At 46.4% G+C, this 71,082-nt stretch overlaps 1 non-coding gene and 1 pseudogene across 1 annotated transcript; one reads left to right on the plus strand and one right to left on the minus strand.

Moving 5' to 3' along the window:
- The first annotated feature begins 21,886 nt into the window (after positions 1-21,886).
- LOC148193469 (uncharacterized) lies at positions 21,887-23,404 on the plus strand (annotated as a pseudogene).
- LOC148193470 (small nucleolar RNA R71) lies at positions 22,498-22,605 on the minus strand. Its single transcript, XR_015782480.1, has one exon. It is a non-coding gene; the product is annotated as a small nucleolar RNA R71 (small nucleolar RNA).
- Positions 23,405-71,082: the final 47,678 nt, after the last annotated feature.

The raw sequence follows: 71,082 nt of genomic DNA on the forward strand, positions 1-71,082 counted from the left end.
GGCATTCTCCTAGGATTAGTGATAGTGAAAAAGAACATTTTTCTCTTCAAACTTTAGTTAATGAATTCAAGGAAATAAGAAGAGAAATGAATGAAGAGAAAGCCAATAGAGAGCTTCAAAATGCTGTTATTCAAGATGAGTTGAGAATGATAAGGAAAAGTAAGTCTAGGGGAAGTCAGAGTGAAAACTCTCAAGAGGGAGGGATGTCTATGAGTCTGGGTGATTATTACCCTCATCAGCCTTCTACTTCTAGAAGGCATAGGAGAAATTCTCATGCACCCCCACCCCCTAAAGAAGTCAATATGGTGTTGCCTCACTTCCATGGGAAGGACAATGTAGAGGCTTATCTTGATTGGGAGATGAAGGTGGAACAATTATTTGAATGCCACCAAGTGAGTGAAGAGAGGAAGGTCTCTCTAGCTACCCTAAGCTTTCAAGGGTATGCAATGTATTGGTGGACTGCCTTGGTCCAAGAGAGGCTTAGACATCAAGCCCCTCCCATCCACTATTGGAATGATCTCAAGTCTGCCCTTAGGAGGAGACACATTCCCTCCTACTACAATAGAGAACTCATGGATAAACTCCAAAGGTTACAACAAAGGTCTATGACAGTTGAGGAATATAGACAAAAGATGGAGTTGTATATGATGAGGGCAGGCATAGTAGAAGGTCCAGAAACTACTTTAGCTAGATTTTTAAGTGGGCTCAATTTTGACATAAGAGATAGGGTTGAACTTCTACCTTATAGAAATTTGAATGATCTTGTTCAAATGTGTATAAAGGTAGAACAACAAAACTTGAGAAAATCTTCTTCTAAAAGAATTCAAGTTCAACCTACTTTTGAAAAGAAAATTTTTAAAGAAAAAGAGCCATTTAAACCTCTAGCCAAAATAGAAGAGAGACCCAAGAAAGAGACACCCTCACACACAAGAACAAGTGAAATCAAATGCTTCAAATGTCTAGGAAGGGGTCATGTAGCTACTCAATGTCCTACAAAAAGAAACATTATTTTGAAAGGCAAGGACATTTATAGTAGTGAAAGTGACACCCCAACTAGTACAAGTGAGAGTGAGGAAGAAGAGAGGGAAGAGGAAATATATGCTGATGATGGGCAACTTCTCATGGTGAGAAGGATACTTAGCAACCAACCAAGTCTTGAACACATATCACAAAGAGAGAACATCTTTCACACAAGATGTAGAATTCAAGAAAATCATTGTTCTCTCATTGTTGATAGTGGGTCTTGTTGCAATTGTTGTAGCACAAGGTTGGTTGAGAAGTTGAAACTTGATATTATACCCCATCCAAAACCTTATAAACTTCATTGGCTAAATGAAGATGGGGATATAATAGTCAAGAATCAAGTGAAGTTGGCATTTTCCATTGGGAACTTCAAAGATGAAGTTTTATGTGATATAGTTCCCATGGAAGCATGTCATGTGTTATTGGGGAGACCATGGCAATTTGATCATCAAACTATCCATCATGGTCTAACCAATACCATCACTATCCATCAAAAGGACAAGAAGTTTGTGCTTCATCCTTTGACTCCTACCCAAGTGGCTAAGGATCAAGCACAAATGAAGATTTTAAGAAAGCAAGAACATGATCAAAAGAAAAAGTCAAAAAGAAAGGGAGGTATAGAAACAAGTGTGCCACCTAAGGTCACTCAACATGAAGTCCTTTTAAACAAAAAGACTTTAATCAATACACTTCAAGTTGAGCAACCTTCATATCTTCTTCTTTGTCAAGGGACACTTACATGCACATCTAGCGATTCAAAGACTTCAACTCTTTCTCCATCCATTCAAAAACTTTTGAAAGAATTTGATGATCTATTCCCACAAGAAATTCCAAAAGGGCTTCCACCCATAAGAGGAATTGAACATCAAATTGATTTCATTCCAGGGGCAGTTCTTCCTAATAGGCCAGCCTATAGGACAAATCCCCAAGAAACTAAGGAGATTGAGACACAAGTCCAAGAGTTGCTAGATAAAGGCTTAGTTCAAAAGAGTCTAAGTCCCTGTGTTGTACCAGTGTTACTTGTACCAAAAAAAGATGGGAAGTGGCGCATGTGTTGTGATTGTAGAGCTATCAACAACATCACAATCAAGTATAGACATCCCATTCCTAGGCTTGATGATATGTTGGATGAATTGCATGGAGCACAAATATTTTCAAAAGGTAGATTTAAAAAGTGGCTATCACCAAATAAGAATTAAGGAAGGTGATGAATGGAAAACTGCCTTTAAGACCAAGTTTGGATTATATGAATGGCTAGTTATGCCTTTTGGTCTTACAAATGCTCCAAGCACATTCATGAGACTTATGAATCATGTCCTTAGGGATTGCATTGGGAAGTTTGTAGTTGTTTACTTTGATGACATCTTGGTATATAGTCAAAATTTGCAAACTCATGAAAAACATTTGAGAGTTGTTTTAACAATTCTTAGAACACACAAATTGTTTGCAAACTTTGACAAGTGTACCTTTTGTGTTGATAGTGTCATATTTCTTGGATTTGTGGTCACCAAAAATGGGGTTCATGTGGACCCAGAAAAAAATAAAGGCCATCCAAGATTGGCCTCCTCCAAAGAATGTAGGAGAAGTAAGGAGCTTCCATGGGTTGGCAAGTTTTTATAGAAGATTTGTTCCTAACTTCTCTAGTCTTGCTTCACCCCTCAATGAGTTGGTGAAAAAAGATGTTACTCAAAGAGAAGCTCACACAAGCACCCATTCTAGCTTTGCCAAATTTTTCCAAAACTTTTGAGCTAGAATGTGATGCTTCAGGATTTGGCATAGGTGCAGTATTATTACAAGAAGGACACCCAATTGCATACTTTAGTGAAAAACTTCATGGTGCCTCTTGTAATTACCCCACCTATGACAAAGAACTCTATGCACTTGTGAGGGCTCTTCAAACTTGGGAACATTACCTTGTTGCCAAGGAGTTTATCATTCATAGTGATCATGAATCACTTAAGTATTTGAAGAGTCAACACAAGTTACAAAAGAGGCATGCTAAGTGGTTGGAATTCATTGAACAATTCACTTATGTTATTAAATACAAGAAAGGAAAATCCAATGTGGTGGCTGATGCTTTGTCAAGAAAAATTAATCTATTAGCCACCTTGGGAGCTCAAATTCTTGGATTTAATAACATTCTTGAATTATATTCACAAGATCTTGATTTTGCTCATATCTATGAGGAATGTCTCAATAAGCCTCAAGGAGGATTCTATGTGAAAGAGGGGTATCTTTTTAAAGAAGGAAAAATTTGCATTCCCCAAGGTTCACATAGAAAACTCCTTGTTAAAGAGACACATGAGGGAGGATTAATGGGACATTTTGGGGTAGAAAAGACCCTTGGCATGTTGAAAGAAAAATTCTTTTGGCCTCACATGAGAAGGGATGTACAAAGGCATTGCTTTAAGTGTATAACTTGTTTAGAAGCTAAATCTAAATCAATGCCTCATGGACTTTATACTCCTTTGAATGTTGCTTCCACCCCTTGGGAAGAGATAAGTATGGATTTTGTGTTAGGTCTTCCCAAAACTTCTAGGGGTTTTGATTCTATCTTTGTGGTGGTAGATAGATTTAGCAAAATGGCTCATTTTATACCTTGCCACAAAGTAGATGATGCAAGCAACATTGCAAAGTTATTCTTTAGAGATGTGGTTAAACTTCATGGTCTACCTAAGGTAATAGTTTCGGATAGAGATACAAAATTTCTTAGTCACTTTTGGAGGACCTTATGGTCTAGATTAGGGACTAAGTTATCTTTTTCTACTACTTGCCATCCTCAAACAGATGGTCAAACTGAGGTAGTGAATAGATCTCTTTCCACTTTACTAAGGGTAGTTCTAAAAGGCAATCACAAATCTTGGGATGAGTATCTTCCTCATGTTGAGTTTGCATACAATAGAGTAGTTCATGGAACTACTAAATTGTCTCCTTTTGAAGTTGTTTATGGTTTTAATCCTTTGACACCCATAGATTTAATACCCCTTCCAAATTCTATTGATTTTATTCATCAAGATGGGGTATCTAAGTCTAAATTTATCAAAGAATTACATCAAAGGGTTAAAATTCAAATTCAACAACAAAATGAGAAATATGCCAAGCAACATAATAAGGGCAAGAAAGAGTTAATCTTCAATGAAGGAGATTTAGTTTGGATTCATCTTAGAAAAGAAAGATTTCCTCAACTAAGAAAATCCAAACTCAATCCTAGAGGAGATGGACCTTTTAGAGTGATAAGGAGGATTAATAACAATGCATATCAACTTGATCTTCCTCCTGAATATGGTGTTCATGCTACCTTCAATGTATCTGATCTTAAACCTTTTTCAGGATTTGATAGTGAAGATGAAGACCTTTTGGATTTGAGGGCAAATCCTTCTCAAGAGGGAGGGGATGATACAAGAAGGTCTAACACCATAGGACCCATCACAAGAGGAATGGCCAAAAAGCTCCAAGATGAGTATTCTCCCCAAGGCCAAATACTATTTGCTATTTTTGGATGGAAAATTGGAGAACAAGAAGATGTTCCAAATTTGCCAAAACATGGAGAAGGGTAAAAAGGACATTTACACACAAGAAGGGGTGTGCTTATCCTTCTATGGGGTGGCATTAGTATTTTTTCATTTTCACATGTAAAATTCAATTATCAACGTGTTTCATAAGGCTTTCTAGAAGCCACACATTTAGCACATGGTTAACATTTCAGATCTAAAGAAAACGTGTAAAAGGCTTGCTTAAGCTTTGAGATTGATCTATAAAATCTCATAAGCAAAGCTTGAAGTTCACTTTTGAATATATGGAGTTTTACTATGCTGATGCATTTTTCCAGCAACCAGAACTCTGCCAAAAGTCACCTCTTATTGAGCTTTCCTTCTCCTTCTAGCTTCCTTCCAGTGAAGGCTTTCTGAGTTAGATAATCCACTCACCATAGAGCTCTGCATCCATCTCTACATCCATCTCTGCATCCAGATCTGCCTCCACTGCATTAACTATACTGCTGCTGCTAAATCACATCTTAGTCCGCTGCCACTACCTCTCGTGAGCCATATTCAACATTGCTCATGATTCCATTCATCATTCCACTGTCTTCAATCCTCACTTCTGTTGGAGCAACTTCATCATGCAGGAAGTGGGGGAAGACGGCGAAGTGGAGGAAGTGGACGAAGTTGACGAAGTGGACGAAATGGAAGAAGTTGAGGAAGTGGAGAAAGTGGCGAAGTGGACGAAGTTGACGAACTGGAGGAAGTGGAGGAATCGGAGGAAAAGGAGGAACTGAAGGAAGTGGATGCAGTGGACATAGTGGAGGAAGTGGACCAAGTTGACGAAGTGGAGGAAGTCGAGGAAGTTGAGGAAGTGGACGAAATTGACGAAGTGGACGAAGTTGAAAAGGTGGACGAAGTTGACGAGGTGGACGAAGTGGACGAGGTGGACGAGGTGGAGGAAGTGCACGAATTTGAGGAAGTCGAGGAAGTGGAGGAAGTCTAGCAAGTGAAGGAAGTGGACGACGTAGACTAAGGGGAGGAAATGGAAGAAGTGGACGAAGTGGACGAAGTGGAGGAAGTGGAGGAAGTGGACGAAGTGGAGGAAGTGGACGAAGTGGACGAAGTTGAGGAAGTCGAGGAAGTGGAGGATGTGGAGGAAGTGGAGGAAGTGGCGAAGTGGCGAACTTGCGAAGTGGACGAAGTGGACGAAGCGGACGAAGCGGACGAAGCGGAGGGAGTGGAGGGACTAGAGGAAGTGGACGAAGTTGACGCAGTTGACGAAATTGACAAAGTGGACGAAGTGGAGGAAGCGGAGGAAATGGAGGGTGGAAGTGCAGGAAGTGGAGGAAGTGGACGAAGTGGACGAAGTGGATGAAGTGGAGGAAGTGGCGAAGTCAACGAAGTTGACGAAGTGAAGGAAGTGGAGGAAGTGGCGAAGTGGCGAAGTGGACGAAGTTGACAAAGTGAAGGAGGTGGACGAAGTGGACGAAGTGGAGGATGTGGAGAAGCGGCGCAGTGAACGAAGTGGACGAAGGTGACGAAGCGGAGGAAGCGGAGGAAGCGGAGGAAGCAGATGAAGCAGAGGAAGTGGAGGAAGTTGAGGAAGTGGAGGATGTGGAGAAGTAGCGAAGTGGATGAAGTGGACGAAGTTGACGAAGCGGAGGAAACGGAGGAAGCGGAGAAAGTGGAGGAAGTTGACGAAGTTGACGAAGTGGACGAAGTGGACGAGGTGGACGAAGTGGACGAGGTGGACGAAGTCTACGAAGTGGACGAGGTGGACGAAGTCTACGAAATGGACGAAGTGGACATAGTTGACGAAGTGGAGGAAGTGGAGGAGGTTGACGAAGTGGACGAAGTGGAAGAAGTGGAGGAAGTGGACGAAGTGGAGGAAGTGGGCGAAGTGGATGAAGTGGAAGAAGTTGAGGAAGTGGAGGAAGTTGAGGAATTGGACGAAGTGGACGAAATGGAAGAAGTGGAGGAAGTGGAGGAAGTGGAAGAAGTGGCGAAATGGACGAAGTTGACAAACTGGAGGAAGCGGAGGAATCGGATGAAAAGGAATAAGTGGGAGGAAGTGGAAGAAGTGTAGGAAGTTGACGAAGTTGGTGAAGTGGACTAGGTGGACGAAGTCCGGGAAGTGGACGAAGTGGACATAGTGGACGAAGTGGAGGAAGTAGAGGAAGTTGATGAAGTTGACGAAGTGGAGGAAGTGGAGGAAGTTGGGGAAGTGGACAAAGTTGAAAAAGTGGACGATGTGGAGGAAGTGGACGAAGTGGAGGAAGTAGACGACGTAGACGACGGGGACGAAGTGGACTAAGTCGACGAATTGGACGAAGTTGACGAAGTGGATGAAGTGGACGAAGTGGACGAAGTGGACGAAGTGGACAAGGTGGACGAAGTGGATGAAGTGGACGAGGTGGACGAAGTGGACGAGGTGGACGAGGTGGACGAAGTGGACAAAGTGGACGAAGTGGAGGAAGTGGAGGAAGTGGAGGAAGTGAAGGAAGTGGAGGAAGTGGACGACGTAGACGAAGGTGAAGAAATGGTAGAAGTTGAGCAAGTGGACGAAATTGACGAAGTGGACGAAATGGAAGTGGGGGAATTGGGCGAAGTGGACGAAGTTGACGAAATGGAGGAAGTGGACGAAGTGGACGAAATGGAAGAAGTTGAGGAAGTGGAGGAAGTGGCGAAGTGGACGAAGTTGACGAATTGGAGGAAGCAGAGGAATCGGAGGAAAAGGAGGAACTTGAGGAAGTGGACGAAGTGGCGAAGTAGACGTAGTTGACAAAGTGAAGGAAGTGGAGGAAGTGGAGGAAGCGGAGGAAGTGGAAGATGTGGAGAAGTGGCGAAGTGGACGAGGTGGCTGAAGTCTACGAAGTGGTCGAAGTCTACAAAGTGGACGAAGTGGACATAGTGGAGGAAGTTGACGAAGTTGACGAAGTGGAGGAAGTTGAGGTAGTGGAGGAAGTGGAGGAGGCAAAGGATGTGCACGAAGTTGACGAAGTGGACGAAGTTGACAAAGTGGACGATGTGGAGGAAGTGGACAAAGTGGAGGAAGTGGACGACGTAGATGAAGGCGACGAAGTGGACTAACTTGACGAAGTGAACGAAGTTGACGAAGTGGACAAAGTTGACGAAATGGACGAAGTTGACGAAGTGGACGAGGTGGATGAAGTCTACGAAGTGGACGAGGTGGACGAAGTCTACGAAGTGGACGAAGTGGACATAGTTGTCGAAGTGGAGGAAGTGGAGGAAGTTGATGAAGTGGACGAAGTGGAAGAAATGGAGGAAGTGGACGAAGTGGAGGAAGTGGGCGAAGTAGATGAAGTGGAAGAAGTTGACGAAGTGGAGGAAGTGGAGTAAGTGACGAAGTGGACGAACTGGAGGAAGCGGAGGAATCAGATGAAAAGGAGGAAGTGGAGGAAGTGTAGGAAGTTGACGAAGTTGACGAAGTGGACATAGTGGACGAAGTGGAGGAAGTGGAGGTAGTTGACGAAGTTGACGAAGTGGAGGAAGTGGAGGAAGTTGAGGAAGTGGACGAAGTTGAAAAAGTGGACAATGTGGAGGAAGTGGACGAAGCGGAGGAAGTGGACGACGTAGACGACGGGGACGAAGTGGACTAAGTTGACGAAGTGGACGAAGTTGACGAAGTGGACGAAGTGGACGAAGTGGACCAAGATGACGAAATGGACGAGGTGGACGAAGTGGATGAAGTGGATGAGGTGGACGAGGTGGACGAGGTGGACTAAGTGGACGAGGTGGAGGAAGTGGAGGAACTGGAGGAAGTGGACGACGTAGACGAAGGGGAAGAAATGGAAGAAGTTGAGGAAGTTGAGGAAGTGGACGAAGTGGACGAAGCTGAGGAAGTGGACGAAGTGGACGAAGTGGAGGAAGTGGGGGAAGTGGAGGAAATGGGGGAAGCGGGCGAAGTGGACAAAGTTGACGAAGTTGACGAAATGGAGGAAATGGACGAAGTGGACGAAATGGAAAAAGAGTAGGAAGTGGAGGAAGTGGCGAAGTGGACGAAGTGGACGAACTGGAGGAAGCGGCGGAATCATTAGAAAAGGAGGAACTGAAGGAAGTGGACGAAGTGGCGAAGTAGACGAAGTTGACAAAGTGAAGGAAGTGGAGGAAGTGGAAGATGTGGAGAAGTGGAGGAAGTGGAAGATGTGGAGAAGTGGAGAAGTGGACGAGGTGGACGAGGTGGCCGAAGTCTACGAAGTGGATGAAGTGGACATATTGGAGGAAGTGGACCAAGTTGACGATGTTGATGAAGTGGAGGAAATTGAGGTAGTGGAGGAAGCGAAGGAGGTGGAGGATGTGCACGAAGTTGACGAAGTGGACGAAGTGGACGATGTGGAGGAAGGTGACAAAGTGGAGGAAGTGGACGACGGAGACGAAGGCGACGAAGTGGACTAAGTTGACGAAGTGGACGAAGTGGACCAAGTTGACAAAGTGGACGAAGTTGACGAAGTGGACGAGGTTGACGAAGTGGACGAAGTGAACGAAGGTGACGAAGGTGACGAAGCGGAGGAAGGTGACGAAGCGGCGCAGTGAACGAAGTGGACGAAGGTGACGAAGCGGAGGAAGCGGAGGAAGCGGAGGAAGCAGAGGAAGCGGAGGAAGTGGAGGAAGTTGAGGAAGTGGAGGATGTGGTGAAGTAGCGAAGTGGATGAAGTGGACGAAGTTGACGAAGCGAAGGAAACGGAGGAAGCGGAGAAAGTGGAGGAAGTTGACGAAGTTGACGAAGTGGACGAAGTGGACGAAGTGGACGAGGTGGACGAGGTGGACGAAGTCTACGAAGTGGACGAGGTGGACGAAGTCTACGAAATGGACGAAGTGGACATAGTTGACGAAGTGGAGGAAGTGGAGGAGGTTGACGAAGTGGACGAAGTGGATGAAGTGGAGGAAGTGGACGAAGTGGAGGAAGTGGACGAAGTGGAGGAAGTGGGCGGTGTGGATGAAGTGGAAGAAGTTGAGGAAGTGGAGGAAGTTGAGGAAGTGGACGAAGTGGACGAAATGGAAGAAGTGGAGGAAGTGGAGGAAGTGGAAGAAGTGGCGAAATGCACGAAGTTGACAAACTGGAGGAAGCGGAGGAATCGGATGAAAAGGAATAAGTGGGAGGAAGTGGAAGAAGTGTAGGAAGTTGACGAAGTTGGTGAAGTGAACTAGGTGGACGAAGTCTGGGAAGTGGACGAAGTGGACATAGTGGACGAAGTGGAGGAAGTAGAGGAAGTTGACGAAGTTGACGAAGTGGAGGAAGTTGAGGAAGTGGACAAAGTTGAAAAAGTGGACGATGTGGAGGAAGTGGACGAAGTGGAGCAAGTAGACGACGGGGACGAAGTGGACTAAGTCGACGAATTGGACGAAGTTGACGAAGTGGACGAAGTGGACGAAGTGGACGAAGTGGACGAGGTGGACGAAGTGGATGAAGTGGACGAAGTGGACGAAGTCGAGGAAGTCGAGAAAGTGGAGGAAGTGGATGAAGTGGAGTAAGTGAAGGAAGTTGAGGAATTGGAGGAAGTGGAGGAAGTGGAGAAAGTGGAGGAAGTGGGCGAAGTTGACGACGTTGACGAAGTGAACGAAGCGGACGATGTGGAGGAAGTGGACGAAGTTGACGAAGTGGAGGAAGTGGACGAAGAGGAGGAAGTGGACGAAGTGGACGAAGTGGAGGATGTGGAGAAGTGGTTAACTGGACGAAGTTGACGAAGTGGAGAAAGCGGAGGAAGCGGAGGAAGCAGAGGAAGTGAAGGAAGTTGACAAAGTGAACGAAGTGGACGAAGTGGACGAGGTGGACGTGGTCTACGAAGTGGACGAAGTGGACATAGCGGAGAATGCCGACGAAGTGAACAAAGTGGACGAAGTGGACGAAGTTGACGAAGTGGACGAGGTGGACGAAGTGGAGGAAGTCGAGGAAGTGGAGATAGTGGAGGAAGTGGATGAAGTGGAGTAAGTGAATGAAGTTGAAGAAGTGGAGGAAGTGGAGAAAGTGGAGGAAGTGGGCGAAGTTGACGACGTTGACGAAGTGGACGAAGTGGATGATGGGGAGGAAGTGGATGAAGTTGACGAAGTGGAGGAAGTGGGCGAAGAGGAGTTAGTGGACAAAGTGGAGTATGTGGAGAAGTAGTGAACTGGATGAAGTTGACGAAGTGGAGAAAGCGGAGGAAGCGGAGGAAACGGAGGAAGTGGAGGAAGTTGGAAAAGTGGACGATGTGGAGAAATTGGACGAAGCGGAGGAAGTGGACAACGTAGACGACGGGGACAAAGTGGACTAAGTTGACGAAGTGGACGAAGTTGACGAAGTGGACGAAGTGGACGAGGTGGCCGAAGTCTACGAAGTGGATGAAGTGGACATATTGGAGGAAGTGGACCAAGTTGACGAAGTTGATGAAGTGGAGGAAGTTGAGGTAATGGAGGAAGTGGAGGAGGTGGAGGATGTGCACGAAGTTGACGAAGTAGACGAAGTTGATAAAGTGGACGATGTGGAGGAAGTGGACAAAGTGGAGGAAGTGGACGACGTAGACGAAGGCGACGAAGTGGACTAAGTTGACAAAGTGGACGAAGTTGACGAAGTAAGCGAAGTTGACGAAGTGGACGAGGTGGACGAAGTGGACGAGGTGGACAAGGTGCACGAAGTGGAGGAAGTGGAGGAAATGAAGGAAGTGGACGACCTAGACGTAGGGGAAGAAGTGGAACAAGTTGACGAAGTGGAAGAAGTTGACGAAGTGGACGAAGTGGATGAACTGGACGAAGTGGACGAAGCTGTGGAAGTGGAGGAAGTTGAGGAAGTGGAGGCAGTGGACGAAGTGGACGAAGCTGAGGAAGTGGAGGAAGTGAAGGAAGTTGAGGAAGCGATGGAATTGGAGGAAGTGGAGGAAGTGGAGGAAGTGGAGGAAGATGAGGAAGTGGAGGATGTGAACAAAGTTGACGAAGTGGACGAAATTGACATAGTGGACCAAAAACTTGATGGATAAATTTATGAACACCAAATTATGATGTCACAAACTTGTTTTCAATCGGCAAGTATGACCGAATCGTTCAAGTAATAAAACTTGGTAAGACCAAGTATCGTTCTTCCCAAAGGACTCACGGCCTAGTTTAGTTATGTGATTTCTTAATTAACTAAGACTTACAAACGAATTAATTGGGGTTTAAAATGCAAGACAGAAAATAAACATGTATGCATGAATTGTGATCAATGGCAAAACAAAAGATAAACACTTTCAATGAAATTTATGTATGGATATGTTGTTGGGGTTCAATTTCATCTTATCCACTCTCATATATTTTAAGGAATTCAACGATCAAATCACCATTGTTAATGCCACTCTCTAATGTACCTTTCCAGAAGGCTTCTCCCTAATCACGAGTTCATACAATTCCTAGCATTCCTAATGATTAGTTCATAAGTTCAGGAGCTTAACGACAACCAATATAAAATTGGGAGAAATTCCCCGGATCTAGACTTCCCCGTACGTTCCCGTATCGACAAAACCAATAATCATGCATCGAATGAGTTAAACCATGCAAGCATTAAACAAAGAGGAAAAACCCTAACTAATGATGAAAGAAAGCATAGATCTTAAATAAAAGATGTAAAAACAGATTCCATATATGAGAGTTTCACAAGACTACATTGATTCCCCAACAAACATAAAGAGGTTAGTTCACCATATTCATGGTGAACCTAGATGAATTACAATGAAAGAATGAAAGAATAAACCCTAAAAAGGTGAAGCGGAAGCCTCAGCATCCAAGATCCTCCTTCAAAGGGGTGGTAGAGAGAGTGTTTGCCTCATTCCAGCCAGAGATACCTAACCCTAGGAAACCCTAAAGCTTATGTATCATTCGTAAATTACAAAAAGTCAAGTCCAAGCCCATTAAAGTGCCGCTCAGCGGTAAACTACCGCTCAGCGGTGATTGCGTGACTTGTTTTCTCCCCTCAGCGGCCATTTTGCCCCTCAGCGGATCTCCCGTGACTTTCAGAGTACCGCTCAGCGGTAAACTGCCGCTCAGCGGTGAGTGCGTGACTTGTTTTCTCCCCTCAGCGGCCAATTTGCCCCTCAGCGGACCTCCCGCAAACTCCTGAGTGCCGCTCAGCGGTAAACTGCCGCTGAGCGGTGACTTCGGCTTCTCCTTTTGCACTTTTTGTTGTCTTTTCTGATTTCATCTCTCTCCTTCTTCACTTCTTTTACCAAATTCACCTTAAAATCTGCACCAAAAACACTGAAATCAAGCATAAACCTGTCCAACTCTCTTATTTCTAAAAATATACAGAAAAACATGATTTCAAGCTAGTTTCTAAGTGTAAAGGTTGCTTTTAGTGTCAATTTTAATCATGAAAATAATAGTTTTTCAACTGTTATCATGGACGATGTGGAGGAAATGGATGAAGTGGAGGAAGTGGACGACGTAGACGAAGGGGACGAAGTGGAGGAAGTGGAGGAAGTGAAGGAAGTCGACGACGTAAACGAAGGGGAAGAAATGGAGGAAGTTGAAGAAGTGGACGAAGTGGACGAAGTGAACAAAGTGGACGAAGTCGACGAAGTGGACGAAGTTGACGAAGTGGACGAGGTGGACGAAGTGGACGAAGTCGAGGAAGTGGAGAAAGTGGAGGAAGTGGATGAAGTGGAGTAAGTGAAGGAAGTTGAGGAAGTGGAGGAAGTGGAGGAAGTGGAGAAAGTGGAGGAAGTGGGCGAAGTTGACGACGTTGAGGAAGTGGACGAAGTGGAGGAAGTGGAGGAAGTGGAGGAAGTTGAGGAAGTGGAGGAAGTTGACGAAGTGGACAAAGTGGACGAAGTGAACAAAGTGGACGAAGTCGACGAAGTGGACGAAGTTGACGAAGTGGACGAGGTGGACGAAGTGGACGAAGTCGAGGAAGTGGAGAAAGTGGAGGAAGTGGATGAAGTGGAGTAAGTGAAGGAAGTTGAGGAAGTGGAGGAAGTGGAGGAAGTGGAGAAAGTGGAGGAAGTGGGCGAAGTTGACGACGTTGAGGAAGTGGAGGAAGTGGAGGAAGTGGAGGAAGTGGAGTGGAGGAAGTGGAGGAAGTGGAGGAAGTGGAGGAAGTGGAGGAAGTTGAGGAAGTGGAGGAAGTTGACGAAGTTGACGAAGTTGACGAACTTGACGAAGTGGAGGAACTGAAGGAAGTGGAGGAAGTGGAGGATGTGGACCAAGTTGACGAACTGGACGAAGGGAACGAAGTGGATGAAGTTGACGAAGTGGACAAAGTGGAGGAAGCAGAGAAATCGGAGGGAGGAAGTGGAGGAAGTGGACAAAGTTGATGTAGTTGACGAACGAAGTGGTAGAAGTTGACGAAGTGGATGAAGTGGATGAAGTAGTGTAAGTGAATGAAGTGGAGGAAACGAAAAAAGTGGAGGAAGTGAACGAATTTGACGAAATGGAGGAAGTGGTGGAAGTGGAGGAAGTGGGCGAAGTGGATGAGGTGGACGAAATAGAGGAAGTTGAGGAAGTGGAGGAAGTGGGCGAAGTTGACGACGTTGAGGAAGTGGACGAAGTTGACGAGGTGGACGAAGTGGACGAGGTGGACGAAGTGGACGAAGTGGAAGAAGTGGAAGAAGTGGACGAAGTGGTGGAAGTGCGAAGTGGACGAAGTTGACGAAGTGAAGGAAGCGGAGGACGTGGAGGAAGCGGAGGAAGTGGACGAAGTGGAGGAAGTGGAGGAAGTGAGGAAGTTCACAAAGTGGACGAAGCGGACGAGGTGGAGGAAGTGGAGGAAGTGGACGAAATGGACGAAGTGGACGAAGTGGAGGAAGTGATGGAACTGTACAAAGTGGAGGAAGTGGAGGAAATGGGCGAAGTGGACGAAGTGCGGGAAGTGGACGAAGTGGAGGAAGTGGAGGAAGTGGAGGAAGTGGAGAAACTAGAGGAAGTGGAGGTAGTGGAGTAAGTGGACGAAGTTGACGTAGTTGACGAACGAAGTGGTAGAAGTTGACGAAGTACATGAAGTGGATGAAGTGGATGAAGTAGTGTAAGTGAATGAAGTGGAGGAAACGGAAAAAGTGGAGGAAGTGAACGAATTTGACGAAATGGAGGAAGTGGAGGAAGTGGAGGAAGTTGAGGAAGTGGAGGAAATGGGCGAAGTTGACGACGATGAGGAAGTGGACGAAGTGGACGAAATGGAGGAAGTGGAGGAAGTGGAGGAAGTGGAGGAAGTGGAGGAAGTTGAGGAAGTGGAGGAAGTTGAAGAAGTTGACGAGGTGGACGAGGTGGACGAAGTGGACGAGGTGGACGAAGTGGACGAAGTGGAAGAAGTGGAAGAAGTGGACGAAGTGGAGGAAGTGCGAAGTGGACGAAGTTGACGAAGTGAAGGAAGCGGAGGACGTGGAGGAAGCGGAGGAAGTGGACGAAGTGGAGGAAGTGGAGGAAGTGGATAAAGTGGAGGGACTGGAGGAAGTGGAGGAAGTGAGGAAGTTGACGATGTGGACGAAGCTGACGAGGTGGAGGAAGTTTAGGAAGTGGGCGAAATGGACGAAATGGAGGAAGTGGACGAAGTGGAGGAAGTGGAGGAAGCGGAGGAAGTTGACGAAGTGGAGGAAGTTGACGAACTTGATGAAGTGGAGGAAGTTGACGAAGTTGACGAACTTGACGAAGTGGAGGAACTGAAGGAAGTGGAGGAAGTGGAGGATGTGGACGAAGTTGACGAAGTGGACGAAGTGAACGAAGTGGATTGAGTAGGCGAAGTGGACAAAGTGGAGGAAGCAGAGAAAGCGGAGGGAGGATGTGGAGGAAGTGGACAAAGTTGACGTAGTTCACGAACGAAGTGGTAGAAGTTGACGAAGTAGACGAAGTGGATGAAGTGGATGAAGTAGTGTAAGTGAATGAAGTGGAGGAAACGGAAAAAGTGGAGGAAGTGAACGAATTTGACGAAATGGATGAAGTGGAGGAAGTGGAGGAAGTTGAGGAAGTGGAGGAAGTAGGCGAAGTTGACGACATTGAGGAAGTGGACGAAGTGGATGAGGTGGACGAAATAGAGGAAGTTGAGGAAGTGGAGGAAGTTGAGGAAGTGGAGGAAGTGGGCGAAGTTGACGAGGTTGAGGAAGTGGACGAAGTTGACGAAGTGGACGAAGTGGAGTAAGTGGATGAAGTGGAGGATGTGGAGGAAGTGGACGAAGTTCACGAAGTGGACGAAGCGTAGGAAGTGGAGGAAGTGGAGGAAGTGGACGAAGGGGACGAAGTTGACCAAGTTGACCAAGTTGACGAAGTGGACGAAATGGACGAAGTGGAGGAAGTGGAGGAAGTGGAAAAAGTGGACGAAGTGGAGGAAGGGGAGGAAGTGGCGAAGTGGACGAAGTTGACGAAGTGGAGGAAGCGGAGAAAGCGGAGGAAGCGGAGGAAATTGAGGAAGTGGACGAAGTGGAGGAAGTGGAGAAAGTGGGCGAAGTGGAGGAAGTCGACGAATTAGACGAAGTGGACGAAGTTGACGAAGTCGATGAAGTTTACGAAGTGGACGAAGTGGACGAAGTGGACGAAAGTGACGAAGTGGACGAAGTGTACGAAGTTGGCGAAGTGGGGGAAGTAGAAGAAGTGGACTAAGTGGACGAGGTGGACGAAGTTGACAAAGTGGACGAGGTGGACGAAGTTGACGATGTAGACGAAGTGGAGGAAGTCGACGAAGTGGAGGATGTGGAGGAAGGCGAGGAAGTACAGGAAGTGGAGGAAGTGGATGAAGTAGAGGAAGTAGAGGATGTGGACGAAGTTGACGAAGTGGAGGAAGTTGGCGAAGTTGACGAAGTGGAGGAAGTGGAGGAAGTGGTTGAAGTAGAGGAAGTGGAGGAAGTGGAGGATGTGGACGAAGTTGACGAAGTGGAGTAAGTAGATGAAGTTGACGAACTGGACGAAGTGGACGAACTAGACGAAGTGGACGAAGTTGATGAAGTGGACAAAGTGTAGGAAGTTGGCGAAGTGGAGGAAGTGGAGGAAGTGGAGGATGTGGACGAAGTTGACGAAGTTGACGACGTGGACGAAGTGGATGAAGTTGATGAATTGGATGAAGTGGAGGAAGTGGCGGATGTGGACGAACTAGACGAAGTGGACGAAGTTCACGAAGTGGACGAAGTGGACGAAGGTGACGAAGTTGACGAAGTGTACGAAGTTGGCTAAGTGGAGGAAGTGGAGGAAGTGGAGGAAGTGGACGAAGAGGAGGAAGTGGAGGAAGTTGAGGAAGTGACAAAGTGGACGAAGTTGACGAAGTGGAAGAAGTGGATGATGTTGACGAAGTGGAGGAAGTGGAGGAAGTGGACGAAGCTGACGAAGTTGACGAAGTAGAGGAAATGGACGAAGTGGACGAACTTGGCGAAGTTAACAAAGTGATGAAGTGGAGGAAGTGGAGGAAGTTGAGGAAATGGACAAAGTGGAGGAAGTGGAGGAAGTTGACGAAGTGGAGGAAGGGGAGGAAGCGGAGGAAGTGGAGGAAGGGGAGGAAGGGGAGGAAGTGGAGAAAGGGGAGGAAGTGGAGGAAGTGGAGGAAGTGGAGGAAGCGGAGGAAGCGGAGGAAGCGGAGGAAGCGGAGGAAGCGGAGGAAGCGGAGGAAGTGGAGGAAGTGGAGGAAGCTGACGTAGTGGAAGAAGTGGAGGAAGTTGACGAAGTTAACGAAGTGATGAAGTGGAGGAAGTGGAGGAAATTGATGAAGTGGACGAAGTGTACGAAGTTGGCGAAGTGGTGGCAGTGGAGGAATGGACGAAGTGGATGAAGTGGAGGAAGTGGAGGAAGTGGCGAAGTGGACGAAGTTGACGAAGTGGAGGAAGCGGAGTAAATGGAGGAAGTGGACGACGTAGACGAAGGGGACGAAGTGGAGGAAGTGGACGACGTAGACGAAGGGTAAGAAATGGAAGAAGTTGACAAGGTGGACGAAGTTGACGAAGTGGAGGAAGTCGGGAAGTGTAGGAAGTGGACGAAGTGGAGGAAATGGACGAAGTGGACGAAGGTGACGAAGTGGACGAAGTGGATGAAGTGGATGAAGTGGAAGAAGTTGAGGAAGTTGAGGAAATGGACAAAGTGGAGGAAGTGGAGGAAGTGGACGATGTGGACGAAGTTGACGAAGTGGAGGAAGTGGAGGAAGTGGAGGAAGTGGAGGAAGTGGAGGAAGTGGAGGAAGTAGAGGAAGTGGAGGAAGTGGGCGAAGTTGACGACGTTGACGAAGCAGACGAAGTTGACGAAATGGACGAAGTGGAGGAAGTGGCAAAGTGGACCAAGATGACTTCATGGACGAAGTTGACGAAGTGGACGGAGGTGACGGAGTTGACGAAGTGGAGGAAGTGGAGGAAGTGGAGGAAGGGGAGGATGTGGACGAAGTTGACGATGTGGAGGAAGTGAAGGAAGTGGAGGAAGTAGACGAAGTGGTGGAAGTGGCGGAAGTGGACGAAGTTCACGAAGTGGACGGAGTGGAGGAGGTGGCAAAGTGTACGAAGATGACGAAGTGGACGAAGTTGACGAAGTGGACGAAGATGACGAAGTGGACGAAGTTCATGAAGTTGACAGAGTTGACGAAGTTGACGAAGTGGAGGAAGTGGAGGAAGTGGAGGAAGTGGAGGAAGTAGAGGAATTGGAGGAAGTGGAGGAAGTGGATGAAGTAGAGGAAGTGGAGGATGTGGACGAAGTTGAGGAAGTGGACGAAATGGACGAAGTTGAGGAAGTGGTTGAAGTTTAGGAAGTGGACGAAGTGGACGAAGTGGAGGAAGTGGACGAAGTTGATGAAGTGGACGAAGTGGACGAAGTGGACGAAGTGGACGAAGTGGACGAAGTGGACGAAGTGGACGAAGTGGACGAAGTGGACGAAGTGGACGAAGTGGACGAAGTGGACGAAGTGGACGAAGTGGACGAAGTGGACGAAGTGGACGAAGTGGACGAAGTGGACGAAGTGGACGAAGTGGACGAAGTGGACGAAGTGGACGAAGTGGACGAAGTGGATGAAGTGGAGGAAGTGGACGAAGTTGAGGAAACGGAGGAAGTGGAGGAGGTTGACGAAGTTGACGAAGTGGAAGAAGTGGAGGAAGTGGAGGAAGTGGAGGAAGTGGCGAAGTGGACAAAGTTTGCGAAGTTGACGAAGTGGAGGAAGTGGAGGATGTGGATGATGTAGAGGAGGTGGAGGAAGTGGAGGATGTGGACGAAGTTGACGAAGTGGAGGAAGTAGACGACATTGACGAAGTGGACGAAGTGGAGGAAGTGGAGGAAGTGGACGAACTAGATGAAGTGGACGAAGTTGACGAAGTGGACGATGTGGACAAAGGTGACGAAGTGGATGAAGTCTACGAAGGTTGAGAAGTGGAGGAAGTAGACGAAGTTGACGAAGTTGACGAAGTGGACGAAGTGGACGAAGTTGACGAAGTGGACGAAGTGGATGAAAGGGACGAAGTGGACGAAGTTGACAAAGTGGAGGAAGCTGAGAAAGCGGAGGAAGTGGAGGAAGTGGAGGAAGTGGATGAAGTGGACGAAGTTGAGGAAATAGAGGAAGTGGAGGAAGTTCACGAAGTTGACGAAGTGGAAGAAGTGGAGGAAGTTGCGAAGTGGAAGAAGTGGAGGAAGTTGCGAAGTGGACAAAGTGGAGGAAGTGGAGGAACTTGAGTGATGAGTCGTTATTTCTTGAACTAGATTTAATTTATTGCATTTAAATAAACTAGGGAATTGTGTTTAATTGTCTGTTATTTCCCCGTATTCCGAATTCTGCTTAATTTGGTCGGAAATTCGTAATTGTGCTAATTTGGGTTTTCTGACCTGATTAAGTGCATTTCTGGTTGCAGGGATGTTGTGGAAACATCATCTGAAGCATTGGGATATGGCGTGACACACTCAAAGGCTCAACATTTAGTCATTTAGATTCTAATTAAAGTTTTAATTTCGTTTTCTAGAAGCCCTTAATTAGAATTAGGTGTTTTGGACCCTTTTAGGGGCAATTTTGTAAAAAAAAAGAAGACCCATTTGTAGGACATGTGCCTTTTTAGTTAGGGTTTTATTGTGTGGACCCCACCCTTATTAAAAGGATAGCACACGGCCTAGTTAGCCGTCACTTGCATTTTGCCATTTTACTCTCTTGTTTTATTTGTTTTGGAGGTTCTTGTAATGGGGGAGTATATTTTTCTTTGACTCTGGGTTTTTGGGAACGTTGGGATAATGAATGAAGAACACATTTCTCTTTTTCTTGGAGTATAAAAACGGTGATTCATAGTGTGTGTGATGGTTGATTTCATCTTCAAGTTAAAAAAAAAAGAAGAAACGCTGTCACGGTTTTGTTGGCTTTGAATGTTCCCTTTGTTTTATTCTGCCACACACAATGCACATTCATTTTTCTTAGTTTGGAGAAATGATGATTTAATTTGGGAAGCGTTACACGCTGTGCTGGAAGAGACGTGTGGAAGTTTGGTGACACGACTTGTATGGGAGGCACACATTTAAAGTTATTTTAGAAGCAAGACAGCAACACGCTGATGGCTAATGTGGAGTGGGAGAATAGAAGCACTTTCATACAGCTGATTTACGGAGATTAATGGAGAGGCACGGATCCCAAAGGTGGAGTTGATTCATATTGCTGGAAGCACGTTTGAACGGACAACAGCAATAGAAATTGTAGTAGCACGTTAGGTGAAGTGTGAGGTGTCACGTGGATTTCTATCCTTGGAAGTGAAGCACAGAAATTTTGGAGAAAGGAGATATCTTGGGAGAATAAGGTATAGGTGATGGGACGTTAGCAGCAACAACAATGCATTTCCTTTATTACTTTGAGAATGAAGAGGTGATTAGATGGGGGTAGGTGTACTTGTTTGGTGATAATTTTGAGAGAAGAAATATTTGTGTTTCGTCAGGATTTAGAACCCTAATCCAAAACATTCAAAGTTGTCTGCTCCGATGTCCAGTTGTGTTGTCTTCTCTCTTCTCCTTGTCCAAGCCGCGGGGGAGGGTGCCTGCAAAAGACACTCCGACGCTCAAGTCAGTGACTTTGCGTAATAATCTTGTAATCAAGATTTAGTTATCAAAGCTCTAAGTTTTTAGTTTAAGTTCAAGTTACCTGTCCTCCTTACCAGACAAATATTTATAAATTATAATGAGCTTACCGTTAGGTCTGACTCATTAACCACCAATGAATGACAATATTAATTGTCAATAAATGTCAATTATTTTCATTACCTCCCCGACAGTTATTACTATTAATTACCTTAACGGCTGATTTAACCGATCGGTTTATAGACCTGAGAGGTATCATCGGTCGGGCTGATTTAACCAATCGGTTCATTGACCTGAGAGGTATCATCGGTCGGGCTGATTTAACCGATCAGTTCATTGACCTGAGAGGTATCATCGGTTGGGCTGATTTAACCGGTCGGTTTATTGACCTGAGAGAAATCATCGGTCGGACGACTCTTCTGCACCCTTACCGTTCGGTCGGCTATGATCCCATAGTAACAATTTTCTTTGGAGAAATGGATGCAGCGAGGAACATGTGCATTGGAGGTGATGGTGATTGACTATTGAGGGCATTGGTGTACGGTGGTAGGCTTTGAGAAAAGGAATTTTATTCAATTGCTTTGGAGCATAACGGAGCAACTTCACGGTGATGAAGTTCATTTCATTTCTTGTACAAAGCAAGTTCATTGATTATTGGATGGCGCGCACGTACTTGGAGGTAAAAATGGTTTTTGTCTTTCTTTATTCACACTTGCACTGAGAATGTTTGATATTATATGTTGGAATGCATTCAGCTTGGAAGGAGCTTACTAAGTCATTTTATTTTCACTTTTCAAACATTTTTAACACCGTTTCCGTGATGAATGTTGCATTTCATTTTCCTGCTGTGCGTTTTCCAAACTGCTGCAATGTTTAATTAATTTATTAGTTAAGCATTACTCTTTTAATTGAAGTTTTATTCCAGCCGTTTGCATTTGATTGTTTATATTTTGATAGCTTTAATTGCGTTTGGATATTTACGCATTGCATTGTTTACTTTAATGTTTGCATGCACTTTAATGCTTTCAGTTATATTCGGTTTTGTTTACTTTCCGGTTTCAATTTAGTTTAATTGCATTCACAAAACACATCCAAACCCCCCCCACTTCGTGTTTGACCTAAGCCACGAACCATATTTGGTCCTTGAGAGACGACCTAGGAGTCACTTCCTAGCACTGTACTGCATTCTTTAATGCATATCAAATTTGACGGGCCGCGACAGCCCTAATCAAATTTTGGCGCCGCTGCTGGGGACCAACGGTTCGATTTTAGGTCTTTTGTTGTGTTAATGTGTTGTTTGAGTGTTTGTATATGTTTTGTCTTGTATGTTTGAGTATTTGTGCCTATTTTGTTTGCTTAGGTTGTTTTGTGTGTTTGAATTTTTTTTTTGTGCTATCGTTTCATGATTTTAGGGTGTTGTGACTTAGTGTATGACTAGGGGTAATCCTGGGCCTATACCACCCTTTGATCCGGAGATTAATAGGACTTTTCATAGGTTAGCTAGACATTCTAGAAATTTGTCTTTAGAGTCTCTTTTTGAGTCTGTTCCATTAGATACTGTGCATCCCACTGCTGAGTACTTTGTGCATACTGCATCTACTGCATCTGTTGCATTTGCACTTGATTCTGATTCTGATTCTGTTGTTTTTCACACTGAAAACAATATGGCACAACCTCCACCTCGTGAGAGGACTTTTAGGGAGATGGCTACACCTGATTTCGATATTGAAAGCTTGTGCATCCAATATTCTAATGAGGACGTTCCATTTGTTTTAAAGACTGGACTGATCCATTTGTTGCCCAAGTTTCATGGTCTTGCAGGTGAAAGTCCACATAAGCATTTGAAGGAATTCCACATTGTCTGTTCCACTATGAAACCGCATGATGTTCCTGAAGAGCACATCTTCTTGAAGGCATTCCCTCATTCATTGGAAAGTGTTGCTAAGGATTGGTTGTATGGTTTGGCGCCTAGATCCATCACTAGCTGGGATGATTTGAAGAGGCTGTTCTTGGAGAAATTTTTCGCAGCAACTCGGACCACAGCTATCAGAAAAGACATAACTGGGATTAGGCAACTTGGTGGAGAGAGCTTGTATGAGTATTGGGAGAGATTCAAGACACTTTGTGCTAGCTGTCCCCACCATCAGATACCTGAACACCTCCTTATCCAGTATTTCTATGAGGGTTTGAACAACATGGATCGGGGTATGATTGATGCTGCCAGTGGTGGAGCTCTAGGAGACACCACACCTGCTGAGGCCATACAATTGATTAAGAAGATGGCCTCCAAGTCCCAGCAGTTTAGCACCAGGATTGATGCCATTGTGGTGAGGGGCGTACATGATGTTGTTGCCCAGTCTTTATCAATTGTTGAAAGCAAGTTGGAAGGCAAGATTGACTCTCTTGAGAAGTTGGTGACACAGTTGACTACCAACCAGAGATCTACAGCTCCATCTGCATCTGTTGCATGACTATGTGCTATTTGTCCTTCTAGTGACCACTATACAGATGCATGTCCTTCTTTGTAGCACCCTGCTGCCTCTGATGCGCCTCAGGCTTATGCTACGAATATTTACAACAACAGGCAACAACATCAACATCAACCCCAACAACAGCACAACCATGACTTGTCCAACAATAGGTATAACCCAGGGTGGAGGGATCACCCTAATCTCAGATGGAGCAATGCTCCACATCATCAGCAGCAACAACAACAACAGCAACCACCTCATTTCCAGAATGTTGCAGGTCCTCACAGATATGTGCCTCCTTCTGTTCAGAGATTTCAAAGGCAACATCAAGAGATTCCTACCCAGCCAGCTTCCCAACCTTCCACTTCCTCTTCTGAGCTTACCTTGGAGGAGTTGGTGAAGCAGATGACTATTCAAAACATGCAATTTCAGCAGGAAACAAGGGCCTCAATCCAGGAGACAAAAGCTTCCATTTAGAGCTTGACTAATCAGATGGGACAGATGGCCACACGGCTAACTCAAGCACAGTCGCAAAATTCGGACAGATTGCCTTCTCAGACTGTGCCAAATCCTAGAAATGAAAAGATCAGTGCCATCACCCTCAGGTCAGGAAAGCAAATTGTTGTGCCCACTATTCCACCACCTGCACCTAACCCAGCCACCTCTCAGAGAAAGGAAGACCAGGCAGGTCCTACTAGGACATTTGAGGCAGGTGGACCTTCTTCCTCTTCTGGTGGTTCTTCTTCTTCTACAGGTGGACCGTCTTCTTCTACCACCACCACCATCAGTGCATCTCCTGATATACAACACCGACCTATCTCTTTTCCATTTCCTCCTAAAGTAATTCAAAGCAAAAATATGGAAGAAGTGGATAAGGAGATATTAGAGACCTTCAGGAAAGTAGAGGTGAACATACCTTTGCTCGATGCCATAAAGCAGATTCCCAAGTATGCTAAATTCCCAGGTATGCCAATAAAAGGAAGATGAAGGGAAATTAAAGAGTGAGCATGGGTAGAAATGTATCTGCACTGATAGGTAAAGCTGTACCTCAGATTCCTGAAAAATGCGAAGACTGATGGACAAATTTGTAAGCACCAAAATATGATGTCACAAACTTGTTTCACAATCGGCAAGTATGACCGAATCGTTCAAGTAATAAAACTTGGTAAGACCAAGTATCGTTCTTCCCAAAGGACTCACGGCCTAGTTTAGTTATGTGGTTTCTTGATTAACTAAGACTTACAAACGAAATATTTGGGTTTAAAATGCAAGACAGAAAATAAACATGTATGCATGAATTTTGATCAATGGCAAAGACAAAAGATAAACACTTTCAATGGAATATATGAATGAATATGTTGTTGGGGGTCAATTTCATCTCATCCACTCTCATATATTTTAGGAATTCAACATTCAAATCATCATTGTTAATGCCACTCTCTAATGTACCATTCTAGATGGCTTCTCCCTAATCAAATAGTTCATACAATTCCTAGCATTCCTAATGATTAGTTCATGAGTGCAGGAGCTTAAAGGCAACCAATATAATATTGTCAGTATAATATTGGGAGAAATTCCCCGGATCTAGATTTCCCCGTACGTGTCCGTATCAACAAAACCAATAATCATGCATTAGAATGAGTTAAACAATGCAAGCATTGAGCAAAGAGGAAAAACCCTAACTAATGATGAAAGAAAGCATATGTCTTAATTCAAAGATGTACTCAACAAATCCATATATGAGAGTTTCAAGAGATTACTTTGATTCCCCAACAAACATACAAGGTTTAGTTCACCATATTCATGGTGAACCTAGATGAATTACAATGAAAGTATGAAAGAATAAACCCAATAAAGGTGAAGAGGTAGCCTGAGCATCCAAGATCCTCCTTCAAAGGGGTGAAAGAGAGAGTGTTTGCCTCGTTTCTGCCAAAGATCTCTAACTAAAGGACGTGCAAGCCCTTATATACTAATCTAGAGTTACAAAAGATTACAAAAGCCCAAGCCCAAAAAGTGCCGCTCAGCGCCATTTACCGCTCAGCGGTGGTTACGCGTCTTCTTTCTTCCCCTCAGCGGCCATTTGCCCCTCAGCGGTTCCAACGCCACCTCTTGAGTGCCGCTCAGCGGTAGTTTGCCGCTGAGCGGTGCCTTCGACTTCTCTTTTTGCACTCTTTCTTGTCTTTTCTAATGTCCTCTCTCTCATTCTTCACTTCTTTTACCAAATTCACCTCAAAACCTGCACAAAAACACTCAAATCAAGCATAAACCTGTCCAGCTCTCTTATTTCTGAAAATATAAACAAAATGCATGATTTCAAGCTAGTTTCTAAGTCTAAAGGTTGCTTTTAGTATCACTTTTAAGCATGAAAATAACAGTTTTTCAACTGTTATCAAAGACCCAGGTACGTTCTGCATTCCGTGCATTATTGGAAATAACAAATTTGAGAATGCCATGCTTGATTTGGGTGCTTCCATAAATGTCATGCCTATGTCAATCTTTAAATCTCTTTCTCTTGGAACTTTGCTACCAACGGGTGTGGTAATACAGTTAGCAAATAAGAGTGTTGCCCATCCTACTGGTTACATAGAGGATGTTTTAGTTAGGGTTGGGGAACTGATTTTTCCTGCTGATTTTTACATTCTTGAAATGGAGGAAGGATTTTCCCGTGGGTCTGCCCCAATTATCTTAGGGAGACCATTTTTAAAAACCGCATGAACTAAAATTGATGTTTATGCTGGTACCTTGTCAATGGAGTTTGGCGACATTGCTGTTCATTTTAATATCCTTGATGCCATGAAACATCCATCTGAGGACCAGTCTGTGTTTCGTGCTGAGCTACTTGATTACACTGTTGATGAGCATGTTTCTACTTCTCACTCTTTGCATGACAAGAACTACCTTTTGCATCACATGTGAATGCCTCTTTTCCATGCACTAAACATGAATTTGAGATTGTTGTTGATTTTGAGTCTAAAGTTAAACATCATTCATGCTCTGAAAGTATACTTGTGGTCCAGCCGCATACATTGGAATTGACTGTTGTACCCTTGCATTTAAATTCTGTGGACTTGGAATGCACTAACCTGATTGCAGGAGATACGCATAAATTTTATCACCAAGCGCCCAAAGTTGAATTGAAAGGCGCCTGCACAGGCAAAAGATTCAAGGACAAAGGGAACAGGCTGAACCCGCTCATCAATAATCCCGCTTTGGTAGATGCAGTTGTGAAAGAGACTTCTCTACTCAATCAAGCTTGGAAACGTCCACCATGAATTAGGGGAGTTTTCTTTTCTCCTTCCCTCCTCACTTTTATTGCACTTGTCTATATCTTTTGACTGTTCTGATTGTTAATCTGATGATCGTGACACACTGAGGACATTGTGTAGTTTAAGTGTGGTCTATTAGGGGAGGTTTTTCTTTGTTTAGGTCTTGTTTTCTAGGTAGTTTCTTTTGTTGTGTCTTGTGTACAGTTTTGCCTGTTTCTCTTAATTTTTGGACTTTGTTTAGGTTGTAGATATGTCTTTCACTTCATTGATACTCTGACTGTTTGGAAATCCTTTTTTTTTCTCTACTTGGAAGATGATTATGATGTTTGAGAGTGAATTAATTGTGACAGCAGTACCTTAGGTGAGATTTGAGCCACTTTATGTCTTTCTTGTGTGTGATATGTTTCTTGATTGCTTGCACATATGCCTTGGCTTGACTCTTCTTGATAATTCTTGATTGATATGCATGTTTGAAAGTGATAAAGGCAATTATGTTCTTGAGCCTCTCTAGAGCCAGATGAGCCTACCCTGTTTTGATCCATTGATAACCCTTTTGAGCCTATGCTTTTCCCCATTTCTTTGTTTTGAAGCTCATACACCAGCCCTAAGTGAAAAACCGTTATTACCTTAGCCTTAGGGAATTTTGGAGCTTTGGAATTGTTTTGGGAATAAGTGTTGTCTCCTGGGAGTTTCGGATGAATTGGCTAGTGAGTCCTCTTCTTATCGTGTTTTTGTAAATATGTGGTGTATCTTGTCTCTTGAAATTTTGTGCTTAATAGAGTAAAGAAAAGAGATAGGATGAAGAAAAAAAGAGAGCAGAAAAACAGTGAAAAAAAAATTGTGAATAATTGTGAATAATGAAGTCAAGAAGAGGATGAAATTAGAGGTTGTGGGTGTGTTTGAATGTGTTTACACTTGTTCCCCATTGCTCCTCTGTTCCTTATGGTTTGTAGCTTCTTATCCAGATATATCCTCCCTTGTCCTTGGCCCCATTACAACCATGAAAAGACCTTTTGATTTGAACATGCGTATGTGCTTGAGTGTTGATATTAGAGGCTTGCCAAGTCTATTTGTGTTTACTTTCTTGAGTGCATTGAGTGACATTGATTTACCTTAAACACTTGAGAGAAACACTGATTGTGTGCATCTGTGAGGCTCTGTTGCTTTTGATTCATCTCTTGAACTGATTGACTGTTTTCCTTGTACTGAACTATTTGGATGATTCTTTGAGTATTTGCTTTCATTGACTCTGTGAGGGATTCTGCCTATACCTTTTACTGTCCAGATTTTGTGAGAATTGTGCAATTGTGTTTCGATTTTCGAGTCTTTGTTGTCTGTCTGTCGAGTCTATGTCACCTCCCTAATGTTTGAGTAGTTCCCTGGTTTTCGTCTTGGTTTTGCCCAGGAGTGCAAAAGACTAAGTGTGGTATATTTTGATGAGTCGTTATTTCTTGAACTATATTTAGTTTATTGCACTTAAATAAACCAGGGAAATGTGTTTAATTGTCTGTTATTTCCCCGTTTTCCGAATTATGCTTAATTTGGTCAGAAATTCGTAATTGTGCTAATTTGGGTTTTCTGACCTAATTAAGTGCATTTCTGGTTGTAGGGAAGTTCTGGAAACATCATATGGAGCATTGGGACATGGCGTGACACACTCAAAGGCTCAACATTTAGTCATTTAGATTCTAATTAAAGTTGTAATTTCGTTTTTTAGAAGCCCTTAATTAGAATTAGGTGTTTTGGACCCTTTTAGGGGCAATTTTGTAAAAAAAAAAAGGAAGACCCATTTGTAGGACATGTGCCTTTTTAGTTAGGGTTTTATTGTGTGGACCCTACCCTTATTAAAAGGATAGCACACGGCCTAGGTTAGCCGCCACTTGCATTTTGCCATTTTACTCTCTTGTTTTATTTGTTTTGGAGGTTCTTGTAATGGGGGAATATATTTTTCTTTGACTCTGGGTTTTTGGGAACGTTGGGATAATGAATGAAGAACACATTTCTCTTTTTCTTGGAGTATGAAAACGGTGATTCATAGTGTGTGTGATGGTTGATTTCATCTTCAAGTTAAAAAAAAAAGAAGAAACGCTGTCACAGTTTTGTTGGCTTTGAATGTTCCCTTTGTTTTATTCTGCCACACACAATGCACATTCATTTTTCTTAGTTTGGAGAAATGATGAATTAATTTGGGAAGCGTTACACGCTGTGCTGGAAGAGACGTGTGGAAGTTTGGTGACACGGCTTGTATGGGAGGCACACATTTAAAGTTATTTTAGAAGCAAGACAGCAACACGCTGATGGCTAATGTGGAGTGGGAGAATAGAAGCACTTTCATACAGCTGATTTACGGAGACGGAGATTAATGGAGAGGCACGGATCCCAGAGGTGGAGTTGATTCATATTGCTGGAAGCACGTTTGAACGGACAACAGCAAGAGAAATGGTAGTAGCACGTTAGGTGAGGTGTCACGTGGATTTCTATCCTTAGAAGTGATGGACGAAAATTTTGGAGAAAGGAGATATCTTGGGAGAATAAGGTCTAGGTGATGGGACGTTGGCAGCAGCAACAATGCATTTCCTTTATTACTTTGAGAATGAAGAGGTAATTAGATGGGGGTAGGTGTACTTGTTTGGTGATAATTTTGATAGAAGAAATATTTGTGTTTCATCAAGATTTAGAACCCTAATCCAAAACATTCAAAGTTGTCTGCTCCGATGTCCAGTTGTGTTGTCTTCTCTCTTCTCCTTGTCCAAGCCGCAAGGGAGGGTGCCTGCAAAAGACACTCCGACGCTCAAGTCAGTGACTTTGCGTAATAATCTTGTAATCAATATTTAGTTATCAAACGTTTTTAATACCGTTTCCATGATGAATGTTGCATTTCATTTTCCTACTGTGCGTTTTCCAAACTATTGCAATGTTTAATTAATTTATTAGTTAAGCATTACTCTTTTAATTGAAGTTTTATTCCAGTCGTGTGCATTTGATTGTTTATATTTTGATAGCTTTAATTGCGTTTGGATATTTACCCATTGCATTGTTTACTTTAATGTTTTCATGCACTTTAATGCTTTCAGTTATATTCGGTTTTGTTTAATTTCCGGTTTCAATTTAGTTTAATTGCATTCACAAAACACATCCAAACCCCCCCCCCCCCACTTCATGTTTGACCTAAGCCACGAACCACATTTGGTCCTTAAGAGACGACCTACGAGTCACTTCTAAGCACTGTACTGCATTCTTTAATGCATATCAAATTTGACGGGTCGCGACAGCCCACATCATGGAGGAAGTGGACGAAGTTGAAGAAGTTCACGAAGTGGACGAAGTGGAAGAAGTGGATGAAGTGGAGGAAGTGGACGAAGTGGAGGAAGGGGAGGAAGTGGACGAAGTGGACAAACTTGAGGAAGCGAAGGAAGTGGAGGGAGGAAGTGGAGGAAGTTGACGAAGTTGACGAAGTGGACGAAGTGGACGAAGTGGAAGAAGTGGATGAAGTGGAGGAAGTGGAGGAAGTGGACGAAGTGGAAGAAGTGGAGTAAGTGGAAGAAGTGGATGAAGTGGAGGAAGTGGAGGAACTGGACAAAGTGGACGAAGTTGAGGAAGTTGACGAATTGGAGGAAGTGGAGGAAGTGGAGGAAGTGGAGGAAGTTCACGAAGTTGACAAAGTGGACGAAGTGGAGGAAGTTGATGAAGTTGACGAAGTAGACGAAGTTGACGAATTGGAGGCAGTTGACGATGTGGACGAAGTTGACGAAATGGAGGAAGTGGTGCGAATGGACAAAGTGGACGAAGTGAACAAAGTGGAGGAAGAATTGGACGAAGTGGAGGAAGTGAAGGAAGTGGAGGAAGTGGACGAAGTGAAGGAAGTTGATGAAGTTGACGAAGTGAACGAGATGGAGGAACTTGACGAATTGCAGGAAGTTGAGGAAGTGGACCAATTCGACGAAGTTGACCAAGTTGACGAAGTGGACAAAGTGGAGCAAGTGGAGGAAGTGGAGGAAGTGGAGGAAGTGGAGGAGGTTGAGGAGGTGGAGGAGGTTGAGGAAGTAGAGGAAATGGCGAAGTGGCGAGGTGGACGAAGCGGAGGAAGTCATGGAAGTGGAGGAAGTTGACGAAGTGGACAAAGTGGACGAATTGGAGGATGTGGACGAATCGGAGGAAGCCGAGGAAGTGGAGGAAGTAGAGGAAGTTGACGAAATTGACAACGTTCATGAAGTGGAGGACGTTGGCGAAGTTCATGAAGTGGACGAAGCTGACGAAGTGGACGAAGTTGACGAAGTGGACGAAGTGGAAGAGGGGAAGTGGACGAAGTTGATGAAGTGAAGGAAACGGAGGAAGTGGCGAAGTGGCGAAGTGGACGTAGCGGAGGAAGCGGAGGAAGTGGAGGAAGTGGAGGAAGTGGAGGAAGTGGATGAAGTTCACGAAGTTGACAAAGTGGACGAAGTGGAGGAAGTTGATGAAGTTGACGAAGTAGACGAAGTTGACGAATTGGAGGCAGTTGACGAAGTGGACGAAGTTGACGAAGTGGAGGAAGTGGTGCGAATGGACGAAGTGGACGAAGTGAACAAAGTGGAGGAAGAATTGGACGAAGTGGAGGAAGTGAAGGAAGTGGAGGAAGTGGACGAAGTGGAGGAAGTTGACGAGGTTGACGATGTTGACGAAGTTGACGAAGTGAACGACATGGAGGAACTTGACGAATTGCAGGAAGTTGAGGAAGTGGACGAAGTCGACGAAGTTGACCAAGTTGACGAAGTGGACGAAGTGGACAAAGTGGAGCAAGTGGAGGAAGTGGAGGAAGTCGACGAAGTGGACGAAGTGGAGGAAGTGGAGGAAGTGGAGGAGGTTGAGGAGGTGGAGGAGGTTGAGGAAGTAGAGGAAATGGCGAAGTGGCGAGGTGGACGAAGCGGAGGAAGTCATGGAAGTGGAGGAAGAGGAGGAAGTTGACGAAGTGAACGAAGTTGACGAAGTGGACGAAGTGGAGGATTTGGACGAAGCGGACGAAGTTGAGCAAGTAGAGGAAGTGGAGGAAGTTGACGAAATTGACAAAGTTGACGAAGTGGAGGAAGTTGGCGAAGTTGATGAAGTGGACGAAGTGGACGAAGTTGACGAAGTGGAGAAAGTTGACGAAGTGGTCGAAGTGGAAGAAGGGAAGCGGACGAAGTTGATGAAGTGGAGGAAACGGAGGAAGTGGCGAAGTGGCGAAGTGGACATAGCGGAGGAAGCGGAGGAAGTGGAGGAAGTGGAGGAAGTGGAGGAAGTGGAGGAAGTGGATGAAGTTGACGAAGTTGACAAAGTGGACGAAGTGGAGCAAGTTAATGAAGTTGACGAAGTTGACGAAGTGGAGGATGTGGAGGAAGTGGAGGAAGTGGAGGATGTGGAGGAAGTGCAGGAAGTGGAGGAAGTGGAGGAAGTTCATGAACTGGAGGAAGTTGGCGAAGCTGACGAAGTGGACGAAGTTGACGAAGTGGACGAAGTGGACAAAGTGGAGGAAGTGGACGAAGTGGAGGAAGTGTACAAAGTGGAGGAAGTAGAGGGAGTGGAGGAAGTGGAGGAAGTTGGCGAAGTTGACGATGTAGACAAAGTGGACGAAGTGGAGGAAGAGGAGGAAGTGTACGAAGCGTAGGAAGCCCAGGCTGTGGAGAAAGTGGATGAAGTTGACGACGTTGACAAAGTGGACAAAGTGGAGGAAGTTGATGAAGTTGACGAAATGGACGAAGTTGACGAAGTGGAGGAAGTGGAGGAAGTGGAGGAAGTGGAGGATGTGGAGGAAGTGGAGGAAGTGGAGGAAGTTGATGAAGTTGATGACGTGGACGCAGTTGACGAAGTGGACAAAGTTGACGAAGTGGCCGAAGTGGAAGAAGGGAAGCGGACGAAGTTGATGAAGAGGAGGAAACGGAGGAAGTGGCGAAGTGGCAAAGTGGTGAAGTGGACGTAGCGGAGGAAACGGAGGAAGCGGAGGAAGTGGAGGAAGTGGAGGAAGTGAATGAAGTTGACGAAGTTGACAAAGTGGACGAAGTGGAGGAAGTTGATGAAGTTGACGAAGTTGACGAAATGAAGGATGTGGAGGAAGTGGAGGAAGTGGAGGATGTGGACGAAGTGGAGGAAGTGGAGGAAGTGGAGGAAGTTGACGAAGCTGACAAAGTGGACGAAGTTGACGAAGTGGACGAAGTGGAGGAAGTGGACGAAGTGGAGGAAGTGTACAAAGTGGAGGAAGTGGAGGAAGTGGACGAAGTGGAGGAAGTGGACGAAGTTGAAGAAGTGGACGAAGTGGCGGAAGTGGACGAAGTGGAGCGAGTGGACGAAGTTGACGAAGTTGAAGATGTAGACGAAGTGGACGAAGTGGAGGAAGTGTACGAAGCGTAGGAAGCCCAGGCTGTGGAGGAAGTGGAGGAGGTTGAGAAAGTGGATGAAGTTGACGAAGTTGACAAAGTGGACAAAGTGGAGGAAGTTGATGAAGTTGACGAAGTGGACGAAGTTGACGAAATGGACGAAGTTGACGAAGTGGACGAAGTTGACGAAGTGGACGAAGTTGACGAAGTGGAGGAAGTTGAGGAAGTGGAGGATGTGGACGAAGTGGAGGAAGTGGACGAAGTGGACGAAGCGGAGGAAGCGGAGGAAGTGGACGAAGTTGACAAACTTGACGAAGTGGATGAAGTTGAGGAAGGGGATGAAGTTGAGGAAGTGGACGAAGTGGACAAAGTGGAGTAAGTAGACGAAGCGTAGGAAGCCCAGGAAGTGGAGGAAGTTGACGAAGTTGACGAAGCGGAGGAAGTTGACGAAGTGGAGGAAATTGACGAATTGGACGAAGTTGACAAAGTCGACGAAGTTGACGAAGTGGATGAAGTGAACGAAGTTGATGAAGTTGACGAAGTGGACGAAGTAAACGAAGTTAATGAAGTGGAGGAGGTGGAGGAAGTGGAGGAAGTCGACGAAGTGGACGAAGTGGACAAAGTTGAGGAAGTGGACGAATTGGACAAGGTGGAGGAGGTGGAGGAGGTTTAGGAAGTAGAGGAAGTGGCGAAGTGGCGAGGTGGACGAAGCGGAGGAAGTCGTGGAAGCGGAGGAAGAGGAGGAAGTTGACGAAGAGGACGAAGTGGAGGATGTGGATGAAGCGGATGAAGCGGAGGAAGTAGAGTAAGTGGAGGAAGTTGACGAACTTGACAAAGTTGACGAAGTGGAGGAAGTTGGCGAAGTTGATGAAGTGGACGAAGTTGACGAAGTGGACAAAGTTGACGAAGTGGACAAAGTTGACGAAGTGGACGAAGTGGAAGAAGGGAAGCGGACGAAGTTGATGAAGTGGAGGAAACGGAGGAAGTGGCGAAGTGGCGAAGTGGACGTAGCGGAGGAAGCAGAGGAAATGGAGGAAGTGGAGGAAGTGGAGGAAGTGGAGGAAGTGGATGAAGTTGACGAAGTTGACAAAGTGGACGAAGTGGAGGAAGTTGATGAAGTTGACGAAGTGGACGAAGTTGACGAAGTGGAGGAAGTTGACGAAGTGGACGAAGTTGACTAAGTGGAGCAAGTGGTGGAAATGGATGAAGTGGACGAAGTTGACGAAGTGGACGAAGTGGAGGAACTGGACGAAGTGGAGGAACTGGACGAAGTGGAGGAAGTGGATGAAGTGGAGGAAGTAGAGGAAGTGGAGGAAGTGGAGGAAGTGGAGGAAGTGAGGAAGTGGAGGAAGTGGACGAAGTGGCGGAAGTGGACGAAGTGGAGGAAGTAGAGGAAGTGGCGAAGCGGCGAAGTGGCAAGGTGGGCGAAGCTAAGGAAGTCGTGGAAGTGGAGGAAGTGGAGGAAGTTGACGAAGTGGACGAAGTGGAGGATGTGGACGAAGCAGAGGAAGTAGAGGAAGTGGAGGAAGTTGACGAAATTGACAAAGTTGACGAAGTGGAGGAATTGGCGAAGTTGATGAAGTGGACGATGTTGACGAAGTGGACGAAGTAGAAGAAGGGAAGTGGACGAAGTTGATGAAGTGGAGGAAACAGAGGAAGTGACAAAGTGGCGAAGTGGACGTAGCGGAGGAAGCGGAGGAAGCGGAGGAAGTGGAGGAAGTGGATGAAGTTGACGAAGTTGACAAAGTGCAGGAAGTGGAGGAAGTTGATGAAGTTGCCGTAGTAGACGAAGTTGATGAAGTGGAGGAAGTTGACGAAGTGGACGAAGTTGACGAAGTAGAGGAAGTGGTGGAAATGGACGAAGTGGATGAAGTGAACGAAGTGGAGGAAGTGGAGGAAGTGAAGGAAGTGGAGAAAGTGGAGGAAGTGGATGAAGTGGAGGAAGTGGAGGAAGTTGACGAAGTTGATGAATTGGACGAAGTGAACGAGGTGAAGGAACTGTACGAACTGGAGGAAGTTGAGGAAGTGGACGAAGTAGACGAAGTTGACAAAGTTGACGAAGTGGACGAAGTTGACAAAGTGGAGGAAGTGGAGGAAGTGGAGGAAGCGGACGAAGTGGAGGAAATGGAGGAAGTGGAGTGATGAGTCAATATTTTATTCACTTCACTTAGTTTATTGTACCGAATTTAATCGTGGAATTGTGCTTAATTGTCCAGTATTTTCCCATTTTACTGAATTGAACTTAATCCGATCAGAAATTCTTATTTTAATTAATTTGAATTATCTGAGTTAATTATTTGCATTAATAATTACAGGGAAAAGGTTTTGGATTTTTAATGGTAAATGGTGTGTTGCAGAACACGTTGCAGCTTTTATTCTTCAAAGCTCACTGTTTTGGAAGATGGGCCCATGACAATTCATTTTGTCAAGCACATATTCACGGAGATAATTTGATGAGGTGCAGCCCATGTGCAAAAGGCAATTACTGCACACGCCACACAGCAGCTTACGGATTCCATTTAATTGGGGGTGTGTCCAGCACACAACAGCACACGTCCACGCCACGGCCCAGCTAGCGTTCAGCACACCCGGCCCACACTTGGCTGCACACATCCAGCAGCTTGGAGATTAAGGCATGGTCCAACAGGGGTGTGCACAGCAACGTGAAGGAGCGTCCAGGAGGTGGCATCCAGCAGTCCAGCTTTCATCAACAAACATCACGGTGCAGTGGCAGCTGTAAGCACTTTTGGAGGTGCACACGGTAGGTCCAGTGGCATCTGGAAGCAGCTGCCACGTTCATGGTCCAGCAAGGAGAGCAGCGGTGCACGCAGAAAATACACGGTTCAGAAGCAAGTACGAGGTCCAGAAAAAAATAGAGGGGTGCGTGGAGAGAATGGAAGGTGCACACAGAGAAAAACAAGTCCAGCTTTGGAGAATGGAAGGGTTACGGAGAGGAGAGCCGCAACCTAGAAAAGAGAGGAATTTTTATCCAGAAAAGAGGAGCTGCACGGGGAGGGTCCTGGATTTTTAATTTTTTCTGGAATGCTCCAGCCGCAACCATGTAGAAACATATCTTCTCTACTATGGAGGCTACGGCTGAGGCAGGGACTCTAGGTTGATTTTCAGTAGCAAAGGATGTAGAATTTCTTTCTTTAGGGAAGCATGGTGCATTGTGTAGAACGTCCTGGAAACAACACTCTGGAGTTGTGCATTTATTTGCTGAAGAGTAGCGTCAATTCCAGCTAGGAGAAGTGGTGCACGCGGACTAAAATGGAACGCATCCGCTGATTCATTTGGAGTAACCGAGAAGAATTTGTCATTCTCTTTAGAATAGGCACCCGTTTCTTTTGATTGAAGTTTATTCCAGAAGCACATTTCATTTTCTTTTTTTTAGAAGCACACGGTGATTGATGATTTCATTTGGAGCAGTTGGCCCATTTCAGTCTTAACTTTATTGTTCATGCATTTACTTTTAAGTGGTATGTCCGTGAATGATATGCGTTGTTATGTATTCAATCAGCAATTCATTTCTTTAGTTCAATAGTTGCATTTTAACAGGTTAACCGCATTCGCTGAATTATACTTCTGCTACGTTGAATTCCATAATGTTAAATACATTTTCTTCCAAACTTGATTTATGCTTTAATTAGTTTACACACTTTAGGACAGTTGAATTTAATATTTTCACTTACTTTAATGATTTTATGTTCGGTTGTTTTTAATTTTCGGTTTCATTTTTTTTAGTCAAATTGCAATCACAAAAAAATCACAAAACCCCCCCACTACGTGTTTGATCTGAGACTGAACCAAAATTGGTCCTTGAGAGACGACCTAGGAGTCACTTCCTAGTACTATACTGCATTCTTTTATGCACAACTTTTGTGAGAGGTGCGACCCTCTCACCATGGAGGAAGTGGAGGAAGTGGATGAAGTGGATGAAGTGGAGGAAGTGGAGGTTTTGGATGAAGTGGAGGAAGTTCAGGAAGCTGACGCAATGGACGAAATTGACGAAGCGGACGAAGTGGACAAAGTGGAGGAAGTGGAGGAAGTGAAGGAAGTGGAGGAAGTGGAGGAAGTGGAGGAAGTTGGGGAAGTAGAGGAAGTGGAGGAAGTGGAGGAAGTGGAGGAAGTGGCGGAAGTGGACGAAGTGGAGGAAGTGGACGAAGTTGACGATGTGGACGAAGTGGACGAAGTGGACGAAGTGGAGGAAGTGGAGGAATGGACGAAGCGTAGGAAGCCCAGGCTGTGGAGGAAGTGGAGGAAATGGAGAAAGTGGAGGAAGTTGACGAAGTTGACAAAGTTGATGAAGTGGAGGAACTTGACGAATTGGACGAAGTTCACGAAGTGAACGAAGTGGACGAAGTGGACGAAGTGGACGAAGTTGACGAAGTGGACGAAGTGAACGAAGTTGATGAAGTGAAGGAAGTGGAGGAAGTAGACAAAGTCGACGAAAAGGACGAAGTGGACGAAGTTGAGGAAGTGGAGGAGGTGGACGATGTTGTGGAAGTGGAGGAAGTGGCGAAGTGGCGACGTGGACGAAGCGGAGGAAGCCGTGGTAGTGGAGGAAGTTGACGAACTGGACGAAGTTAACGAGTGGACGAAGTGGACGAAGTGCAGGAAGTGGACGAAGCGAAGGAAGCCGAGGAAGTGGATCAAGTTGACGAAATTGACAAAGTTGACGAAGTGCAGGAAGTTGGCGAAGTTAAAGAAGTGGACGAAGTTGACGAAGTGGACGAAGTTGACGAAGTGGATGAAGTGGAAGAAGGGAAGTGAACGAAGTTGATGAAGTGGAGGAAACACAGGAAGTGGCGAAGTGGCAAAGTGGCGAAGTGGACGTAGCGGAGGAAGTGGAGGAAGTGCAGGAAGTGGATGAAGTGGACGAAGTGGACAAAGTGGACGAAGTAGAGGAAGTTGATGAAGTTGACGAACTAGACGAAGTTGACGAAGTGGAGGAAGTTGACGAAGCGGACGAAGTTGACGAAGTGGAGGAAGTGGTGGAAATGGATGAAGTGGACGCAATGAACGAAGTGGAGGAAGAATTGGACGAAGTGGAAGAAGTGGAGGGAGTGAAGGAGTTGGAGGAGGTGGAGGAAGTGAAGGAAGTGAAGGAAGTGGACGAAGTGGAGGAAGTGGAGGAAGTTGACGAAGTTGACGAATTGGACGAAGTGAATGAGGTGGTGGAACTAAACGAGCTGGAGGAAGTGGACGAAGTTGACAAAGTTGACGAAGTGGAGGAGGTGGAGGAAGTGGATGAAGTGGAGGAAGTTGACGAAGCTGACGAAGTGGACGAAGTTGACGAAGTGGACGAAGTGGAGGAAGTTTACGAAGTGGACGAAGTAGAGGAAGTGGAGGAAGTGGACGAAGTGGAGGAAGTGGACGAAGTGGCGGAAGTGGACGAAGTGGAGGAAGTGGACGAAGTTCACGATGTGGACGAAGTGGAGGAAGTAGAGGAAGTCGAGGAAGTGGAGGAAGTGGACGAGGCGTAGGAAGCCCAGGAAGTGGAGGAAGTGGAGGAAGTGGAGAAAGTGGAGGAAGTTGACGAAGTTGACAAAGTTGACGAAGTGGAGGAAGTTGACGAAGTAGAGGAAGTTGACGAATTGGACGAAGTTGATGAAGTGGACGAAGTTGACGAAGTTGACGAAGTGGACGAAGTTGACGAAGTGGACGAAGTGGACGCAGTTGACGAAGTTGACGAACTGGACGAAGTGGACGAAGTGAACGAAGTTGATCAACTGGAGGAAGTGGAGGAAGTGGACGAATTCGACGAAGTGGACGAAGTAGACGAAGTTGAGGAAGTGGAGGAGGTGGAGGAGGTGGAGGAGGTGGAGGACGTTGAGGAAGTGGAGGAAGTGGCGAGGTGGGCGAAGCGGAGGAAGCCGTGGAAGTTGAGGAAGTGGAGGAAGTGGAGGAAGTTGACGAAGTGGAGGAAGTGGACGAAGCGGAGGAAGCCGAGGAAGTGGAGGAAGTGGAGGAAGTTGACGAAATTGACAAAGTTGACGAAGTGGAGGAAGTTGACGAGGTTGATGAAGTGGACGAAGTGGACGAAGTGGACGAAGTGGACAACGGGAAGTGGACGAAGGGGGACGAAGTGGACGAATTTGACGAAGTGGACGAACTGGACGAAGGTGATGAACTGGCGAAATGCCAAAGTGGACGTAGCGGAGGAAGCAGAGGAAGTAGAGGAAGTGAGGAAGTGGAGGAAGTGGAGGAAGTGGATGAAGTTGACGAAGTTGACAAAGTGGACGAAGTGGAGGAAGTTGATGAAGTTGACGAACTTTACGAAGTGGGGGAAGTTGACGAAGTGGACGAAGTTGACGAAGAGGAGGAAGTGGTGGAAGTGGACGAAGTGGACGAAGTGAACGTAGTGGAGGAGGAATTGGAGGAAGTGGAGGAAGTGGAGGAAGTGGAGGAACTTGCCGAAGTTAACGAATGGGACGAAGTGGCGAGGTGGAGGAACTGGACAAACTGGAGGAAGTTGAGGAAGTGGACGAAGTGGACAAAGTCGACGAAGTTGAAAAAGTTGAAGAAGTGGAGGAAGTGGAGGAAGCGGACGAAGTGGACGAAGTGGACGAAGTGGACGAAGTGGAGGAAGTGGAGGAAGTGGAGGAAGTGGTCGAGGTGGAGGAAGTGGACGAGGTGGAGGAAGTGGACGAAGCTGACGAAGTGGACGAAGTTGAGGAAGTGGACGAAGTGCACGAAGTGGAGGAAGTGGAGGAAGTGGAGGAAGTGGAGGAAGTGGAGGAAGTGGAGGAAGTGGACGAAGTGAACGAAGTGGAGGAAGTGGACGAAGTTGACGATGTGGACGAAGTGGAGGAAGTGGAGGAAGTGGAGGAAGTGGAGGAGGTGGAGGAGGTTGAGCAAGTGGAGGAAGTGGCGAAGTGGCCAATTGAACGAAGCGGAGAAAGCCGAGGAAGTGCAGGAAGTGGAGGTAGTGGAGGAAGCTGATGAAGTGGACGAAGTGGATGAAGTGGACGAAGTTGACGAAGTTGACAAAGTTGACGACGTGGACGAAGTTGACGAAGTGGACGAAGTGGACGAAGGGAAGTGGACGAAGTGGAGGAATTGGAGGAAGTGGAGGAAGTTGACGAAGTGGACGAAGTGGACGAAGCGGACGAAGTGGAGGAAGTGGAGGAAGTGGACGAAGTGGAGGAGGTGGAGGAGGTGGAGAAAGTGGAGGAAGAGGCGAAGTGGCCAAGTGGGCAAGTGGAGAAAGTAGATGAAGTTGACGAAGTTGACAAAGTTGATGAAGTGGAGGAAGTTGACGAAGTTGATGAAGTTGACGAAGTTGATGAAGTTGACGAAGTTCAGGAAGTGGACGAAGGGGACGAAGGGGACGAAGTGGACGAAGTGGACGAAGTGGACAAAGATGAGGAAGTGGAGGATGATGGACAAATTTATGAACACCAAATTATGATGTCACAAATTTGTTTTTCAATCGGCAAGTGTGACCGAATCGTTCAAGTAATAAACTTGGTAAGACCAAGTATCGTTCTTCCCAAAGGACTCACGGCCTAGTTTAGTTATGTGGTTTCTTGATTAGCTAAGACTTAAAAACGAAATATTTGGATTTTATATGCAAAAGACGAAAATTAAATATGTATGCATGAAGTTTTGATCAATGGCAAAAAGCAAAAGATAAACACTTTCAATGAAATTTATGTATGAATATGTTGTTGGGGTTCAATTTCATCTTATCCACTCTCATATATTTTAGGAATTCAACATTCAAATCATCTATGTTAATGCAACTCTCTAAAGTACCTTTCAAGAAGGCTTCTCCCTAATCACGAGTTCATACAATTCCTAGCATTCCTAATGATCAGTTCATAAGTGCAGGAGCTTAACGACAACCAATATCATATTGGGAGAAATTCCCCGGATCTAGACTTCCCCGTACGCGCCCGTATCGACAAAACCAATAACATGCATCGAATGAGTTAAACAATGCAAGCATTACGCAAAGAGGAAAAACCCTAACTAATGATGAAAGAAAGCATAGATCTTAAATAAAAGATGTAAAAACAAATTCCATATATGAGAGCTTCAAAAGATTACATTGATTCCCCAACAAACATACAGAGTTTAGTTCACCATATTCATGGTGAACCTAGATGAATAATAATGAAAGAATGAAAGAGATAGAAAAACCCGAGAAAGAGAAGAGGAGAGCTGTCACCATCTCCCAATCTACCCCAAGGGGTGGAAAAGTGTGTTTTTACTTCCTTCCAGCCAAAGACACCTAACCCTAGGAAACCCTAAAGCTTAAATACCATTCGTAAATTACAAAAAATTAGGTCCAAGCCCATTAAAGTGCCGCTCAGCGGTAAAATATCGCTCAGCGGTAAGTGCGTGACTTGTTTTCGCCCCTCAGCGGCCATTTTGCCCCTCAACGGTAAACTGCCGCTGAGCGGTGACTTCGGCTTCTCCTTTTGCACTTTTTGATGTCTTTTCTGATTTCATCTCTCTCCTTCTTCACTTCTTTCACTAAATTCACCTTAAAACCTGCACAAAAACACTGAAATCAAGCATAAACCTGTCCGGCTCTCTTATTTATGAAAATATGCAGAAAAGCATGATTTCAAGCTAGTTTCTAAGTGTAAAGGTTGCTTTTAGTGTCAATTTTAAGCATGAAAATAACAGTTTTTCAACTGTTATCAGAGGATTTGGAGGAAGGAGGCAAAGGGGACGAAGGGGACGAAGGGGACGAAGGGGACGAAGTGGACGAACTGTAGGAATTGGAGGAAGTTGAGGAAGTGGAGGAAGTGGAAGAAGAGGTGAAAGTGGCGGAAGTTGCGAAGGGAAGGAAGTGGAGGAAGCGGAGAAAGCGGAGAAAGTGGAGGAAGTGGAGGAAGTCGACGAGGTTGATGAAGTGGACGAAGATGACGAATTGGAGGAAGAAGAGGAAGTGGATGAAGGGGACGAACTGGACCAAGTTGACGAAGTTTACGAAGTGGAGGAAGTGGAGGAAGTTGACTAAGTGGACGAAGTTGATGAAGTGGACGGAGTCGACGAAGTGGACGATGTGGATGAAGTGGACGAAGTGGACGAAGGGAAGTGGAGGAAGGGGACGAAGTGGACGAAGTTGATGAAGTGGAGGAAACGGAGGAAGTGGCGAAGTGGCGAAGTGGACGTAGTGGAGGAAGCGGAGTAAGTGGAGGAAGTAGAGGAAGTGGAGGAAGTGGATGAAGGTGTTGAAGTTGACAAAGTGGACGAAGTGGAGGAAGTTGATGAAGTTGACGAAGTGGACGAAGTTGACGAAGTGGAGGAAGTGGTGGAAGTGGACGAAGTGGATGAAGTGAACGAAGTGGAGAAAGAATTGGAGGAAGTGGAGGAAGTTAACGAAGTTGACAAATTGGACGAAGTGGACGAGGTGGAGCAACTGGATGAACTGGAGGAAGTTGAGGAAGTGGACGAAGTCGACGAAGTTCACATAGTTGACGAAGTGGACGAAGTTGACGAAGGGGACGAAGTGGACAAAGTTGACGAAGTGGACGAAGTTGACGAAGTGGACGAATTGGACGAATGGACGAAGGGGATGAAGTACACGAAGGGGATTAAGTGGACGAATTTGACGAAGTTGACAAAGTTGACGAAGTTGACGAAGTGGACGAAGTGGACGAAATGACGATGTTGACGAAGTGGACGAAGTGGACGTAGTTGACGAAGTTGACGACGTGGACGAACGGGAGGAAGTGCAGGAAGTGGAGGAAGAGGAGGAAATAGCAGAGGTGGCAAAGTGGAGGAAGTGGAGGAAGTGGAGGAAGCGGAGGAAGCCGAGGAAGTGGAGGAAGTAGAGGAAGTGGAGGAAGTGGACAAAGTGGAGGAGGTGGAGGAAGTGGAGGAGGTGGAGGAAGTGGTGGAATTTGTGAAATGGACGAAGTGGAGGAAGAGAACGAAGCGAAGGAAGCGGAGGAAGTGGACGAACTGGACGAACCGAAGGACGTTGAGTAAATGGGCGAATTGCACGAAGTGAACGAAGTGGACGATGTGGACGATGTGGACGAAGTGGATGAAGTGGAGGATGGGGACGAAGTGGACGAAGTGGACGAACTGGACGAAGTGGAGGAAGTGGAGGAAGTGGACGAAGTGAACAAAGTGGAGGAAGAAGTGGACGAAGTGGAGGAATTGGAGGAAGTAGTGGAAGTGGAGGAAGTAGAGGAAGTGGAGTAAGTGGAGGAAGTACAGGAAGTAGCGGGAGTGGCGAAGTGGAGGAAGCGGTCGAAGAGGAGGAAGCGAAGGAAGCAGAGCAAGTGGAGGATGTGGAGGAGGTGGACGAAGTTCACAAAGTGGATGAAGTTGACGAAGTGGATCAAGTGGAGGAAGTGGACGAAGTGGACAAAGTGGACGAAGTGGACCAACTGGACGAAGTGGATGAAGTGGACGAAGTGGAGGACGTGGAGGAGGTGGACGAAGTTGACGAAGTGGATGAAGTTGACGAAGTGGATGAAGTGGACAAAGTGGACGAAGTGAACGAAGGGGAGGAAGAAGTGGACGAAGTGGAGGAATTGGAGGAAGTAGAGGAAGTGGAGGAAGTGGACGAAGTGGACGAAGTGGACGAATTGGAGGAATTGGAGGAAGTGGAGGAAGTTGACGAAGTGGACGAAGTGGACGAAGTGGAGGAAGTTGACGAAGTGGACGAAGTGGAGGAAGTGGACGAAGTGGAGGAAGTGGAGGGAGTGGACGAAGTGGAGGAGGTGGAGGAGGTGGAGAAAGTAGAGGAAGAGGCGAAGTGGCCAAGTGGCCAAGTGGAGGAAGTAGATGAAGTTGACGAAGTGGAGGAAGTTGACGAAGTGGACGAAGTGGACGAAGTGGACGAAGTGGACGAAGTGGACGAAGGGTACGAAGGGGACGAAGTGGACAAAGTGGACGAAGCTGACGAAGTGGACGAGGTTGACGAAGTGGACGAAGTCGACGAAGTTGACGAAGTGGACGAAGTGGACGAAGATGAGGAAGTGGAGGAAGTGGAGGAAGGAGGCAAAGGGGACGAAGGGGACGAACTGGACGAAGTAAACGAACTGGAGGAAGTTGAGGAAGTGGACGAAGTGGACGAAGTTGACGAAATGGAGGAAGTGGACGAAGTGGAGTAAGTGGAGGAAGTGGAGGAAGTGGAGGAAGTGGTGGAAGTGGAAGAAGAGGTGAGAGTGGCGGAAGTGGCGAAGGGGAGGATGGGGAGGAAGCGGAGAATGCGGAGAAAGTGGAGGAAGTGGAGGAAGTGGACGAAGTGGACGAAGTGGAGAAACAATTGGAGGAAGTGGAGGAAGTTGACGAAGTTGACAAATTGGACGAAGTGGACGAGGTGGAGCAACTGGAAGAACTTGAGGAAGTTGAGGAAGTGGACGAAGTCGACGAAGTTCACAAAGTTGACGAAGTGGACGAAGTGGACGAAATTGACGAAGGGGACGAAGTTGACACAGTTGACAAAGTGCGCGAAGTGGACGAAGGTGACAAAGTGGACGAAGTGGACGAAGTGGACGAAGGGGACGAAGTACACGAAGGGGACAAAGTGGACGGTGTTGACGAAGTTGACAAAGTGGAGGAAGTTGACGAAGTTGACAAAGCTGACGAAGTGGAGGAAGTTGACGAATTGGACGAAGCGGACGAATGGACGATGTTGACGAAGTGGACGTAGTTGAAGAAGTTGACGATGTGGACGAAGGGGAGGAAGTGGAGGAAGTGGAGGAAGTGGAGGAAGAGGAGGAAATAGTAGAGGTGGCAAAGTGGAGGAGGAGGAGGAAATAGCGGAGGTGGCAAAGTGGAGGAAGTGGAGGAAGTGGAGGAAGCGGAGGAAGCGGAGGAAGTGGAGGAAGTGCAGGAAGTGTAGGAAGTGGACAAAGTGGAGGAAGTGGAGGAGGTGGAGGAAGTGGCGGAAGTGGCGAAGTGGACGAAGTGGAGGAAGAGAACGGAGTGGAGGAAGTGGACGAACTGGACGAACTGGAGGACGTTGAGTAAATGGACGAATTGCACGAAGTGGACGAAGTGGACGATGTGGACGATGTGGAAAAAGTGGACGAAGTGGACGATGTGGACAAAGTGGAGGAAGTGGACGAAGTGGAGGAAGGGGACGAAGTGGACGAACTGGACGAAGTGGACGAAGTGGAGGAAGTGGAGGAAGTAAACGAAGTGGAGGAAGAAGTGGACGAAGTGGAGGAATTGGAGGAAGTAGAGGAAGTGGAGTAAGTGGAGGAAGTGCAGGAAGTGGCGGAAGTGGCGAAGTGGAGGAAGCGGACGAAGTAAAGGAAGCAGAGCAAGTGGAGGACGGGGAGGAGGTGGACGAAGTGGATAAAGTGGACGAAGTGGAGGAAGTGGACGAAGTGGACAAAGTGGATGAAATGGATGAAGTGGAGGACGTGGAGGAAACGCAGTAAGTGGAGGAAACGGAGTAAGTGGAGGAAGTTGAGGAAGTAGTGGAAGTGGAGGAAGTGGAGGAATTGGACGAAGTGGACGAAGTGGGCGAATTGGAGGAATTGGAGGAAGTGGAGGAAGTTGACGAAGTGGACGAAGTGGAGGAAGTGGAGGAAGTGGACGAAGTGGAGAAGGTGGAGGAGGTGGAGAAAGTGGAGGAAGAGGCGAATTGACCAAGTGGCCAAGTGGAGGAAGTAGATGAAGTTGCCAAAGTGGAGGAAGTTGACGAAGTGGATGAAGTTGACGAAGTTTACGAAGTAGACGAAGTGGACGAAGTGGACGAAGTGGACGAAGTGGACGAAGTGGACGAAGTAGACGATGGGGACGAAGGGGACGAAGTCGACGAAGTTGACGAAGTGGACGAAGTCGACGAAGTTGACGAAGTGGACGAAGATGAGGAAGTGGAGGAAGTGGAGGAAGGAGGCAAAGGGGACGAAGGGGACAAAGGGGACAAAGTGGACGAAGTGGGTGAACTGGAGGAAGTTGAGGAGGTGGACGAAGTTGACGAAATGGAGGAAGTGGAGGAAGTGGAGTAAGTGGAGGAAGTGGAGGAAGTGGAGGAAGTGGAGGAAGTGGAAGAAGAGGTGAAAGTGGCGGAAGTGGCGAAGGGGAGGATGTGGAGGAAGTGGAGAATGCGGAGAAAGTGGAGGAAGTGGAGGAAGTGGAAGAAGTTGATGAAGTGGACGAACATGACGAACTGGAGGAAGTAGAGGAAGTGGACGAAGGGGACGAAGGTGACGAAGTTTACGAAGTGGAGGAAGTGGAGGAAGTTGACTAAGTGGACAAAGTTGAGGAAGTGGACGGAGTCGATGAAGTGGACGAAGGGAAGTGGAGGAAGGGGACAAAGTGGACGAAGTTGACGAAGTGGACGAAGTGGAGAAAGAATTGGAGGAAGTGGAGGAAGTTGACGAAGTTGACAAATTCGACGAAGTGGACAAGGTGGAGCAACTGGACGAGGTGGAGCAACTGGACGCACTGGAGGAAGTTGAGGAAGTGGACGAAGTGGACGAAGTTCACAAAGTTCACGAAGTGGACGAAGTTCACAAAGTTCACGAAGTGGACGAAATTGACGAAGGGGACGAAGTGGACACAGTTGACGAAGTGGACGAAGTGGACGAAGTTGACGAAGTGGACGAAGTGGACGAAGTGGACGAAGGGGACGAAGTACACGAAGGGGACAAAGTGGATGAAGTTGACGAAGTTGACAAAGTGGACGAAGTTGACAAAGTTGACAAAGTGGACGAAGTTGACGAAGTTCACAAAGTTGACGAAGTGGAGGAAGTTGACGAAGTGGACGAAGTGGACGTAGTTGACGAAGTTGACGACGTGGACGAATTGGACGAAGGGGAGGAAGTGGAGGAAGTGGAGGAAGAGGAGGAAATAGCAGAGGTGGCAAAGTGGAGGAAGAGGAGGAAATAGCGGAGGTGGTAGAGTGGAGGAAGTGGAGGAAGCGGAGGAAGCGAAGGAAGCGGAGGAAGTGGAGGAAGTGGAGGAAGTGGAGGAAGTGGAGGAAGTGGACAAAGTGGAGGAAGTGGAGGAGGTCGAGGAAGTGGCAGAAGTGGAGGAAGTTGACGAAGTTGACAAATTGGTCGAAGTGGATGAGATGGACTAACTGGACGACCTGGAGGAAGTTGAGGAAGTGGACGAAGTCAACGAAGTTCACAAAGTTGACGAAGTGGACGAAGTGGACGAAATTGACGAAGGCGACGAAGTGGACACAGTTGACGAAGTGGACGAAGTTGACGAAGTGGACGAAGTTGACGAAGTGGACGAAGGGGACGAAGTGCACGAAGGGGACAAAGTGGATGAAGTTGACGAACTTGACAAAGTGGACGAAGTTGACAAAGTTGACAAAGTGGACGAAGTTGACGAAGTTCACAAAGTTGACGAAGTAGAGGAAGTTGACGAAGTGGAGGAAGTGGAGGAAGTGGACAAAGTGGACGAAGTGGACGAAGTGGATGAAGTGGATGAAGTGGAGGACGTGGAGGAGGTGGACGAAGTTGCCGAAAGGGATGAATTTGACGAAGTGGAGGAAGTGGACAAAGTTTACGAAGCGGACGAAGTGGACAAAGTGAACGAAGTGGAGTAAGAAGTGGACGAAGTGGAGGAATTGGAGGAAGTAGAGGAAGTGGATGAAGTGGAGTAAGTGGAGGAAGTGCAGGAAGTGGAGGAAGTGGCGGAAGTGGCGAAGTGGAGGAAGTGGACGAAGTGCAGGAAGCAGAGGAAGCGGAGGAAGGAGAGGAAGTGGAGGACGTGGAGGAGGTGGACAAACTTGACGAAGTGGAGGAAGTGGACGAAGTTGAATAATCTGACGCAGTGGAGGAAGTGGAGGAAGCGGACGAAGTGGACGAAGGGGACGAAGGGGACGAAGGGGACGAAGGGGACGAAGGGGATGAAGGGGACGAAGGGGACGAAGTTGACGAAGTGGACGAAGTGGACGAAGTGGACGAAGTGGACGAAGTGGACGAAGTGGACGAAGATGAGGAAGTGGAGGAAGTGGAGGAAGGAGGCAAAGGGGACGCAGGGGACGAAGGGGACGAAGTGGACGAACTGGAGCAAGTTGAGGAAGTGGACGAAGTTGACGAAATGGAGGAAGTCGACGAAGTGGAGGAAGTGGAGTAAGTGGAGGAAGTGGAGGAAGTGGAGGAAGTGGAAGAAGAGGTGAAAGTGGCGGAAGTGGCGAAGGGGAGGAAGTGGAGGAAGCGGAGAAAGCGGAGAAAGTGGAGGAAGTGGAAGAAGTGGTGGAAGCGGACGAAGTTGATGAAGTGGACGAACATGACGAACTGGAGGAAGTAGAGGAAGTGGACAAAGGGGACGAAGTTGACGAAGTTTACGAAGTGGAGGAAGTGGAGGAAGTGGAGGAAGTGGAGGAAGTTCACTAAGTGGACGAAGTTGAGGAAGTAGACGGAGTCGACGAAGTGGACGAAGTGGACGAAGTGGATGAAGTGGACGAAGTGGACGAAGGGAAGTTGACGAAGGGGATGAAGTGGACGAAGTTGTCGAAGTGGACGAAGTGGAGAAAGAATTGGAGGAAGTGGAGGAAGTTCACGAAGTTGACAGATAGGACGAAGTGGACGAGGTGGAGCAACTGGACGAACTGGAGGAAGTTGAGGAAGTGGACGAAGTCGACGAATTGCAGGAAGTGGACGAAGTGGACGATGTGGACGATGCGGACAAAGTGGACGAAGTGGAGGAAGGGGACGAAGTGGACGAACTGGACGAAGTGGACGAAGGGGAGGAAGTGGACGAAGTGGACGAAGTAAACGACGTGGAGGAAGAAGTGGACGAGGTGGAGGAATTAGAGGAAGTAGAGGAAGTGGAGTAAGTGGAGGAAGTGCAGGAAGTGGCGGAAGTGGCGAAGTGGAGGAAGCGGATGAAGTGGAGGAAGAAGAGCAAGTGGAGGACGGGGAGGAGGTGGACGAAGTTCACGAAGTGGATAAAGTTGACGAAGTGGATGAAGTGGAGGAAGTGGACGAAGTGGACAAAGTGGACGAAGTGGACGAAGTGGATGAAGTGGACGAAGTGGAGGACGTGGAGGAGGTGGACGAAGTTGACGAAGTGGATGAAGTTGACGAAGTGGAGGAAGTGGACAAAGTGGACGAAGTGGACGAAGTGGACGAAGTGGACGAAGTGGATGAAGTGAACAAAGTGGAGGAAGAAGTGGACGAAGTGGAGGAATTGGAGGAAGTAGAGGAAGTGGAGGAACGAAGTTGACGAAGTGGACGAAGATGAGGAAGTGGAGGAAGTGGAGGAAGGAGGCAAAGGGGACGAAGGGGACGAACTGGAGGAAGTTGAGGAAGTGGACGAAGTTGACGAAGTGGAGGAAGTGGAGGAAGTGGAGGAAGTGGAAGAAGAGGTGAAAGTGGCGGAAGTGGCAAAGGGGAGGAAGTGGAGGAAGCGGAGAAAGCGGAGAAAGTGGAGGAAGTGGAGGAAGTGGACGAAGTTGATGAAGTGGACGAACATGACGAACTGGAGGAAGTAGAGGAAGTGGACGAAGGGGACGAAGTTGACGAAGTTTACGATGTGGAGGAAGTGGAGGAAGTGGAGAAAGTTGACCAAGTGGACGAAGTTGAGGAAGTGGACGGAGTCGACGAAGTGGAAGAAGTGGATGAAGTGGACGAAGTGGACGAAGGGAAGTGGAGGAAGGGGACGAAGTGGACGAAGTTGACGAAGTGAACGAAGTGGAGAAAGAATTAGAGGAAGTGGAGGAAGTTCACGAAGTTGACAAATAGGACGAAGTCGACGAGGTGGAGCAACTGGACGACCTGGAGGAAGTTGAGGAAGTGGAAGAAGTCGACGAAGTTCACAAAGAAGACGAAATAGACGAAGTGGACGAAATTGACGAAGGGGACGAAGTGGACACAGTTGACGAAGTTGATGAAGTTAACGAAGTGGACGAAGTGGACGAAGTGGACGAAGGGAACGAAGTACACGAAGGGGACAAAGTGGACGAAGTTGACGAAGTTGACAAAGTGGACAAAGTTGACGAAGTTGACACAGTTGACGAAGTGGAGGAAGTTGACGAAGTGGACGAAGCGGACGAAGTGACGATGTTGACGAAGTGGACGAAGTTGACGAAGTGGACGTAGTTGACGAAGTTGACGACGTGGACGAAGTGGACGAAGGGGAGGAAGTGGAGGAAGTGGAGGAAGAGGAGGAAATAGCAGAGGTGGCAAAGTGGAGGAAGAGGAGGAAATAGCGGAGCTGGCAAAGTGGAGGAAGTGGCGAAAGCGGAGGAAGCGGAGGTAGTGGAGGAAGTGGAGGAAGTGGAGGAAGTGGAAAAGTGGAGGAAGTGGAGGAAGTGGAGGAGGTGGAGGAAGTGGCGGAAGTGGCGAAGTAGACGAAGTGGAGGAAGAGAACGAAGCGGAGGAAGTGGATGAACTGGACGAACTGGAGGACGTTGAGTAAATGGACGAATTGCACGAAGTGGACGAAGTGGACGATGTGGACGATGTGGACAAAGTGGACGAAGTGGAGGAAGGGGACGGAGTGGACGAACTGGACGAAGTGGAGGAAGTGGACGAAGTAAACGAAGTGGAGGAAGAAGTGGACGAAGTGGAGGAATGGGAGGAAGTAGAGGAAGTGGAGTAAGTGAAGGAAGTGTAGGAAGTGGCGAAGTGGGGGAAGCGGACCAAGTGGAGGAAGCGGAGGAAGCAGAGCAAGTGGAGGAGGTGGACGAAGTTCACGAAGTGGATAAAGTTGATGAAGTGGATGTAGTGGAGGAAGTTGAGGAATACGAAGTGGATGAAGTGGACGAAGTGGAGGACGTGGAAGAGGTGGACGAAGTTGACGAAGTGGATGAAGTTGACGAAGTGGAGGAACTGGACAAAGTGGACGAAGTGGACCAAGTGAACGAAGTGGAGGAAGAAGTAGACGAAGTGGAGGAATTGGAGGAAGTAGACGAAGTGGAGGAAGTGGAGTAAGTGAGGGAAGTGCAGGAAGTGGAGGAAGTGGCGGAAGTGGCGGAAGTGGCGAAGTGGAGGAAGTGGACGAAGTAGAGGAAGCGGAGGAAGGAGAGGAAGTGGAGGACGTGGAGGAGCTAGACGAACTTGACGAAGTGGAGGAAGTGGACGAAGTTGAATAATTGGACGAAGTGGAGACAGTGGAGGAAGTGGACGAAGTGGACGAAGTGGACGAAGCGGAGGCAGAAGAAGTGGACAAAGTGGACGAAGTTGACGAAGTGGACGAAGTGGAGGAAGAAGAAGTGGACAAAGTGGACGAAGTGGAAGTGGACGAAGTTGACGAAGTGGATGAAGTGGAAGTAGGTGACGAAGTCGATGAAGTGGAAGACGTGGAAGAAGTGGAGGAAGTAGAGGAAGTGGATGAAGTTGACGAAGTTGACGAAGTGGAGGAAGTGGACGAAGGTGACGAAGGGGACGAAGGGGACGAAGGGGACAAAGGGGACGAAGGGGACAAAGGGGACGAAGGGGACTAACTTGACGAAGTGGACGAAGTGGACGATTTGGACGAAGAGGACGAAGGGGACGAAGTGGACGATGTTCACGAAGTACAAGAAGTTGACGAAGTGGACGAAATTGACGAAGTTGACGAAATTGACGAATTGGACGAAGTGGAGTAAGTGGAGGAAGTGGTGGAAGAAGTGGAGGAAGTGGAGGAAGTGGAGGAAGTTGAGGAAGTGGAGGAAGTTGACGAAGTTGACGAAGTGGACGAAATGGAGGAAGTTGACGAAGTGGACGAAGTGGAGGAAGTGGACGAAGTGGTGAAGTGCTGAAGTGGAGGAAGCGGTGGAAGGGGAGGAAGTGGGTGAAATGGGCGAAGTGGACGAAGTTGACGAAGTGGAGGAAGTGGAGGAAGTAGAGGAAGTGGAGGTAGTGGAGGTAGTGGAGGAAGTGGAGGAAGTTGACGAAGGTGACGAAGTACACGAAGTTGACGAAGTAGAAGAAGTGGACAAAGTGGATGAAGTTGACGAAGTGGACGAAGTGGACGAAGTGGAAGAACTGGACGACGTGGGCGAAGTGGAAGAAGTGGAGGAAGTTGACGATGTGGAGGAAGTGGAGGTAGAGGAGGAAGTGGACGAAGTTGGTGAAGTTGACGAAGTCTACGAAATTGACGAAGTGTACGAAGTTGCCGAAGTTGACGAAGGGGAGGAAGGGGAGGAAGCGGAGGAAGTGGACGAATTGGACGAAGTGGACGAAATGGACAAAGTGGACGAAATGGACGAAGTGGGCGAAATGGATGAAGTGGAGGAAGGGGAGGAAGTGGAGGAAGCGGAGGAAGTGGAGGAAGCGGATGAAGCGGATGAAGCGGATGAAGCGGATGAAGCGGAGGAAGCGGAGGAAGCGGAGGAAGTGGAGAAAGTGGACAAAGTGGAGGAAGTGGACGAACTAGATGAAGTTGACGAAGTGGAAGAAGTGACGGAAGTGGACGAAGTTGACGAAATGGACGAAGCGGAGGAAGCGGAGGAAGTGGAGGTAGCGGAGGAAGCGGAGGAAGTGGAGGAAGTGGACTAAGTTGGCCAAGTTGACGAAGTTGACGAAGTTGGCCAACTGGACGAAGTGGGCGAAGTGGATGAAGTTGTTGAAGCGGAGGAAGCGGAGGAGGTGGAGGAAGTGGACAAAGTGGAGGAAATGGAGGAAGTGGACAAACTGGATGAAGTTGACGACGTGGAAGAAGTGGCAGAAGTGGCAAAAGTGGAGGAAGTGGACGAGGTGGACGAAGTTGACGAAATGGACGAAGTGGAGGAAGCGGAGGAAGTGGAATAAGTGGAGGAAGCGGAGAAAGTGGAGGAAGTGGAGGAAGTCTACAAAGTGGAGGAAGTGGAGGAAGTGGGTGAAGTGGACGAAGTGGGAGAAGTGGACGAAGCGGAGGAACTAGAGGAAGTGGCGAAGTGGACGAAGTTGACGAGGTGGAGGAAGCGGAGGAAGCGGAGGAAGTGGAGGAAGTGGAGGAAGTGGACGAAGTGGACGAAGTTTACGAAGTGGACGAAGTGGACGCAGTGGACCAATTGAACGAAGTGGAGGAAGTGGAGGAAGTGGAGGAAGTGACCGAAGTGGGCGAAGTGGGCGAAGTGGACGAAGTGGACGAAGTGGACGAAGTGGACGACGTGGAGGAAGTGGAGGAAGCGGAGGAAGAGGAGGAAGCAGAGGAAGTGGAGGAAGGGGAGGAAGGGAAGGAAGTGTACGAAGTGGAGGAAGTGGAGGAAGTGGAGGTAGTGGAGGAAGTGAACGAAGTGGATGAAGTTGACAAAGTCTAAGAAGTTAACGATGTTGACGAAGTCTACGAAGTGGACGAAGTTGACGATGTTGACGAAGTCTACGAAGTGGACGAAGTGGACGAAGTTGACGAAGTTGACGAAGGGGAGGATGGGGAGGAAGCGGAGGAAGCGGAGGAAGCGGAGGAAGTGGAGAAGTGGACAAAGTGGACGAAGTGGACGAAGTCGGCGAAATGCATGAAATGGAGGAAGTGGAGGAAGGGGAGGAAGCGGAGGAAGTGGAGGAAGCGGATGAAGCGGAGGAAGTGGAGGAAGTGGAGGAAGTGGACAAAGTGGAGGAAGTGGAGGAAGTGGACGAACTGGACGAAGTTGACGACGTGAAAGAAGTGGAGGAAGTGGAGGAAGTGGACGAAGTTGACGAAGTGGACGAAGTTGAGGAAGTGGACCAATTGAACGAAGTGGAGGAAGTGGAGGGAGTGGGCGAAGTGGGCGAAGTGGACGAAGTGGACGAGGTGGACGACGTGGAGGAATGGAGGAAGTGGAGGAAGCGGAGGAAGCGGAGGAAGCGGCGGAAGGTGAGGAGGGGGAGGAAGGGGAGGAACGGGAGGAAGTGGAGGAAGTGGAGGAAGTGGAGGTAGTGGAGGAAGTGGAGGAAGTAAACGAAGTGGACGAAGTTGACGAAGTGGATGAAGTGGACGAACTGCAGGAAGTTGACGAAGTGGACGAAGTGGACGAAGTGGAGGAAGTTGACGAAGTGGACGAAGTGCAGGAAGTGGAGGAAGTGGGCGAAGTGGACGAAGTGGACGAAGTTGAAGAAGTTGACGAAGTGGACGACGTGGAGAAAGTGAAGGAGGTGGAGGAAGTGGAAGAAGTGGAGCAAGTGGTGAAGTGGACGAAGTGGAGGAAGTGGAAGAAGTGGAGGAAGTGGAGGAAGCGGATGAGTCGGAGGAAGCGAAGGAAGTGGATGAAGTGGAGGAAGTGGACAAAGTGGAGGAAGTGGAGGAAGTGGATGAACTGAACGAAGTTGACGAAGTGGAAGAAGTGGGGGAAGTTGACGAAGTGGATGAATTCGCGAAGTGGACGAAGTGGAGCAAGTGGAGTAAGTGGGCGAAGTAGGCGAAGTGGACGAAGTTGACGAAGTTGATGAAGTAAATGAAGTGGACGATGTGGAGGAAGCTGAGGAAGCGGAGGTAGCGGAGGAAGCGGAGGAAGCGAAGGAAGTGGAAGAAGTGGACGAAGTTGGCCAAGTTGACGAAGTGGACGAAGTGGACGAAGTTCACGAAGTGGAGGAAGGGAAGGAAGCGAAAGAAGCGGAGGAAGTGGATCGGTGGACGGAGGTTGCAAAGTGGACAAAGTGGCCGAACTTGACGAAGTTGGCGAAATGGATGAAGTGGAGGAACGAGAGGAAGTGGACGAAGCGGAGGAAGTGGAGGAAGCGGATGAAGCAGATGAAGCGGATAAAGCGGAGGAGGGGGAGGAAGTGGAGGAAGTGGAGGAAGTGGACGAATTGGACGAACTGGACGAACTTGACGAAGTGGAAGAAGTGGACGAAGTGGACGAAGTGGAGGAAGTGGAGAAAGTGGAGGAAGTGGACGACGTTGACGAAGTGGACGATGTTGATGAGGTGGACCAATTGGATGAAGTGGAGGAAGTGGAGGAGGTGGGCGAAGTAGGCGAAGTGGACTAAGTGGACGACGTGTAGGAAGTGGAGGAAGTGGAGGAAGCGGAGGGAGTGGAGGAAGGGACGAAGTGCAGGATGTGGAAGAAGTGGAGAAAGTGGAGGAAGTGGAGTAAGTGTACGAAGTGGACGAAGTGGACAAAGTGGAGGAAGTGGAGGAAGTGGACTCGGTGGACGGAGTTGACGAAGTGGAAAAAGTGGACGAACTAGACAAAGCTGGTGAAATGGATGATGTGGAGGAACGAGAGGAAGTGGACGAAGCGGAGGAAGTGGAGGAAGCGGATGAAGCGGAGGAAGGGGACGAAGTGGACGAAGTTGATGACGTTGACGAAGTGGACGAAGTGGAGTAAGTTAACGCAGTGGACGAAGTTGACAAAGTGGACGAAGTTGACGAAGTGGACCAAGTGCAGATAGTGGAGGAAGTGGGCGACGTGGGCGAAGTGGACGAAGTTGAAGAACTTGACGAAGTGGACGACGTGGAGAAAGTGGAGGAAGTGGAGGAAGTGGAAGAAGTAGAGCAAGTGGCGAAGTGGACGAAGTTAACGAAGTTAACGAAGTGGAGGAAGCGGAGGAAGCGGATGAAGTTAACGAAGTTAACGAAGCGGAGGAAGCGGAGGAAGCGGAGGGAGCGAAGGAGACGGAGTTGACGGAGTTGACGAAGTGAACGAAGTGGACGAAGTGGATGAAGTGGACGAAGTGGACGAAGTGGATGAAGTGGACAAAGGGGACGAAGGAGACGAAGTTGGCCAAGTTGACGAAGTGATCGAAGTGGACGAAGTTGACGAAGTGGAGGAAGTCGAGAAAGTGGAGGAAGTTGCGGAAGTGTAAGAAGTGACGAAATGGCGAAGTGGACGAAACGGAGGAAGTGCAGGAAGTGGAGGTCGTGGACGAAGTTCAGAAAGTTGACGAAGTGGACGAAGTGGACGAAGCTGACGAAGTGGACGAAGTTGACGAAGTGGAGGAAGCGGAGGAAGCGGAGGAAGCGTAGGAAGCGGAGGAAGCGAAGGAAGTGGAAGAAGCGGAGGAAGTCGAGGAAGTCTACGAAGTGGAGGAAGTGGATGAAGTGGATGAAGCGGAGGAACTAGAGGAAGTGGCAAAGTGGACGAAGTTGACGAAGCGGAAGAAGCGGAGGAAGTGGAGGAAGTGGACGAAGTGGACGAAGTGGAGGAAGTTGACAAAATTGACGAATTGGACGAAGTTGACGAAGTGGACGAAGTGGACGACGTGGACAAAGTGCACGAAGAGGATGAAGTGGACGAAGTGGACCAATTGGACGAAGTGGAGGAAGTGGAGGAAGTGGGCGAAGTGGGCGAAGTGGACGAAGTGGACGAATTGGACGAAGTTGACGAAGTGGACAAAGTGGACGACATGGAGGAAGTAGAGGAAGCGGAGGAAGTGCAGGAAGGGGAGGAAGTGTACGAAGTGGACGAAGTGGAGGACATGGAGGAAGTGGAGGTAGTGGAGGAAATGGACGACGTGAACGAAGTGGACGAAGTGGACGTAATTGACGAAGTCTACAAAGTTGACAAAGTGGACGAAATCTACGAAGTCGACGAAGTAGACCAAGTGGACGAAGTGGAGGAACTGGACTAAGTTGACGAAGTGGAGGAACTGGACGAAGTGGGTGAAGTGGGCGAAGTGGACGAAGTTGACGAAGTGGAAGAAGTGGACGAAGTGGACGAAGTGGACAAAGTGGACGAAGTGGAGGAAGTGGAGAAAGTGGGGGAAGTGGACGAAGTTGACGAAGTGGACGATGTTGACGAAGTGAACCAATTGGACGAAGTGGAGGAAGTGGAGGAAGTGGGCGAAGCGGACGAAGTTGACGAACTTGACGAAGTGGACGAAGTGGACGACGTGGAGGAAGTGGAGGAAGGGGAGGAAGTGCAGGAAGTGGAAGAAGTGGAGCAAGTGGCGGAAGTGGAGGAAGTGGAGTAAGTTTACGAAGTGGACAAAGTGGACAAAGTGGAGGAAGTGAATGAAGTGAACGAAGTGGAAAAAGTGGACAAAGTGGAGGAAGTTGACGAAGTTGAAGAAGTTGACGAAATTGATGAAGTTGACAAAGTGGAGGAAGTAGCGAAGTGGAGCAAGTGGCGAAGTGGACGAAGTTAACGAAGTGGAGGAACCGGAGGAAGTGGAGGAAGTGGAGTAAGTCTACGAAGTGGACGAAGTGGAGGAAGTGGAGGAAGTGGAGGAAGTGGAGGTGGTGGAGGAAGTGGAGGAGGTGAACGAAGTTGACGAAGTTGACGAAGTCTACGAAGTGGACGAAGTGGACAAAGTGGACGAAGTTGAAGAAGTTGACGAAGTTGACGAAGTTGACGAAGTGCACGAGGTAGACGAAGTGGACGAAGTGGCGAAATGGATGAAGTGGAGGAAGTGGAGGAAAGGGAGGAAGTGGAGGAAGCGGAGGAAGTGGAGGATGCAGAGGAAGCGGATGAAGCGGAGGAAGCGGAGGAAGTGGAGGAAGTGGAGGAAGTGGACAAAGTGAAGTTAGTGGAGGAAGTAGACGAACTAGACGAAGTTGACGAAGTGGAAGAAGTGGGGGAAGTGGAGGAAGTGGATGAAGTTTGCGAAATGGACGATGTGGAGGAAGTGGAGGAAGTGGGCGAAGTGGGCGAATTGGACGAAGTGGAGGAAGCAGACGGACCGAAGGAAGTGGAGGAAGCGGAGAAAGTGGAGGAAGTGGAGGAAGTGCAGGAAGGGGAGGAAGGCGAGGAAGTGTACGAAGTGGACGAAGTGGAGGAAGTGGAGGAAGTGGAGGAAGTGGAGGAAGTGGAGGAAGTGGAGGTAGTGGAGGAAGTGAAGGAAGTGGAGCAAGTGGACGAAGTAGACGAAGTTGACGAAGACTACGAAGTGGACGAAGTTGACGAAGTGGACGAAGAGGACGAAGTTGACGAAGTTAATGAAGGGGAGAAAGGGGAGGAAGCGGAGGAAGCGGAGGAAGCGGAGGAAGCGGAGGAAGCGGAGGAAGTGGAGAAGTGGACGAAGTCGTCGAAATGCATGAAGTGGAGGAACTGGAGGAAGGGGAGGAAGTGGAGGAAGCGGAGGAAGTGAAGGAAGCGGATGAAGCGGATGAAGCAGAGGAAGTGGAGGAAGTGGAGGAAGTGGACAAAGTTGAGGAAGTGGACGAACTGGACGACGTTGACGAAGTGGAAGAAGTGGAGGAAATGGAGGAAGTGGAGGAAGTGGACGAAGCGGAGGAATTCGACTAAGTTGACAAAGTGGACCAATTGGTCGAAGTGGAGGAAGTGGAGAAAGTGGGCGAAGTGGGCGAAGTGGACGAAGTGGACGAAGTTGACGAAGTGGACAACGTGGAGGAATGGAGGAAGTGGAGGAAGTTGACGAAGTGGAGGAAATGGACGAAGTAGAGGAACTGGACGAAGTTGACGAAGTGGAGGAAGTGGAGGAAGTGGAGGAAGTAGACGAAGTGGGCGAAATGGATGAAGTGGAGGAAGTGGAGGAAGCGGAGGAAAGGGAGGAAGTGGAGGAGGTGAACAAAGTTGACGAAGTTGACGAAGTCTACGAAGTGGACGAAGTGGACAATGTGGACGAAGTTGAAGAAGTTGACGAAATTGACGAAATTGACGAAGTGCACGAGGTAGACGAAGTGGACGAAGTGGCGAAATGGATGAAGTGGAGGAAGTGGAGGAAAGGGAGGAAGTGGAGGAAGCGGAGGAAGTGGAGGAAGCGGAGGAAGCGGATGAAGCTGAGGAAGCGGAGGAAGTGGAGGAAGTGGACAAAGTGGAGGAAGTGGAGGAACTGGACGAAGTGGAGGAAGTGGAGGAAGTGGGCGAAGTGGGCGAAGTGGACGAAGTTGAAGAAGTTGACGAAGTGGACGACGTGGAGAAAGTGCAGGAAGTGGAGCAAGTGGCGAAGTGGACGAAGTTAACCAAGTGGAGGAAGCGCAGGAAGCGGAGGGAGCGAAGGAAGTGGAGGAACAGGAGGAAGTGGAGGAAGTGGAGGAAGGGGAGGAAGCGGAGGAAGCGAAGGAAGTGGAGGAAGGGGAGGAAGGGGAGGAAGGGGAAGAAGGGGAGGAAGTGGAGGAAGTGCAGTAAGTGTACGAAGTGGACGAAGTGGACGAAGTGGAGAAAGTGAACGAAGTGGACGAAGTAGACGAAGTGGAGGAAGTGAAGGAAGAGGACGAAGTTGACGAAGTTGACGAAGTCTACAAAGTGGACGAACTGAACAAAGCGGACGAAGTTGAAGAAGTGGAGGAAGTGGAGGAAGTGCAGGAAGTGGAGGAAGTGGACGAAGCTAACGAAGTTGACGAAGTGGAGGAAGTGGAGGAAGTGAAGGAAGTGGACGAAGTGGGCGAAATGGATGAAGTGGAGGAAGTGGAGGAAAGGGAGTAAGTGGAGGAAGCGGAGGAAGTGGAGGAAGCGGATGAGCCGGAGGAAGTGGAGGAAGTGGACAAAGTGGAGGAAGTGGACGAAGCTGACGAAGTTGACGAAGTGGAGGAAGTGGAGGAAGAGAAGGAAGTGGACGAAGTGGACGAAGTGGACGAAGTGGGCGAAATGGATGAAGTGGAGGAAAGGGAGTAAGTGGAGGAAGCGGAGGAAGTGGAGGAAGCGGATGAGCCGGATGAAGTGGAGGAAGTGGACAAAGTGGAGGAAGTGGACGAACTGGACGAAGTTGACGAAGTGGAAGAAGTGTGGGAAGTGGAGGAAGTGGAGGAAGTGGACGAAGCGGAGGAAGCGGATGAAGCGGAGGAAGTGGAGTAAGTGGAGGAAGTGGACAAAGTGGAGGAAGTGGAGGAACTGGACGAACTGGACGCAGTTGTCGAAGTGGAAGAAGTGGAGGAAGTGGACGAAGTGGACGAAGTTGACGAAGTGGAGGAAGTGGAGAAAGTGTAGGAGGTGGATGAAGTTGACGAAGTGGACGACGTTGACGAAGTGGACCAATTGGACGAAGTGGAGGAAGTGGAAGAAGTGGAAGAAGTGGAGGAGGTGGGCGAAGTGGGCGAAGTGGACGAAGTGGAGGAAGTGGAGGAAGCGGAGGAAGCGGAGGAAGCGGAGGAAGTGGAGGAAGGGGAGGAAGTGTAGGAAGTGGAAGAAGTGGAGGAACTGGAGGAAGTGGAGTAAGTGTACGAAGTGTACAAAGTGGAGGAAGTGGAGGTAGTGGAGGAAGCGGAGGAAGTGAATGAAGTGGACAAAGTAGACGAAGTTGACGAAGTCTACGAAGTGGACAAAGTTGACGAAGTTGAAGAAGTTGACGAAAGTGATGAAGTTGACGAAGTGGACGAAGTTGACGAAGTGGACGAAGTGGACGAAGTGGACGAAGTGGACGAAGTTGACGAGGTTGACGAGGTTGACTAAGTGGACGAAGTGGACGAAGTGGAGGAAGTTGACGAAGTGGACGAAGAGGACGAAGTGGACGAAGTTGACGAAGTGGACGAAGTGCAAGAAGTTGACGAAGTGGACCAAGTCCAGGAAGTGGAGGAAGTGGGGGAAGTGGGCGAAGTGGGCGAAGTGGGCGAACTGGACGAAGTTGAAGAAGTTGACGAAGTGGACGTCATGGAGAAAGTGGAGGAAGTGGAAGAAGTGGAGCAAGTGGCGAAGGGGACGAAGTTAACGGAGTAGAGGAAGCGGAGGAAGCAGACGGACCGGAGGAAGTGGAGGAAGCGGAGAAAGTGGAGGAAGTGGAGTGATAACAGTTGAAAAACTGTTATTTTCATGGTTAAAATTGATATTAAAAGCAATCTTTATACTTAGAAACTAGCTTGAAATCATGCTTTTCTTCATATTTTCATAAATAAGAGAGCTGGACAGGTTTATGCTTGATTTCAGTGTTTTTGTGCAGGTTTTAAGGTGAATTTGGTGAAATAAGTGAAGAAGGAGAGATATGGAATCAGAAAAGACATCAAAAAGTGCAAAAGGAGAAGCCGAAGTCACCGCTCAGCGGCAGTTTACCGCTGTGCGACACTCAGGAGCTCACGGGAGGACCGCTGAGGGGCAAAACGGCCGCTGAGGGGAAGAAACGTGACACGCACTTACCGCTGAGCGGTATTTTACCGCTGAGCGGCACTTTAATGGTCTTGGACCTAATTTTCTGTAATTTACGAATACTATATAAGCTTTAGGGTTTCCTAGGGTTAGGTATCTCTGGCTGGAACGAAGTAAACACTCTCTCTTCCACCCCTTTGAAGGAGGATCTTGGATGCTGAGGCTTCCTCTTCACCTTTTTAGGGTTTTATCTTTCATTCTTTCATTGTAATTCATCTAGGTTCACCATGATTATGGTGAACTAAACTCTGTATGTTTGTTGGGGAATCAATGTAATCTTTTGAAGCTCTCATATATGGAATCTGTTTTTACATCTTTTAATTAAGATCTATGCTTTCTTTCATCATTAGTTAGGGTTTTTCCTCTTTGCGTAATGCTTGCATTGTTTAACTCATTCGATGCATGATTATTGGTTTTGTCGATACGGGCGCGTACGGGGAAGTCTAGATCCGGGGAATTTCTCCCCATATCATATTGGTTGTCGTTAAGCTCCTGCACTTATGAACTGATCATTAGGAATGCTAGGAATTGTATGAACTCGTGATTAGGGAGAAGCCTTCTTGAAAGATACTTTAGAGAGTGGCATTAACAATGATGATTTGAATGTTGAATTCCTAAAATATATGAGAGTGGATAAGATGAAATTGACCCCCAACAACATATTCATACATATATTTCATTGAAAGTGTTTATCTTTTGCTTTTTGCCATTGATCAAAACTTCATGCATACATATTTAATTTTCGTCTTTTGCATATAAAATCCAAATATTTCGTCTTTAAGTCTTAGCTAATCAAGAAACCACACAACTAAACTAGGCCGTGAGTCCTTTGGGAAGAACGATACTTGGTCTTACCAAGTTTATTACTTGAACGATTCGGTCACACTTGCCGATTGAAAAACAAGTTTGTGACATCATAATTTGGTGTTCATAAATTTGTCCATCATGGAGGAAGGGGAGGAAGGGGAGGAAGGCGAGGAACTGTACGAAGTGGACGAAGTGGACGAAGTGGACGAAGTGGACGAAGTGGACGAAGTGGAGGAAGTGGAGGTAGTGGAGGAAGTGGAGGAAGTGGAGGAAGTGGAGGTAGTGGAGGAAGTGAAGGAAGTGGAGCAAGTGGACGAAGTAGACGAAGTTGACGAAGTCTACGAAGTGGACGAAGTAGACGAAGTGGACGAAGTGGATGAAGTTGACGAAGTTGATGAAGGGGAGGAAGGGGAGGAAGCGGAGGAAGTGGAGAAGTGGACGAAGTGGACGAAGTCGTCGAAATGCATGAAGTCGAGGAAGTGGAGGAAGGGGAGGAAGTGGAGGAAGCGGAGGAAGTGAAGGAAGCGGATGAAGCGGATGAAGCGGAGGAAGTGGAGGAAGTGGAGGAAGTGGACAAAGTGGAGGAAGTGGACGAACTGGACGACGTTGACGAAGTGGAAGAAGTGGAGGAAATGGAGAAAGTGGAGGAAGTGGACGAAGCGGAGGAATTCGACTAAGTTGACAAAGTGGACCAATTGGACGAAGTGGAGGAAGTGGGCGAAGTGGGCGAAGTGGACTGTTGAGAGGGTCGCACCTCCCAACAAAAGTTGTGCATAAAAGAATGCAGTATAGACTAGGAAGTGACTCCTAGGTCGTCTCTCAAGGACCAAGTTTGGTTCAAGTCTCAGATCAAACACGTGATGGGGGGGTTTGAAGGTGTTTTTGTGATTAGAAATGAACTAAATTAAAACACGAATATAAACGTGAAGGTAAACACATAATTAAAATGGTTGGTCCTTAAAAATAACATTACAACTAAATCATCACAATTGAACAAAATAGACAACACTGAAATGAAAAGTGCTTTAATCGAAATAAAATGCAACGTTAAAAAAAAATGAAAAGCTCAAAGACACATCCATCACATATAATATAAAAATAGCAATGAAAATAAAACTATATGATTTTATCTCCTCTGACGAAACCATGTGCACATTCCAATAAATAAAAAAAAAACTAAACTCCCATCATCAACTTAAAGGAGCATAATCCACCGAGTGCACCAAATTCTTGCTTCAACTTTTCTCCCTCATTAAAAAAAAAACATCCTATTCTCTAATTTCAGCTTTGTAGGTGGCAACATGCAGCTACTTCTTCTAAAAGAGATGAAATAAAAATTTCCAGCACCACTCAAAATCCATCCCGCGTGTGCACTCCAGCACTATCCATCTTTCTTCCTAATCCCGCTCTCTACCGTGCACACCACACAACCAATACGCTTCTCATTAAAAGAAAGAAAATAAATGTGCTTCTACGCAACATGAAAGTCACACTTCATTCAATTTAATCAGTGTTTTAAAAATAATATCACCATTTGCACAAACAAAATAAATAACAGTGAGTATCATGAATCAGAGCTTCTAAGAAACTTAAACAGATTTTGCTTCTTCCTTTCTCTCCGTGCAACACCTTTCTTCTCCAACGCCCATGAGTGCAGCAGGTGCTGCTTCCCTTTCCGTGTGCTCCTCTCTTTCAAGCCAAAATCACTTCTTCATTTTCTCACTAGGTGACGGCTGGAACAGCTCCAGGCCGAGACCCCCTTCCTTCTCCTCCAAGCCAAAATGTGAACTTAAATGTGCCTCCTCCTAGGTTGCGGCTGGGTCTAGGTGCTGAACGTGTGTCACTTCCTCCTTGGCTTCTTCGTGCACCTCCATCTTTGCTGGATACAACCCGTGCATTCTGCGTGCTGCTGCTGCTGTTGTGCCAAGTGAATCAGCTGGGCTGTCCGTGAGCTGTGTGCTTGAACCGTGGTGCCTCTTCAATGCTGCTGGACCTCACGTGGATAGCCCACTTTTCTCCTCTCATCCAGCGCGCTTCAATTTTAATTTGCTGGGCCCCTATCTGCTGGACTGTGGCTTTGCTTCATCTCCAACTCATTCCCATGCACACTCGCTGTTGCCTTCCATTCTCCGCGTGAAGCCCCTTGCATCTGCTGGACCGTGGAAGAAGGTGTGCAATTCTCCAAGGACCAACTTCTGTGCTGGACGCTGCATGTTTCACTTCTTCAATGACTTGGTGGGCTAACGTGAAGATAGATGGGCTGCACGTGGACCAGCTGCTGCACCTCCTAATTAATATCTTCCCATTCACGTGCTTTTTCTTTGCTGGACACTCCAATTCAATTTGTCCATGGGCCCCTGATGAACCAATATTTTCCTCACTTCACTTAGTTTAATGTGCTAGAATTAGTCGGGGAATTATGCTTAAACGTCCGGTATTTTCCTGTTTTTCCTAATTGTGCTTAATTTGATCGGAAATTCTTATTTTAACTAATTTGAATTATCTGAGCTTATTATTTTGCATTATTAATTACGGGAAAATTTTGGATAACTTTTTGGGACATTTGAAAGCTAAATGAGAAATGGCAATTGAGCCAATGCATCTTAGCCATTTTTTATTTTCGCTGGCTGCCGCGTGAATGTTGTGTCAACTTGTGTGTCTTCGTTTGAGTTCAATTCTTATCCGTTTTCCATGCAATTTTTTTTCATAGTTTCGTCTAGATGTCTATTTTAACGTATAGTTTTTACTTTGTTCAAATTCGTTCTGTGCTGTTCCCAGTATTTATTTTACTCTCATATGTCAGTCCAGTGATTACTGTTTGAGTGATTTCTAATCTGTTTGCATTGTTTGCTTGCTGTTTAGTAATTGTGGTGGCTGGAATTGATCATTGGACAGTGCTAAAACCTTCCAACACTCTTAAACAAGGAATCCAACAGCTTGGGAGGCACTCACGGTCTTAAGCAATACGTTTTGGAGGAAGCACATAATAGAGGGGCCACCACTTTGAAGCTTACGTAAAAATGGAAAGAAGCAATTGTTTGAATGATGATGAAGTGGCACACACTCATGAAAACCGTCCAAGAGGTTTTTAAATCATTTTTGGATGGACTTTTCATTTTGGAAAGTGCACATTAAATTGGAGAGACTTCACGGTCATGAGAAGATACTACCACATTGGCTTTAAAATATGTAGGTATGTAAGATGCTTGGAGGGCCCATACTTGCTTTTGCACGTAAGTAAATTATCCAAGCAAATGGAAAAAGCTTATAGAACATTCAACTTTTTAGCTAGACAACACATTGCGGGGCCACCACATTTTCTCTTAAAAGTGGTTTCTAAGTTCTTGGAGAGAAGGAATACGTTTTGGAGGAAGCACATTCTCATTCTTTTTCTCTAAGTGTCACGGCATAATGGCACAAGGGCCCCATTTTTCTTTTGTCTTTTGCATTGAAGGAAATTTGCCAATGGAAAGAATACGGTTTTGGCATAAGAAGAAGATGACCATCCAGCAGCAGCAGCCCACGTAAGAGGGGGTGTGTCCAGCAAGCAGCCCAGCAGAGAGAAACCCACGGACAAATTCAGCTTGGAAGGGGGGTGCACCCAGAAACCTTGTGTCCAACTTTGAAGTCCAGCAACTTTCCAGGAGCGTCCAGGAGCTTCCTCTCGGTGCAACACACGGCCCACATCTTCATATTTCCAACAGCAGCTTATGGGTGCAGAGCACACGGTCCAGCAAAGGAGGGGGGGCACACGAGGGTTTAAAAACCCTTGGAGGAGAAAGAGGAGAGCCCTCTCGGCCATGAGGCTACGGTTGAGGCAGAGACTCTCGGTTGTTTTTCAGTAGCAAAGGATGTAGATTTTCTTTCTTTAGGGAAGCATGGTGATTGAGTAGAACTGGTGTCACGGTAGAGGATAGTAGCAAGGTGATTAGATAGGAGTATATGTGTACGGTGACGCTGTAACGTAGAGTTTTAGAGGGTTTTCATTTTATTTTTATATGCTGAACCGAGAAGAATTTGTCATTTTCTTTAGAATAGACACCACTTTCTTTTGATTGAAGTTTATTCTAGAAGCACATTTTATTTTCTTATTAGAAGCACGCGGTGATTGATGATTTCATTTGGAGCAGTTGGCCATTTCATTCTTAACTTTACTGTTCATGCATTTATTTTTAAGTGTTATGTCCGTGAATGATATGCGTTGTTATGTCTTCAATTAGCAATTCATTTCTTTAGTTCAATAGTTGCATTTTAATAGGTTAACCGCATTCGCTGAATTGTACTTCTGCTGCGTTGAATTCCGTAATGTTAAATGCATTTTCTTCCAAGCTTGATTTATGCTTTAATTAGTTCACACACTTTAGGGCAGTTGAATTTAATATTTTCACTTACTTTAATGATTTTATGTTAGGTTGTGTTTCATTTTTGGTTTCATTTTTTAGTCAAATTGCAGTCACAAACCTTTCACAAACCCCCCCCACTACGTGTTTGATCTGAGACTGAACCAAAATTTGGTCCTTGAGAGACGACCTAGGAGTCACTTCCTAGTACTATACTGCATTCTTTTATGCACAACTTTTGTGGGAGGTGCGACCCTCTCATCAAAATGGCGCCGTTGCCGGGGATCAAGGGTTCAGTCTTAGGTCTTTTTGTTGTGTTTGTGTGTGTTGTGTTTTGTCTTGTGTTGTGTTGTGATGTGATGTGATGTGATGTCCTGTTTTGAGTGTGCGTGTTGCATGTATAAATGTGTTGTGTTTTATTTGTTTCGTGATTTTTAGTATTCTTCTTTTTCCATGTCTACCTATTTTGATTTCGTGAACACTGCTTGTTTTGCTAGTGCCTCTGATTATGATTCTCCTTCTGCATGTTACTCTAATTGTAATTCATATTCTGCTGATTTCTATGTTGAGAACAATACGACTCATCCTCTAATTTTTGAGAGTGCTCTTTGTGAGCCGGTTTCACTTAAGGAGGATGATCTTCATTGCGATCTCACCCCTGGACTGATACATTTGCTGCCTAAGTTTCATGGTTTTGCAGGAGAATGCCCACACAGACATTTGGAGGAGCTCCACATCATGTGCTCTTCAATGAAGCCTCCAGATGTCCCTCTTGATTACATTTTCTTGAGCGCATTTCCGCATTCATTACAAGGAGCAGCTAAGGATTGGAAAGACTCTCTTCCTCTGAGATCCGTTACCGATTGGGGATATCTTGAGCATCAGTTTCTGAGCAAATTTTCCCTTGTGCAATATGCTTACAGCAACGGTCTTGGATGGAATGACCCTACCTTGGAATGGTATAATGCTCCACAGCATCATTATCAAGAACCACCATTCCAGAGTACTTTCATGCCTCCACCAGTCCAGCAATATCAGAGTCAGCAATATGATGCTCCTGCCCAAATAGCTCCTCAACCTTCTACTTCTGAGCCTACATTGCAGGAGTTGTTGGAGCAGATGACCATGCAGAACCTTCAGTTTCAGCAAGAGAACATGCAGTTCCAGCAAGAAATAGGAGCTGCCATTCAGAGTATGACTGATCAGATAGGGCAGATGGCCACTCAACTCACTGAGGAACAGTCTCAAGATTCAGAGTTACCATTTCAGACTGTTCAGATTCCAGATGATGATGATAGTGGCATCAACATAGAAGATTGGGAGAAGAGTCATGAGCTTACTACTGTGCCATCTACTTTCCCATCATCCTATGTCCATACCCTTGCACCTGAGGAGAGTGATGAGTATTTTGAGGAGCAGGCAGAAATAAGCAGTAATCCTGAACCAGGTAGACCACCTTCATCTTCCCACACTTTAGCAATCTTCAAGGAAGAGGAGGTGAGCATACCTCAATTTGATTATATTGATGATTATGTTGTTGAGAGGTATGCTGATGATTATACTGTTGATGAGCATGTTTTTAATTCTCCCTCTGTGCATGATGAGAACCAATTTTTGCTGTCGCATCCGAATGTTTATTCTCCATGCATTGAACATGAATCTGAGTCTGTAGTTGATATTGCTTGTGATTTTGAAATTGATTCATGTTCTGAGGATGTATCTGAGGTTCAGTCTGATAAATTGGGATTGGGTTTTATACCTCTGCACGTCATTTCTTTGGAGCCACATTGCACTAACCCTATTGCAGGAGGTACAAATGAATTTGATCAACAAACACCCACAGTGGACAACAAAGGTGCTCACAATGACAAAAGCTTCAAGATCAATAAGCACCTGTTGAACCCGCTCATCAACAATCACTTCTTCTTAGATCCAGCTGTGGAAGACATTTCCCTGCTTGATCAAATATGGAGGATGAAGCAATTTTTCCTCAAAACTTCCTGGCTGGGTCCAATGGTGGAAGACATCTCCCTGATAGTCCAAAATTGGCAACTGCCACCATGACCAGGGGAGTTTTCTTTCTCTCTTCTCCCCCTTTCCGTACTTTTATTACACTTGTCCATGATTTGTTCACTGTTCTGATTTCTGATCTTATTGTTTGTGACACATTGAGGACACTGTGTAGTTTAAGTGTGGTCTATTAGGGGAGATTTTTATTTTTCTTTGTTAGTTTTTGTTTTTCGTGTTAATTTTTTTTTTTCTTTTCTAGGTAGTTTTTGTTGTGTCTTGTGTACAGTTTTACATGTTTCTCTTGATTTCTGGACTTTGTTTAGGTTGTAGATGTGTCTTTCACTTCATTGATACTCTGAGTTGTTTGAAATCCTTGCTTTTCTCTGCTTGGAAGATGATCATGATGTTTGAGAGTTGAATTGATTGTGACACAAATGCCCTGTGTGAGATTTGAGCCACTTTATGTTCTTTCTTGTGTGTGATTGATGAGAGGGTCGCACCTCCCACAAAAGTTGTGCATAAAAGAATGCAGTATAAACTAGGAAGTGACTCCTAGGTCGTCTCTCAAGGACCAATTTGGGTTCAGTCTCAGATCAAACACGCAGTGGGGGGGGTTGAAAGATTTTTGGTTGCGGATAAAATTAAATAAGACACTAATGCAAACGGAAACGTAAAAACGGTCTCAATCACAAAATTAAAGCGGTTGGTCACTAAAGCTAACATTACATTTAAATTAAAGGAGTGAAAATTAACTTTGTGATGATTAACATTGAAAGGAGAATATGGTAATCAAGCAAAGATCACTTAAAAATTAGCAAGCATTCAAACCTAAGTGTATGCAATATGAAAATTGTAACCTAATTAAGTGCAAGATTAAGCATTTAAAATAATATAAAAGTAGACCCTTGGAGCTCTCTGGACGTGGCAGCAGCTCCCTTCCGTCACCGTGCACCACACATTCATTTTAAATCACTGTCTCGGGCTTCTCTTCTCCCGCTCCACATAAGCCATCAACGTCCCATCATTTTCCCACCTAATCTACTCTTCATTTCTCATTCTTCAATTGAAAAGCAAAGTAATTAAACACTCAATCATGGTACCTTCTCCGTTCCAGCAAAGAAACATTTCAAGCTTTAAATAAAAAAAAAAAAAAAAAAAAAATATTGGAATGTGTGCATCCTCCCAAGCTGAAACACCACTGCCCTTCCTTGAATTTGAATCAGCACCGCTCCATTCCTTTCTCCAAAGCAATATGCTTCCAAAATGTAACAGCGCACACCTCCAACTTCCGTGATTCAGCATGCAACTCACTCCCGTAAAATGGCAAGTGGCGGCTTCCAAAACGTCACACCATTCTCCAATTCAATCAACACGTGAAAAAAAAATTTCAACTCCTGCGACAGCCCTCCAATTCCCGTGAGCTTCTTGCTTTTAATTCAGCCTTCTTCCCGAAATGAATCACCATTCCAGCTCCACGTAATGCTTGCTTAAGTGCTTCCAGCTTGTGACACCTCCGCTTCCACCACGTACCAGCGCAACACGTTACTTCCGAGAGTGAGTCCCAAAAAAAAAAAACGTTCCAGCCAAAATAAAATGAAAATCAGTGAGGCAGAGAAGTGAAAAGCTTTCTTTCATTCATCCCAGCCTTTTTGTTTTACACTCCCAAGTTCTTACATTTCCCTCAAAGAAACGTTCACAGCACAAGCGTAAAAAAAACCAAAACCGAGAGCCAAAAACTAGTAAAACAGTGGCCTCCAAACAAAGTGTAAGTGGCGGCTGGCATAAGGGCCGTGTGTCCCTCTTTAATAAGGGTAGGGTCCACACAAAAGAAAAACCCTAGGTCCAATGACTCATTTCTAATTTTTGGGTCTAATTCAATTTACCAAAAATTGACGCAAAATATAAGAGTTGATTCGAAAATTCTAAACTACTGAATTACAATTTAATTAATTCAAAATTGTCTATGTGGAAAGTCTTGAATTTATTCGGCATTCTTCCTGATGTCCCAAAATGTATTTCCGAAATTTTCCTGCACTTCAAAAATGCACTTAATCAGCTCAGAAAACCCAAATTAGCACAATTACAAATTTCCGACCAAATTAAGCAGAATTCGGAAAACGGGGAAATAACAAACAATTAAACACAATTCCCTGGTTTATTTAAGTGCAATAAACTAAATATAATTCAATAAATAACGACTCATCAGTGATACGTCTCTTGATTGCTTGCGCATATGCCTTGGCTTGACTCTTGTTGATAATTCTTGATTGATATGCATGTTTGGAAGTGATAAAGGCAGTTTTGTTTTTGAGCCTCTCTAGCCAAATAAGCTTACCTTGTTCTGATCCTTTGAAAACCCCTTTTGAGCCTATACTTTCCTCATTTCTTTGTTTTGAAGCTCATACACTGGCCCTAAGTGAAAAAAAAAAAAAAAAACCATGATTACCTTAACCTTAGGGAATTTTGGAGCTTTGGAAGTGTTTTGGGAACAAGTGTGATCTCCTTGGGGATTCTGGTGAGTTGGCTAGTTGGTTCATCTTCTTGTTTTGTTTTGGTAAATATATGTGTATCTTGTCTTTTACAGTTTTGTTTTGAAAAGAGAGAAAAGAAAAGAGACAGGATGAAGACAAAAAAAAAAGAAGAGAGCAGAAAAATAGTGAAAAAAAAAAATGTGAATAATTGTGAATAATGGAGTCAAGAAGAGGATGGAATTAGAGGTTGTGGGTGTGTTTGAATGTGTTTACACTTGTTCCCCATTGCTCCTCTGTTCCTTATGGTTTGTAGCTTCTTATCCAGATATATCCTCCCTTGTCCTTGGCCCCATTACAACCATGAAAAGACCTTTTGATTTGAACATGCATATGTTTTGAGTGATGATATTAGAGGTTTGCCAAGTCTGTTGTTGTTTGCTTTCTTGAGTGCATTGAGTGACATCGATTTACCTTAAACACTTGAGAGAAACACTCATTGTGTGCATCTGTGAGGCTATGTTACTTTTGATTCACCTCTTGAGCTGATTGATCATTTTGCCATGTCTTGAATTACTTGGATGATTTCATGAGTATCTGCTTTCTTTGATTCATTCTGTGTTGGAATTGTCTACTTCTTTTCTCTGTCCAGATTTCTTGAGGACTGTGTAAATTCTGTTTGTTTCCTTGCGAGTCTTTATTTTGTGTGTGTCGACTTTGTGTCACCTTCTTAAAAGTCCTTTGAACTATTCCCTGATTTGCGTCTTGATTTTGCCCAGGAGTGCAAAAGACTAAGTGTGGTCTATTTTGATGAACCAATATTTTCCTCACTTCACTTAGTTTAATGTGCTAGAATTAGTCGGGGAATTATGCTTAAACGTCCGGTATTTTCCTGTTTTTCCTAATTGTGCTTAATTTGATCGGAAATTCTTATTTTAACTAATTTGAATTATCTGAGCTTATTATTTTGCATTATTAATTACGGGAAAATTTTGGATAACTTTTTGGGACATTTGAAAGCTAAATGAGAAATGGCAATTGAGCCAATGCATCTTAGCCATTTTTTATTTTCGCTGGCTGCCGCGTGAATGTTGTGTCAACTTGTGTGTCTTCGTTTGAGTTCAATTCTTATCCGTTTTCCATGCAATTTTTTTTCATAGTTTCGTCTAGATGTCTATTTTAACGTA

This window comes from Vigna umbellata, chromosome 9 (genome assembly GCF_029865625.1).
Source record: "Vigna umbellata cultivar VRB3 chromosome 9, Vumbellata_1.0, whole genome shotgun sequence".
Taxonomy (NCBI): Eukaryota; Viridiplantae; Streptophyta; class Magnoliopsida; order Fabales; family Fabaceae; genus Vigna; species Vigna umbellata.